This window comes from Lathyrus oleraceus, chromosome 7, assembly GCF_024323335.1.
Source record: "Lathyrus oleraceus cultivar Zhongwan6 chromosome 7, CAAS_Psat_ZW6_1.0, whole genome shotgun sequence".
NCBI classification, from domain to species: domain Eukaryota; kingdom Viridiplantae; phylum Streptophyta; class Magnoliopsida; order Fabales; family Fabaceae; genus Lathyrus; species Lathyrus oleraceus.
In genome coordinates, this window is record NC_066585.1 from 94,138,653 (window position 1) to 94,210,741 (window position 72,089).

The following is a 72,089-nucleotide window of genomic DNA, read 5'->3' on the forward strand; positions in this document are numbered from 1 at the left end:
AAAATGTTTTGATCACACGGGGGTGACAAGTTGGATTAATATGTTGGAAGTTTTATTTGAATGATGATTTCTCGGATAGTCGAGTAAGGCAACTCGTATTCAAATAGTTGAGGAGAGGAATCGAAGGATCTAGACCATCTCCCTTTTCATCCTTAATTATAAAAGGGTTTGATAATAGCTAAGGTGTTTTAAATGGATGACGAATAATCGAATGATCGAGTAAGGCAACTCGTATCCAAGTATTCGGGAAAGGATATAGAAGGCTCTAGACCACTTTCTTTTTCATCTAAGTTATTATGAAAATAGGTTTGTTTATGGTTGATATTTTTTAGGAGAGAAATCGAAGGCTCTAGACCATCTTCCTTTTAGTTTAGTTTATTATGAAAATGACTTGATTTTATTGGTTTAGAGTTTTTTTAAAAGAAATGACAGTTGTTTATCTAATCGAGTAAGGGAAATCATACTCAAACAATCGAGGAGAGGAGTTGAAGGCTCAAAACCATCCCCTTTTTTCATTTCTAAATTGTATTCGAGTATGATTAGATTGTATTAGTTTTGGTTTTTTAATAAAATACTTGACATTGAATCGAGGTTTGAATTTGCGTTTATGGATGAATTAAAGGTGTACATGGTGAGTCAACTGCTTAAATAATTAGTTAAAATCATATAAGTCTCATTGTAAGAAGGCCCAAGAGTAAGCCATGTTAGGTTGATAGAGATGTTAAAAGCAATCGACTTACAAAGGTGTTCGAAAAAATGGGTTCGACATATTGAGGTTTTGTGGAATCCCTGACTTTAGAGAGCTGGAGATATTTCTCAATCAAACCGTTAGAGAGGTTTTGTGGAATCCTTGACTTTATGGGATCTTCTTGTGAGTGGAATTGCACGGTTTTACTTTGTTGAAGATGCTTTTCCGTGATTTATACCTTCGTTTACATTTTCTGATTTGTGTGGTCCCAATTATATTTTGGATTAAATTGAAATTCTCTTATTTTTGGATTTGAATTCTCGCTTGAAAAGAAATGATATGGCTATCTAATATGTATTTTAACTCTGAATTCATTTTTGAATGTTATGGCAGGTCTTTAACATACGGATGATGTCGACTCTTGTCCTTCTTGAAACGCATCATAGTGAGGCTTGTTTGGTGATGCTTTGGATTAACTTCTCCCTCGTTTTAACAGGTCCCAGTGGAAAGGGTGGGATTCAAGTGAAGAGCGATTAATTAAAGATGGCTTAATGTGGGAGTTTTGAAAAGGGAGTTTAATGATGTGCAAATAGAATTCTGAAGATTAGGGATAGGTTGATGTCACAATGAATATAACGTTTCAAATGTACCTTAATATTATTCATACTTCAAATGCTAGCTTCTTTGTAATTTTATGTATCTTTCAAAGTGTCATTGAATGTAACTTTGAAGGGAAACTTTGAAAATTAATGTTTCTTCTTGAATTTTGGATCAATGAACCTTTAAGCTCCAAGATGACCCCCTAAGTGAAAACGAAGCTCTATAAACAGAAACATGAATGCACTTATCGCTTGCCTATGCTTGAAATTGGAAATTAAAACACATGTCATGAATAGAGAATGACTCTATTGAATTGACCAAGCCCAAATGTGTGCCCAAATTTAAACAAATACAATTCCCATAATCAAGTGCACTTGTATAATGGAATGAAAAAGAAATTCTAACAAATGGCTTAGCATTATAAAAACCTTTAAATTAATGAAACCAAAAGGAAAAAATTCATACTTGAAGAGAAAAACTCACATGTATCTATTATGGAAAAGGTGGGATGATGTAATGGGTGAAATAAATGGATGAGTCCACACATACTTTAATATTCGGACGCATGTCTTTACCAAGTCAATGTTCAGATGACAAAACCAAATGTTGAGCTTTCTTAGCTTCCTACTAAATTAGCCAAATGCATGTTTTATGAGGGTTCATGACAAAATGAAGTGGTCATGTGACAATGATGCAAATGGAATTTTATTGAAACATATGAATCTCATGATCAAGACCATAAGGTTAGACCAGTGACTCAATGCATGAAGAATAAAAGAAACATGACTGAATGAAATGATTATATGAATGCAGATGAATATAATGTAATCTGAGTAGGAAAGAATTGGGGTATGGTAATATGGACTTTCATTCACAGCCTTCCAAATACCATGATCCATCCCTTCTATGAAAAAAATCATTTTCTTTTTCCACAAACTATACCCTTCTCCATTAAAGAATGGGGGTTTGTTAAGTGAATAGATTGAAGTCATTTTTCCTCCTGAGACGATTAGTCCTTACAATTTACATGATAAAAACATTTGAAAAATATTTTTAAAGTGTGTATGTGAGTTGCCTTAATACTTTAAAATTTATTCCTTACTTTTACAAAACTCTGGTCTCTCAGACAGACAAACACGACCTGGCAATCTTTCATACTTTATCTAAGGCTTCAATATTTTCTTTACTGAATTGATCTTGATTATATAAGCACTTTAATCTTGAGTCTTTTTTAGGCATTAGATGTTTCTCTGATTAAGTTATCATCATTAAGGTTAAAAGTTATTTCCATCGACTTTAATCATTATTGTCATCATCAAAACATCATATAGGATCTTTTGCGGGATTGTCAAATTTATACCTGCAAGCACATAGATCCACGTATAACACATCAGATTCATAGGCATTATTGGTCGTCATACGTGAAGGAGAATTGCCATCCAAGGCGCAGCGGAATATAAAAATTTCTCCTTTAATGATCCTTACGAATGAGCATGATCAGTGATAGAATCGTTACCTCTTGTGGAGATTCAAACCTTTGGTGCAGATCTCTGACAATGATCAACCTTTGATACAGATCCACGGGGCGATCATGAACGTTGAACGATGACAACGTCTCTACTCAGTCCACACGAACGGATTCCTTCAATCGCAGTGCTAGCTGTTTGTGAGTGAAGGCTTTGAGTGAGAGAGAGAGATACGAAATTCCAACTCTTCAGTTGTGTTGTCTGGAGTGTGAATGCTTCTACCCAAGGGGTTCTATTTATAGAACCACTTGTGTGGGCTTCAAGTCAAAAAGCCCACTTAAGTGCATTTTGGCCCATATCTCAGAATATGCCAAAATCACTTAAGTATTTGGTACTTTACCATATTTCGTATTCTTCTTAAGTACACCGTACCTTACGATGTTCCTTAATTATTCTATCTCTCATCAATCCGTCCTTTGTGTGTGACCCTATAGGTTTTCGCGACGTTGGCAATTATATTAAATCACGCATTTAACATAATAAACAGTGAGCGGTATCTAGCAACACATCACTGCTACCCAAGTCACGAAAATGTCATGTGATCTGACAAATCCTCCTGTGATAATAATTATGTGTATAATTACCCCTTTGCCCTTATGTCTATATTGAACACAAGGTATAGACCGTGTCACCCTTGTCCAGTTCAATATTGGGCCCATAGACATTTATCCTGTTACGCAGGATTGGCAAATTCTATCTAGGACACTCATGTCCCTCAGCATGCTTCGTGGAGTACCCATCAACTGTCTTTATGGTCATCCAGTTACGGATAACGTTGGATCAGTAATAAAGCACTCAACTCTACATCTAGGATCCATAGTGGTTTCAGGTCGAAGAGTGGTATACACTATTATCACCATGAGAATAACTTATGACACTTTGCATAACTTTCTATATAGTATTCTCATAGCGGGTCAATCCGGTATAAATATTACTCCTAATATTCATACCTATGTTTAAGACTTGATAACTCTTTATCCATGATCCATGAGATGTGATCATCAGTCTACAAACATAATAGTCTTAATGTTTTAATGTTATCCCACTTCACATTAAAGCTCGACTACGGATACTTTAAGAATAGTGTCCTTATGTTTAATGTGTTCTCATGATTAAGTCACACTTAATACATTAAACGGACTATCTATTCTAGGGACTTTATTAATCAACCATAATAAAGAAAATGCCTTTTATTATTAATAAATAATTCGATACAAGTACCAAAAGTATTGGCCTCTAGGGCTTACACCAACAATACGACCATCCATGGAACAACATCCTCATCCGCCCTTCTAGAACACATACTTCCTAAAATAACACTAATACTTTACCTATATCCATCAATAGAACAACTAGCTTGACGACACACAGAGATTAAGAATAGGATAAACACCTACCAAAAATGATAGGCATATAGGAGCCACACATAAAGCCTACATTAGTATTCTATGTTTATAACACCCTTAGCATCCACAGACAATAAAAAGTCCCTAATGGTATTACTCCTGATTTACTCACACGACTATGACCATCCAGGGTCCCCTCATAAAAATATACTCAGAACCTGGTTTATCCCGCATCCATCCAACAAGAGCTAGATACGCATGTTACCCTACATATAAAATGAATCGGGAGGGTAACTTCCCTTTACAACTCGTAGGTCGTGGATGACATTGGTAGTCCTTGCCTGGTTAGTATGGCGTATAGATCACTGACTATGCTATCCTATCTCATGAGAAATCTAGATCGTGTCTCACGAGTATTCAATCTGAGTTATACACTAAACTTTATGAACATCCCACTCCCATTCTCGCCTGGAAGGATATCTCGTGTATCCTTCTAATAGGGTATGGTAGTGTTGTATACATCATGTGCCACTCTCATGTGAGTCTTCCTCTGAGGCCATATATCCAAGTGAATTGTCTAGATGTCATACTATAACTATCCACGCATACCTTACCGACAGACTAGCAAGATATTGAATAGATCTCCTCTAGATCATCACCCAATAAGTCTTTTTGTAAGTGAGAAATATTCGGATTTATTCATTTATATAGTTCTTAGGGCTTCCTCTTTATAATTGGTCTTATTAAGACACGACTTGTAACATGGCAAACAATGTTGGCAACATCAACCTAGAAATATTTAGGAAGATTTATCTCATTGAGCATCTTCCTCGCAAGCTCTTCTAAAGATATATTTTTCCTCTTTACTACACCATTTTGTTAGGGAGTTCGTGGAGTAGAAAAATTATACCAAATACCGTTCTCGTTACAACAACTTTGAATTCCTCATTTTGGAATTCTCCATTGTGGTCATGTCTAATGGGTGCAATTCATACTCCTTTTTTGTTTTGGATAACGTTGACTAGTTTTCAAAAGACAGAAAACACATCTCTTTTCTGAGATAAATTTAAGGTCCATGTGTAGCACGAATAGTCATCCACAACTACATGGGTGTAAAATTTCCACAAAGACTTACAATTTTAGATGGGCTAAAAAGGTCTATATGAAGCAGTTGTAAGGGCTGATATGTGGAAAAAAATATTTTTTTGCTTTATAAGAGGCCCTTACTTGCTTACCCTTTTGGCACATATCACATTATTTATTCTTTTTGAAATACAAGTTTGGCAGACTGTCTACAAGATCCTTGCAGACCAACTTGTTTTAATGGTGTAACACCTCAAAATTTGCCCTCCTCTCTTGGGACAGGCTTAACATATTTGCATATCATTTTAGGTCATTAGGCATTTCATATTGCATATCATGTGGTTACATTGTGCAAGTCCTCCTCACAAGTCTTGATCAGAAGATGAGGAAGTTAAAGTGCAAGCTAAGGTTTACTGACTGATCGTTGGCCATCTGAGGATTGGACTGTGAATTAGGGTTTTTTTGTGATGCTCAAAGGGTATTGGTCTTCATCTTGATTGCAATGATACATCATCATCATCATGGTTGGATGTCATCAGAAGATTGAAGAAGATTCCTTGAGATTAGGGTTTTGACCACTGGTCAACCCTAATCAGTTGCATTGGGCCAATCAGGGCATAATCAGGAGATGGGGTTCATTCTATGATTATATTGTGCTTATTGAGGCTAGGGTTTCATCCTTGAGCCATTTCAGTTGAAGATTGGGGCTCGATTTGATCTATGCATTGATAAATTCATCTGTCAGTTGAAAAGTCAACTGTGGTCAACTGTACATAATCTGGTGGATTTGGAGGTGGAAATAAGTTGGATACACTTCATTCATGTTGGAACAAGTGTTAAATGACATCTCAAGGCTTAAAAATGAAGAAAATCAAGTCAGGACAAAAACTGCCAAAAATAGACAGTGACTTGTAATTGAAGTTTCCAAAAATGGAAAGTTTTGGACCTCAAGGCCACGTGTCCAAGGAAGCTTCAAATGAAAATTTGTTCAACATGAAAGTTGTAGATCTTGTTCTCACCTTTCCAAAAAGTCCAAGAACTTGAAAATCCAATGCATGGTTGGAAAATTAGGGCTCAGTGAAATTCAAAAATGACCTGTAATCAGGAGGCCATAACTTCCACATGGTTTGGCCAAATTGCAAGTTCTTTATATGCACAAACTCCATTTGACATGTACTTTCATGGTGCATAATTGGATTTTCCCAAAAGTGGCCAAGGCAAAAAGTCACTTTTCAACTGGACAGCTGAATAGGACCAGGGGCAAAATTGTCCAACTCTCAAAATAATTGGAATTTTTGGATGGGACTTTTTGCTACACCTCATAAATGGCATTTTAAGCTTGTTTGAATCATCACTTCATGGCCAAGGCATATGGTTTGAGATTTGGTTTGGAAAATGGAAGTGCTAAAATTGGACAAGTGGTAACACATAGGGAAATTGAGAAATAAGCAACCAATGAGCATGAGGCAAGTTTCTACAGCTCACATGTGATAATTGGAAGGTGTATGTGCTGTCAAAACAGGTGGCATGAGCTGGCATAGTGAAATACCATTTTTACCCCTCATTTGAAATAACCAATTACACTAACAATGCTAATTTGGTTAATCACACACTTAAGCATGGATTAAGCTACCATATATAATCATAATCATCTGTTAATCATAACAGAATTCACACATTCCAAGTTCAGATCCAAAAAACCTCTCATATTCATCAAAACCCTCAAGAACTCAAGAACTTCAAATTCACAATTCTTCATCATTCTTGAACCAATTCACGAAATTCCTTTTGATCTGAACTCCAATCATCATCCTTAGCAACTGTTTTGGGAAATTGAAAGGAATCAAGCACTGGTTCGGGACTGTTCAATCTCACATCATCAATGGCAAATCCAAACCGTGCGCACTAGGAGTGGAGGTGATTGAAACTGAGCATAGCATTCATCTTCCTGAAGCTGTTGGCGCATCTGTTTGAGGTCAGCACACGCGAAGAGCTGGAAATTCTCCACTGCCATCTCAGGTTTTGATGTTTTCGAGTTTCAAGATTTCATGAATTGTTGGATGCGTTTGGTAGTTCATTTCAGGTAGAGTACGATGATAGTTTTAGTTTTACAAATGGATTACTGTAGTGCATGAAATCTGAATTGGAAGTTTCGTGACCAAACCCTAAGTGATTCGATTCTTGAGATATAGCAATTGTTAGAACAAATAGAATTGATATTTGAGATCCTTAGGTTCATACGGTTCGAATGGTATGTCGCATGCTCATTTTGGTGATGCTTTGAATTTTGAGTGTTCTTGGCGTGGCTGTTGGAGAAGAAGACGATTTCTGGAAATTTTATGAGTTTGATCCAGAAACTCGTTTGAAAATTTGAAATATGTGTTTCCCTCCCGCGCCATATTTAATTACCAATATGCCATTGGGAATTTCATTTTTATTTTAATTAATCATTAGCACCTTAAAAAATTCATAAAAAATAGTAAAAAAATCAGAAAATTGTGGAAATTTTTATGTTGACTTTGTTGACTTGTGTAGAATTTTTTTGACCTATTGGTCAAAGTTGTGCTTGGTAGAAATTCCATTTGACTTAGGGTTTTCTCACATGTGTCCATTTTTGATACCTTCTACCAATTTGATCATGAAATGCACATAATGTTAAATAAATGCCTGGAAATTTTTGTGATGATTCTTGACTCATTGATGCTCATTTACATGTAAACTTTATGAGTTTTTGATACCTGGACATGGAGTTATGAATTATTGAACTTAGGTGTGACAATTTGTGTCACACCTCTTGATGTCAAATTGCTGGAATTATTTGAGTGACCTATACATGTTGAAATTGATTGAAATTTTGCATGATGCTTAGTTAACATGTTAGGAAGCTTTGTGAATTTTTGTAGAATTTTACATTGCATTTTCAATTTGATTGTGATTTTTCATTTCTGTTGGTCAATTGTGCAAGCTTGTTTGACATAGGTTGGTAGATTGAATGAGAAATGCTCATATGGTATTGGATTGTCATGAAATTTGATATGTTTGTAATAGACACATAATGTGACATCCCTGTTTTGGTCTCATCCATTTATTTTTTGTTTTCATTGAGATATGAATTTTTGAAGTGGATGTATGTGTTGATGTTGTGATTTGGAGCCTATAATTGTGTCTGTTTTTGTTGATTTTCATTGACATGGTTCCATTTGCCCAATTAAGCTGAAATTTGGTGTGCCATACCTGGATTAGGCCCTGTTTAGGTGTAATTAATTTGAGAATTTTTGGATTTGTTTTGATGTGGATTTGAATGCAATAGTTCTGTTTGCATGTTTGATGCTTCATTTGAACTAGTTTGCCTTATTTTGTGCATAACATGAGCATAATGAATGATATAAACATGAGACCAAGGATGTTTGCTCTTGTTTGACTTTAATTTGAGATTGGTTTGTGAATGCCTTGCTGTTTAGGGATTTTTTTCTTGCTTTGGACCCTAGGCTTGGCCTAGTGGTCTTGTTGCTAATATTTGCTTGATTTTTCAGGATCAAAAGCATAATGCACATGGAGAATGAATCAAGTTAAATGCAATTGATGTTGTTTGATGTTTGTACACTAACATAACATTGTTTTGTAGGTGGTGAAGCTTAGGCTTGAGCTTTGAGCTTGCTTTATTGTGCATTGCTTTGTATAGTTTGATTGATTGAACACTTGCTGTTTGGTTTTGTCTATCTGAGTACTAACTGTGTTTGATTGTTTCCAGGTACTTTAGTTGCTCAGTTCCTTGTGAACTTTTGCTTTGCGTTGCTTAAGCAACTTGCATAGAGGTATAACTTTCTAACTTCATGTAGTCTGGAGACCCGGCTGTTACCGGGCCGGGCAAATAAATGTCTGAAGTCCTCCTTAAGAGGCGATGATTGTGTTTGTTTAATTTTGTGCCTAAGCAGGTGGAAGTCCTTAATCAAGGCAATTGGTGGAAGGTAGGGGTATGCAGCCTACCCCCCACTATTCAGTTGAGTCTTCTCCTTGCTCCCATTACATGGTTGTAGCATTGAGATCCTAGCCCAAGATCTTGTGCAATACACATTGTGTCAGAGTCATCGAGTATAGAAGGGTCCCCCCATTCTGGACCCATGCTCATTTGTCAGAAGCTCTCCCTGGTTAGGGATATGAGCTGTGAGGTCTGATCCTCACTTCACCTTTTCATCTGCTTCACCTTAGCCTCGTAATGGCAAGGTTAAGAGCAAAACCAGCCTGTACAGACGACTTGCTTAGGCAGTCAAACCTGATTGATTGAGCCCCTTGTGTGGTTATAGTGCGTGCAGTGTGGATATCTGTTTGAGATGCTTGTTCTCATTTGATGTATGCTTGAATTATGCTGTATGCTTGTGTGCTTACTTCTTTCCTGGATAGGAATAGTTTGCTTATGCAAGTAGGATAGAAAACCGAACTTAGGGTGACTTTGCATGACAACATTAGGCTCGAGTCTCAGCTCCCTAGTGTCGTGTCTTTCCCCGGTTTCTGGTTAGCAATTTAGTCCCTTTCAGGGGAACTACATCGCCCTGATCCTCGTTCCAGACGAGGTATGTAGGCAGGGGGTCGTGCGAGACCTCTCCGGGCAACCTTTTTCTTTTTTGTGTGTGTTTACTTGTTATCTGATTGTGTGTTTGGCTCGGATGCCGACGTAAGCCCAGTGATTGGCAGTCGGGCTCCACGTTTGCCGTTTTGTGCGTATTTTGGTTCGGATGCCGATGTAATTCCATCCAGTGGTTGTCGGGCTCCATGTTTGCCACCCTTGTGTGTTTAATTGCTTTGTGTTGTTTGGCGTGCGTAAGCCGAACTACAGTGGCTCTGATTCTTGTTCCAGACAAGATATGTAGGCATAAGACGCGATGTCTTATCGAGCTCGTTCCTCTTAACCCCACCTGCGTTCCCCGTGTGTGTGTGTGATGTTTAGCAACCTATTCTTTATTCTAGGACGTGGATCCCGTCGAGTACGATGGACGTGAGGGGTGCTAATACCTTCCCCTTGCGTAACCGACTCCCTTACCCTTTCTCTCTGGTCGCGAGACCATGTTCTTTCCAGGTTTCTCTAAGCGTTTCCTTTCCCTACCTTGGGATAAATAACGCGCAGTGGCGGCTCTGTGTGTGTTTTATTTTTGAGCTTCGCCGGTTAATTTTTCGCAGGATGCGACAAATGGTCCATGTGAATGTAAGTTATTCTCTTATGCCATAGCCAAGATTCATACTCGTCACTCATACATCACATGAAGGATTTTTTTTTAATTCACCATGAAGATATTTCCACTTTTTAAGCTTGTAAATAAAGTTTCATTTGATCTAGATTATATAATCTTGTATCCAGAAGAATTAAAGGTTGAACCGTCACCAGTGTCACATAATTGACTTATGTTAAGTAAATTATGTTTCAACCCTTTAACAATTAGAACTTCCCTAATTATTGGACTGAGGGACTTACCGACGGTACCAAGATCTAAATATTTTCAATTATTATTGTTACGTCTGCAGTAAAAGCAAGTTTTACAATTATCATATCCATAGAGACTGGTGGTTTCAAAGACCGTTCAATAGTTTTTAATATCTTAAGTTGATAAGAGTTTATATTTTTTGTTATGCGTGAAAGTAAATAACATAAAAATGAATGACCAAAGTAAAATGAAGATTTCAGTGTTAACAATAAGAAACTTGTTAATGGTAGATTTCGTTTGTAATAACCCAAATTCTATAATCAAATGATAATATCCTATTAAATGGAAAGTTGGCATTTAAGAGGTTATTAGAGCTTAATCAAGATTAATTAAGTGTAAGTAGTGGATTGGTTAAGCAATGATATCATTAGTAATTTCTCTTTAATGGCAAGGGCAGACATTTTTCATTGTCACTATATAAGGCATTTTGTGAGGAAATTTCCTTCATTTTACCTAATTTGTTCTCTTTCTAGTAAAGAAAGAAGAAAGTATAGAGAAGGAAGAGAAAGAAGATAAAAGGAGAAGAAAAAGAAATACGTGGAGGAAGAAGAAGAAGAAAGTTCAAGTTTTCATCTTCATCTCTTAATTCTTCAATTCCAGGTTCTAATTAAGGTGGGGTTCTAGATAGATTTAACTTTATGGGGGTTAGATTTATTAGGAATGCATGCTTGGGAAATTAAATTTTCATGGGTTCTTGTTTGTTGTTGAGTTGCATGAATTTCTTGATCTTTACTATGATTTTGCTTGCATGTCCTAATTTGAGATGATTTTATCCTTGTTGTCACGCTAGTACATGTAAGGATCTATTTAATTGTGTTTTGGTGAGATAAATTAGGTTGTACGTACGAGAAAAACGCTGAAAAAATTATGGGAATTTACCCATAGATTCTTGGTTTATCCCATGACTTTCAGCTTTAGCCACAAATTGGCCGTGGGTAAAAACCCAGTTCATGATGACACTCATCATGCATTCATCCTTGAGATAGGCTTGGAGAAAAGTGATGTAACTTGAGTTTCCTGACTCTTATCGAGTCACATCAAATGCGTTGGAAAGCTAGTTCAATGAATTGTCTTATGATAATGATGAGATTTCATGTTTGCATGACTGTTTATTATGTGTTATGATCATGGGAACCTACTGGTGTGGTTGTGTTGCTATCTTCATGCATGTTCATAATACGACTTACGACTGTATGTAATGTTTGATGGTTGAGTTCTTTTATATATTTGAATGATGAGAAAATGCGCATACTTTATAATATTCTTGTTGATAGTATTCACTTGGATAAACATGTGATGTTTGTAATTTATCATGAAACGAGTCCAAATGGCATGAATAATTGTGGGTATGTGATAGAATTGACGAGAATGAGTTTCTGTGTAATATTTTGCTGTTACGATTGGGAAATAATGAGTTGGAAGTGTAGAAACCACATCTGGTGGAAAACTCGAGTCGAGCCGATATATGTCGATTGATCCCATATCGGGAAAATGTCAGGTAAAACCCTAGTCGGCCTCGACGTATTATTTGAACCTATTGGTTTGATGTGGAATAATAGGTAAATTCCTTTTGATATAGGTTATGGGATCCCATGTTCGGAACCCTAAAGTGTTAAGTTGTGTAAGACTTAACCATAAGTAATTAATATGTAAGCGAGGAACCTTAAAATATAATAAATGAGGTGTAAAGTATTGGATTATAATTATCCATAAGGACTAGGACCCTTGATACGTTTGATGGTGGAAATTTTTATATGAAGTGCCTAAGATCTTTAATGCATCTGATGGTGAAGTTTACGGAAGTGGTTATGCTTCGTTCTTCGGCAACGTGCTGATGTGTGGATTCCTTATATAAGAAATCGTTAGGTGAAGTCATAGTACCTGGGATTTCCTAGTTGGTGGTTTGTCATGAGGATGGTGCATATCCAAAAGTAGAAAGACCGGTGGATCTGTAAGACCATACCCTTGATGATGTGAGACCCAAAAGTTGGAAAGCAGGGAAACCGTAAGACTATATCCTTGAGGGTACAGATTAGTTAATCGCTAGATACCGATGCAATTGGGCTAAAATCTGTGACTCATGTTGATCCACTAGGATAGTGTAACTAGGGAACTATGATTCTTCTGTGTGAGTGAAGCGTTATGTGTTTCAAGTATTAGGTCTATTGGTATGAAGCACTGTAATTTTCATTGCGTTGTGTTGTGTCAAGTAAGAATGTGTAGTACTTGTGGTCTCGTTATGTGCGATGTTTCACGTTGTAGAGCAGAGTGGATCCATAAGATAGGAAACTCTATTGAGATACAGTAATCTCACCCCAATTATGTTGTTGTTTTTCAGGTAAGCTTTAGGAGCTAGAGGTTTGGCGAGAAAGCTGAAGATTAAAGTTGGATGTCAAATGAATTTATTTCAATTGTATTTTACTTTGTCTATTTTAGTTATTAAATATGATGTATTGATTGTTAAGTATTATGTACCTTAACATAATACATTTTTAGATGTCATTAAGTTGATGTTTTTAGTACCAAAATTTTAATGCTCTACGTAGTACGATTATAGATAGTATTTCGTGGGGTGTTATACTTGGTATCAGAGCATGTCGACCCTCGACCCAGCCATGAGAAATCATTTGTCGATTCATTCTTACTCATATGTGTGTATTGCCAACATGATTCCTAATGTCATGGTATATAGTATTGGGCATGATCATCTCAATTCTATATGCGTGAGAGGCAAGATCATGGCTGAGCGACCACGAGGAATTCGAAGGTCTATTAATGCTTGTGATTTGAGAGTAGGCTCAAGCCAAGAGTTCAAAAGTAAGGAAAACCGATGAGTTTGGTTGAAGCCATATAAAGAGTTATGATTCAGGTGATGCAACAAGTGTAGAGTGATGCACAATTCAAGCCATCCGATAAGACAAGATACGTGGGTATTTTAGGGATTTCCACCGAATAAATTCACCTGAATTCTGAGGAAGTCTTAGCCTATTAGTAGCGCAGGATTGACTCAATGGAATAAAACGAGTCTAGCAGGTAATTCTATGAAGTTAGGAGGAGAAGGTAGCTTTTGTTTCCCATATGTTGTGAAGCTCAGCAATGAGGTGGTGGACCTATGTTTTAGGCGTATGACCATTAGGGCACCAGATGAAGGGTAAAAGATAGATTAATTTGCGCCCAGTCTTAGAGGAGAAATCAGGTTCAATGCATCCCAATGGAAATTAAGTGCTTATGCAGAGTTGTCCAACATTTGAGTCTAATGGGGTTGTCATCCAAGGGAAAGCAAATGTAGAGTGCGGGATCCGTGTCACCCCTGTAGAGCAGCAAATGTAACAGGTTGAATTTTGGAAAATGCATAGTGAGATCATGAAGATGTTATAAATTCCAAGAGAAGGGGAATCCAACAAAGGATTGTTCAAATCTGGAGATTCCTCGAGCACCAGGTGAAGCAGAAAGAGTTATACCTTAAGTTTCAGAAGGCAGGTGATAGTAGTGTCTTGGTCGCAAGTATGTGCACTATTTGTCATTGTTATGGAAGTTATGGAGTATCACACTCCTTTGTTCGAGCAAACACATTTTGTGTTTTGGGATTCCAAGTAATTGATGAGTAATCGACAATGAGTCAAGCTTGGGTATGGGACTAAGAATGGATCGTGAAAGAAACTATATCGAATGAGCTCTTAAATAGGTGGCAAGGGTTTCTAGTTGTGATTCATCCATATACATAACCTTTATATGATGAAACTTATAATGGATGTTAAGTTCAGAAGGGAATACGAGTCTCTAAGTGTGTGGGAGTGTCAAGGCTTACTGTGAATGCAAATTATTGGTTGTTAAGAGTAGGGGATGCTTATTTGGAAGTACTTTTGTGCTTTATTTTCCGAAATAGTTAATTGGTTTGTATGAGTCAGGAGCATGACATTCACATATGGTTATAACCAAGTGAATATTAAGTTCTTCTTACGTGTTGTCATAGATGTGCATGGCTGAGAAAGGAGTTGCAAGAGTAATCCAAGTAGGAGCGTTAGAATCGACCTTGAAATTCCTATCGGCACATTGCATATTCAATCACCTATAGAGATACCAAGGGAGTTTGACGCTTAGGGAACCAACATATAGGAATTATATCTGATTGATTAAGTCTTGGTGTGTCACTCTTATGACTAACGAGAGCCATAAGGAGTGAAGTTGGTGTCTTTGGATGCAAATGTTTTATCCGTAACAATGGAAAGATAACATCGGAAAATTTGACGCAAAAGTTGATGAAGGCATATTCAAAGGATATTCCACTTCAACCAAAGCTTTAAGAGTCTTTAGTAAAATAACCCTAACTAGAGTAGAATAGTTTCACATTACTTTTGATGAAATTAACCCTAAACCATTAGAAGTATAAGTTATTTATTATGTAGGTATTCTGGAAAAGACTAACATGGAAGAAAATGATCAAGAAGTAGAACATAATCAAAATCAAGTCTTAGATCAATAACCTATATAGTATCCAAATGAAGATACTCCTAGAGATCATAAAGATCTTACAAGATAATGGAAGACTGCCAAAGACCATCCTATTCAGAATCTTATTGGAGATATATCTAACATAGTCACTAGTCGACCCACCCTTAATAAGGTATGTAACTTTATGGCTTTTGTTTCACAAATTGAGCTAAAAGGAATAGACGAGGCTATTGTTTATGAACATTGGTCTCTTGACATGCAAGATAAGTCAAATCAATTTGATCAAAACAACATTTAGAAACTCATTTTCAAAGGTTCATCTAATCAAGTGATTGGTACCAGTTAGGTCTTTCACAGCAAGTTGAACAAAGATGGTAATGTTTTAAGAAATAAAGCCAAATTTGTTGCGAGGGGTTACAATCAACAAGAGGAATATATTTTAATGAAACCTATGCTTTTGTAGATAGATTAGAGGTCTTAAAGAGGTTATTAGCTTTTTCCTACATCATCGATTTCAAACTTTTTTAGATGGATGCAAAAAGTTATTTCCTAAATAAGTATATCCAGGAAGAGTTATATGTTGATTCACCTCTAGTTTTTATCAACTCGGCCTTTCTCAATCATGATTTCAAACTTAAGAAATATTTATACAGTCTAAAACAAGCTCCTAAAGCATGGTACAGTCGTCTAAGAAAGTTCTTGCTTCAAAATAATTTCAAAGAGGACAAGCTGATAAAATTCTCTTTATCAAGAAAATCGAGCATGACATTTTAATGGTTCATATTTATGTTGATAATGTCATCTTCGGAACTACTAATGAATCCTTGTGCAGGGACTTTTTTGAAATGATGCATAACAGATTTAAAATGTCAATAATGGGGGATATTTGATACTTCCTAGAGCATCAAGTTCATCAAGCTAAGGAAGTAACCTTCATTAATCAAGCCAAATATTTCAAATAATAACTAAAGAGGTTTGACATGGAGAAATCCAAAATAATAGCAACTCAAATGGAAACCTCATGTAACCTCAACAAGGACGAGAATGAAAGATCAGTTAAGGAAATCAAATATAGAGGTATTATAGGCTCTCTCCTTTATCTCACTACATCTTGTCCTGACATTATGTTTGTTGTGTGTCTTTGTGCTTGTTTTCGAGCACCCCAAAAAGAATCACATCTCAGTATGGTCAAACACATCCCTAGATATCTCACTGCCACACAACAAATGGGTTTATGGTACCCCAAGGGAGCTAATTGTGACTTATTTAGGTACATCGATTCTGATTTTGCTAGGTGAAATTTGGATAGTAAAAGTATCATTGGTAAGTGTTACTTACTTAAGAGCTTGTTTCTCTCTTGGCATACCAAGAACACAAGCAAGTGACTTGTTATCCACATCTTAGTCAGAATACGTTATTGCAGGTAGATTTTTCTCATAAATTATCTAGATGAAACAACAACTCAATGATTACGGTACTAATTTTGGAGTTGTCTCGATAAGATGCAACAACATTAGCGCCGTAAACCTCACCAAAACCCCCAATACTTCATTTTGGGGCTAAACACACTGAGGCTAGGTGTCACTTTGTTAGGGATAATGTTAAAAAAAGGGAATACATGCTTGAGTTTGTGACCTCGTCTAATCAACTCGCATACATTTTTACAAAACCACTTCCTAGAGAAATATTCTTCTTCATAAGAACTGAACTAGGAGTCTTAAATCAATCATGCATGAATTAATATGCCTAATTGAATCTTCTCCTTCTTATTTCCCCATTTCTATAAATGATGATATGTGATCTATGAGCTACATTTGTTTTCCACTTTTTTTATCATGCCAATGGAGGAAAAGTATACTCACAGGGAAAATAAGTATACTTTTTACTCATTTTAGGGTAGTTTAATCACTCCATATTTTATCTATTTGTTTTCTCTTTTACCGCCTCCTTGAGACATATGTTGTCATAATAAAAAAGTGAAGAATGTGGATTATATGCTTTCATGCATGAAATTGAAAATCCTGACAATCTTCTTGATGTTTTGATGACGACAACACTAATGAATGTTGAAGTCGACGATGATATCTTCCAACTCTTTGATGATGGTAATTAACTTGAACATATCTGAAGTATTGTCAATTAGAAGATTCAAGGTTTCAGTAAAGTTCTTATATAATCGATATATCTGGAAAAGGAACTTGAAATTTGTTGGACAAGTGACTTCAAGCACAAGAGGGTGGGTGAATTATGGTATTCAAAATTCGTGATTAATTTTAACATTTTCTATTTCAAGATTGTATTAGTAGATTTTATGTGAGTAATGGTGGCATAAATTTAAATAATAAAAGTAAATTACAGAAAAGTAAAAAATATAAGGTTGGAATGATTGCACCATAGATTTATACAAGTTTGGCCAAATGTTGTCCTAGTCTTGTCCCCAAGAGGTCTTTTTGAGAGTTTCACTATAAAATTTGAGCTTTTAAGTGTTATGCCCACTAACCTTTGATACAGACTTATCTTCAGTCAAATGACAACTTTTACCCATGCTACGCTATCGAACCATTTAGAGATTTATGACTGGTCTCAATAACCAAAACAAAGTTTTTTTCCGACGAAGCTTAATAAACCAATAACTGAGATTTTATAATGGTTAATCTCGAGAATCAAACTCTATCTCTTAAAGGTATTGCACCCTTAATAATATAAATGACCAGCACAACCACTTACAAAAGTATATTCCTCACAAGTAGAACTTTACTTAGTAGCACTAAGAGCAATTTGAAGTGAATACAAAATATTTTCAAAAGGAGAGAAAGATACAAATTCGAAAGAAATATGAAAACATTGAAAAGTGGTATGATTTGAAGTGAGAAAGACATTCCCTTATATAGTAGTTGGAAACGCTAAGAAAGGAAACGGTCCATGGGCTGAACTTATTATCTAGTTGATTAGTAAAAAGCTCTAATCGATTAGACATCTCAATGATAATCAATTTTAAAGCCCAATTAGGAATTTTAGGATATATAGTCGTTGCAAGTCATTAATGTGTTATCCTTGTTGTTTACACAATCGATTATCATCCTTCTAATCAATTGTACAAGTACTCTAATCGATTGGATAGATCAAAAAGTTTTGTCAATCAATTGGCATAACTTCCCAATAGATAAAATGGTTAAGAAAATGTTTAGAAATATTTTTAATCACTTGGTCTTGATTTAAAAAATTATTTTCAAGGTAGAAGAATATTTTAAGGTGTGTGTGTGTGTGAGAAAGAGAGAGAGAGTTACCTTATCACTCTTAAGCTACTATCTTACTTTTACACTACTTAATTCACTTAGACTAACATATTAACATGACCCGGCGAGACTGTGCCTTTCATCAAAGAAGCTCCAAGACTTCTACTTGATATTGTTTGTTTGGTACAAGCACTTAATCTTGAGTTCTATCGCTGATGCTTTTAGATACTTCTATATTTCAAATCTATTTGTCATGCATTATCGTCATCAAAACTTCATATGTTAGTTCTATATTACCTGCAAGCAAATAGATCCACAAAATCTTTAGAGTTGTGAATGAGAGTAAGTGTGAAACCTCGTATGGTCGTGTTTGTCTGAATAACCAGAGTCTTATAAAAGTAAGAAGGTAACACCTAAGATACTAAGGCAAGTTACACACACACACACACGTACGCACGCACGCACACATGCACGCATGCACACGCACGCTCGCGCACACACACGCACGCACATACACACACGAACGCATATGCACACACATGCACACATGCACACGCCTACACACACGTGCACGCATGCTCGCACGCACACACGTGCACACGCATACATACACACAAACGTGCATACACGCATGCACACATACCCACACATTGACTCACTTACTCTAAAAATATTTTTTATGTCTTTCTTTACTTAACTAGATTACCTAAAAATATTTTTAAGGCCTAGCCAATTGATTAGGGAATTGTGTGTTTGATTATGATTTTTTTATAATTGTCTAATCAATTAAATTATGTATAATTAAGTTTATAATCAATTATGATAGTCTCTTAATAATTGGTAACGGTTATATATCAAAACCTTCCTTTTTGGACCATAATAATCGATTATTTGAAGCGCCTAATCGCTTAGGCCATATAATTCAGCCCATGGATTATTTCCATTTTGAGCCAAAAAAATTCTATATAAAAGAGACTTCTCCTCACTTTATTTCACTCCATAATTCAAATTTTTCCTAATTCTTTGCAATTTTTGTCTCTCTTCTCTCTCTTTAAATATTTTCTTTCACCAAAGTTGTCTTAGTGTCTTAGTGTCTTGTGAGTGAAAATGTCTTGTAAGAAAAAAGTTATATTGGTTTCGTGTTACTGTTGTTATTTTCAAGAGTGTGATACTCTTGAAGAATTGAGTTTGATTCTTGAGATCAATCATTAACAAACTCAATTTGGTTATAGAACTCGGTCTGCAATTGTTTTTCTCAGTTATAGAGATTGGCCGGTGAAATCTTTACTAGGTTCATGAGTTTATCTCGTGGAAAAGATCTCTTTTGTTTGAGAGGATAAGTCAATATAAAATCTCTTGATTCGACTGTATCAAGGTTTATGGGCATAACTTATAAAAGCTCAATATTACAATAAAATCTCAAGAATATCTTTTAAGGATAAAACTAAGTCTACATTCGTCCTAACTTGTATAATTCTTTAGTGTCATTTCTTTAACCCTTGTCTCTTTAAAAAAACGTGTTTACTTTATTATTTTATTTTCATTTCGCTGTTTTTCTCTCTGATCTTGAGGATACTAACACAATTTGTTTTTTAAGTAATAAAATCTTTAAATTAATCATGAATTTTGAATACCACAATTCCCCTCCCCTCTTATATTTGGAGTCATTTGTCCAACACTATTGAATTTATGTGCCTGGTGTTGGAAATGTTTGATATATTATGGGCTAAGTTTATTTGTTTTGAACATTCATTTTAATCCTATCATCCTAGCTTAGTAGTCATCCTTAAGAATACGCTACCTTTTGCAAATTTCACGAGTCTTCTCTAACTATCAACATAACTCTTTTGTCTATTATGAATAATCTTCCTTTCTTCTTGAATTTTTTGTATCGTCTTTATGAGATCTTGAATAATATATGGTTGAAAAGGTGTTTTGCCTTCGAGTTTTGACTGACACAATGAGGTTCAAGACTTCCTTCCATACAATAATTCATAAGGAGCCATGTACAATATGATGTAATAACTATTTTTTAAGGATTGTTCCAACTACTTTCACCTTTTAAGTTATAAGCCCGAAGTATGTCTTCTAATGTCTAAATAGTCATCTTCGTCTGACTATAAGTTAGAGTGATTTGATATACTAAGATTAAATTTTGTTCTGAGATCTTGTTAAAAAGCTCTCCTAAACCTTGAAATAAATTTTTAGTCTCAATCTAATAGAACATTAATGGGTACCCATGTAGTCTTATTATTCCCACTATGAACAATTCAGTTAACTTAGCTAAAGTGTAAGGGAACTTTATTGATAAAGAGTATGATCAACTAAACTGAGTCGTGACCCTGCTAAGTATGGGACGTTTTACTTCGTATCCTTACAATTATACACATACCCCTATAATATAGTTTTTAGAACCAAAATACCCTCGTATAAATAGGGTATATTTTCCAAAAATTGAACTTTTTTTCATTTTCGCTTTAAGACTTTCGGGTCAGCATGGAACACTAAGAGTAAGTCTTCAGATTCACAAAACATATACCGGAACACTTTCCAGAAGACTTTCGGTTCGCTGCAATTTTTGGGCGTTGAACCGGAACTCTTTAAGAAAGACTTCCGGTTTGGAAGAGTATTTACCGGAACTCTTTGTAAAAGACTTCCGATTTTCATTCATTTAACCAGAAGTCTTATGGAAAGTGTTATGGAACTCAGCCTATGTTTTCACACACCGGAACTCTTTTTAGAAGTGTTCCGGTGCATTTTTTAAATAAAAAAATTTATAATATTTTTTTTGTAGTGGTTCGAATACGAGGTGTCGACGGTAGGATTCCAGACCGTAGTTTAGGATGGGGCGTATCTACATTTGCAGTAGAGTCAGTTGGCTATCCAGGAGGGTCGTACGATACGTCTCTTTTGGTAAATTACGAGCATCATGTTGCTCGCCATTTATGGTTTGGTGAGGTAAATAAATGACGTATATTTGAAATTGAATAATATTTGAATATTTTATATTGTGTTTTATAATATGTGTTTTAATTGTTTTCAGGAAAGAGGTATGAAGAAAGAGTTAAAAGTTGCTGGACACGGACTTAAGCTGACATTGAGGGTTCCACTAGCTCTTCCACAACAGGTGGAGAGTTGGATTTCTAGGTCTGGGTTATCTTCACTTTAGAGAACTAGTTTGAACAAGATAGACACAAATCTGATATCCGCATTTGTGGAAAGATGGCATCTGGAGACATCTTCATTTCACATGCCATTTGGTGAAATGAGCATTACTTTGGATGACATCTCATGTCTGCTTCACTTGCCTATCAGGGGTGTGTTCTGGAGTCCTCAGGATGTCACTGAAGAGGTTACTGTTGAACTTGTTGTTGAATACTTAGGAGTGTCACATAGTGAGGCACAATCACATGTTCGTAGCTGCAGGGGTTCTTATTACAAATTGGAGTGGTTATACGATTTATTCATACAACATAGAGTTGTTTCTAGCTGTGCATATGTGACTATAGCATATTTGTTGATGTTGGTGGGTTCCATAATTTTTGTCGACAAGACCTTTACACTTGTCGAGGCACGATATCTCTTACTGTTTATGGACTTAGATAGATGTTCGGGATATAGTTGGGGAGCAACTGCATTGGTTACTCTATACAGATACCTTGGAGATACGTCCATGTTCAGTTGCAAGCAGCTCGGTGGATATCCTACTCTCCTACAGGTATATAATTTAATGTTGTTTATTAAGTGTTGGATTCATTTTATAAAGTATGTTAATTTAATTTATTTTGTTTATTATGTTTTTATGTTTTTATGTTTTCATTTTTATATTGTACAAGGGGCGTTTGTAATGGGGTGACACAGTTGTTTCATACTTTCCTGACAAATGTTTACGTCAGTTCGGGTACAAGCAATATGTTCCATCCCCGCCTCTTGATTGTATAATGGCTAATGATATTTATGTTGATTGGATTGGTTACCATCAGAGCGTTCTTGATATGATTCGTCCAACTACCTTGGCCACCACTCCATCTGATATAGAAGATAGATATCTGGAGTGGTATTATTGTGTTTCGCATCCACGTTTGGTCCCTCCTCATCGTGACGAACCAAGAGAGGTTTCAGTTCCTGTTTACGGTGCAAGATCATCTGATCCTAATCGGGCTCGTGTATCTACATTGATTCATCGTTATCTGAGACAGGTTAATGTCGAAGAGGAAGATCTGTAGTTTGCTGATTTGTTTGAAGTTTTGCATATTTCTCGTTCACATTGATTTATGTATTAACTTTTAGAACTGAATGTAATAAAATAGACATAATATAATATTCATGTTTTGATTACATATTCATGTTTTGATTACATATTCATGTTTTGATAACATATTCATGCTAATATAGGCGTAAGTAATTGCCAATATTGTAGACGTCCTGCAAATCCTAACATCCAAGACGTTGCTACTTGACAATGAAACATCTTCCAATCTAATGTGACCGGTGGCAACGAAAACCCCTCTTTCATGTTAACCTGATAACAATAAGTAAAACATATATTTAATAAAGTGAAATACTTAAAACAGTAAGTCATATAAAATAAAATACGTACCTGAACCCAATGATTTTGGTTAACAAAACCAGTGCAATAAATGGAGACATTTGGTGAATGCGAACTTGTCATAGGAAATAAAGTCATGCACGGATTGCCGAAATAGACAAGTACAACATTATAGCGATTCGCTATCAAGTAACCCATATCTGGTAGAGTCAACCATTTTTCTAGTGGTTGTGAACCAAAGGATTCTATCATCAAAGATTCTCTCACTTCTGTCAACCGATTAAAAAATAACTTGTCATACAAAGTTGACATATCCTTGTCTATTATTTCCAACCCCAAGTCTTGGCAAACCATTGACCAACCATCCTCACCATATCCATGCAATGATGCAATGACTCTAAATCCACAATTACGATCGGATACAACATTAACTACATCTTCAATGTATGACCTAATATGATTAGGAAATTGAATAGTGAAATGTTTCTTTGATTGTGGTTGCTTCTTTGATAATTTTAACTTCTTCGAAGTCTGTGATGGTTGAGATTGTCTATCTGAAGATTGAGATGCCTTATCAACATACTCATGATACGAAGGGTCCCTATAAACATCATATCCTGCTAATTTTTTTCCTTTCTTCTTCACTCCTCCTTTGGTTTTTAATTTCTCGGATGGTGGACACAATTGAGTCATTGTGGGGTATGCAAGTTCACAAATCCTACTCTTTAATTCCCTTTTCCCAATAACATCTAATGACCTAAACCGTTTCCACAATTCATTTATTGCACAAGTCATATCCACCTTTGTTCCATCATCTGCACCTACCTCTAACTCAACTTCCATAGTTAGTTTCCTCCAATGAACATGAACAGTATCTATGGGTATCAGTATACCACCTAGTGCATATCTTCCTAACTCACAAGCACAAGGTAACCCATAATATGTTCTAAGAGTACAACCACATATTTGTCTGTTAGTTCCAACATAATCAACTCTCAATAACTCTTCAGCAATACGTCTCAAAGCAGCTCGAGACACTGAACCACGCAAATTACCATAAAATGGACTTATGTGCGCGTGCTAAACTTCGTAAAAACTTTTTTGAAAAGAAGCTCTAATGTTGCCCAGTTGTAACCCAAGTTGTTATTCATAGCTTCCCAACATTTGACCATGTCACCTATACTGTTTCCTAACACCTGCTTTAACTTCCAATGAGCAAATTCAACCTTAAAAATAACATATTGAAAATATTAAAATATCACATAAAAAATACATAGTAAAAATTATAACATGTACCGATTAGTCGTCATGTTATCTAAATGTAGCACTCGATTAATCCATGCTCCAACAAATCTCTGTCTATGTGGAGTCAACCATGTGCCTTTCACATAATTAATAAATCCACTATAATCAACACATGTCTGCTCAAGTTGATGCAACCGTTGACCATACTCAACCTCATCACTAGCCCAAACAATTTGTGTTTATCGTCTTTTGCATGTCATTCACCGCATATTGTTTGCATTTTGTACCAACGTTTTTGTTAATGTGAAATCTACATAGCAAATTAATCGACCTGGGAAACACAATTTCAATTGTTTTCATCAAAGCAAGATCTCTATCTGTCAAAATCACTTGTGGACACAAATCTTTCTTCACAAACAATTCTTTAAGTTTCTCCAATACCCAGCAAAAATTCTCTGTCAGCCCAGACTCCATATACGCAAATGCGACAGCAAAAGTCAACTCGGTTGATGTCATGCCAACAATTTCAAACAAAGATTGTCTTTATTTGTTTGTCTTGTAAGTGTTATCCATAACAAACATAATAGGAAAAATATTCAACAACTTAACTGAATCAGGATGGACCCAAAATATCTCTCTCACAACTTCCGAGTCATCCATTTTTCTACTCCAATACACATAGTCTGGATCCTCAATAAGCTTAAACAAATGTTGTATCTCACTTCTAGGACATCTTATCTTTTTTTCTATCATACTCTTATGCTTATATATTTGCGTAATCCGAGTGACATTCTCTGGATCTCGGTCTTGCAAGAAAAGTAATATGTGTCTAGGTGGTACATGTCTCTTTGTCAAATAAGTGACATGTTGCTTCTCATCTGTGGTCAACCTACCAACAAAGGAATAACCTTCTAATCTATCAGATAAACCATGATTATGGACCCCATATTTTACATTAATCTTCCAACGAGACCCATCTTTCGCCGGAATCGACCTGATTTTAAATGGGCATCCACATTTCTTAGACGCACTTTGGGTTCCACTATCAGTATCCTTGTGTTTCCCACCTTTATCACAATCAAATATTAATTTGTTATTTCTCCCCTCTTGTCTGTTTCAGTATCTAAACGAGTGATAATAACGATTACTTTATTATCGATTTCAACCTCTTTAATCCATCAGATCACCTCTTCTCGTGTACCAAATCTTTGAATCGTTAAAAACGAATCAGAAGTATCTACACATATTTGGAGAAGATTTTTCATTCCTGCACAATAAAAATAAATAAATAAAAAGTCACAAAAAATTAAAAATGCAAACGGGAAGTCTTCAACGAAGAGTTCCGAAATACATAAATATAATATCGGAAGTCTTCAAGGAAGAGTTCCGGTTTATGTCACTTTGTTAATCGGAACACATATGATAAGTGCTCATGAATGTTTTTTTTTCTTCAAAAAGAATCGGAACTCTTAAGATAACTTTTCCGGTATACTGTTTGCAGTGTTTCGGATATCTTTCACAAAGTCTTCCGGTTTGAAAAATATATATATACCAGATGTCTTTTTCAAGGAGTTCCAGTACGAGGGTGGAAAGTGTGATTTTCGGAAGTCTTAATTAAATGGTTAAAAATGAAATGGTAAATTGGTTAAAAACAATTAAGAATAAAATTGGTATTTTAAAAAACTGTAGGGATATTAATATAAAAATAGGGGTATGAAGTAAAATTTCCCTAAGTGTGGGGTAAACATACTACAAAGCCCATGGCTATCTTCTTCCACTTCCATATTAGTATTTCAAGTGGTTGCAGCGTACTAATCAATCTCTTATGTTCTAACTTAACTTGTTGGCATACAAATTTCAGCAATATCCATCTTCATTCCTTGCTAACAGTTATCTATTTTCAAATTATGGTACATTATAATGGATATGAGATGTACAGAAAAACTTACGTCTCCTCTAAAATTTGTTGTTTCTTATTGTTTCTTAAGGTGGTAATAATTGGGCACGCAAAGTCTACCTTCCAGTAAGAGTACTCTGTTGTATGACACGTTTAGGCTTTGACCAATTTGAATTTTCATGTCACAAGAAATCTCTATTTGACTTTTGCGGCCATTTTAAAATTCATCATTTTGAAACAAGTACAGAGTTGCAATTAGTTGAAACCTTAAATACTTCAGGTTCCATTTACTTCTGTTCATCTCCTTAGCATGTATGGGCATTCGTTTGAGTGAGAATTTGTTCACCCAACCATGTTTTCTAGCAGTACACCATGTTTTCTACAAGATACAAAAGTGTAGCCTCCATGTTAAAACAGTTCTCCGCCACAATACTAGGGAATGTGGCTACAAGTTCTTATTAAGACACCATTCCCTGCCACATGCTAAGTAATGTGGCTGCAAAACCAAACATATGCTTAATCTAGTTATCATTAAGGCACTACCACATCAAAAGCACATGGAATATATCATTTTCTAGCAGTACACCATGATTTCCACAAGTTACAAAAGTGTAGACTCCATGTCAAAACAGTTCTCTGCCACAACTAGGGAATGTGGCTGCAAAATAAAACATGTGCTTAATCTGGTTCTTATTAAGACACTATTCTCTGCCACAATACTAAGAAATGTGGTAGCAAAACCAAACATATGCTTAATCTAGTTCTTATTAAGGCACTACCTCATCAAAAGCACATGGAGTATATGATTTTTAGCAGACTAGTAAAGGTGAACCCTCCATCTGCTGAGTCATGCATAGATGATGGACTCATAATATAACTAAAATTCATAAAAATCAATAGAGTTCATGACAGCAAAAATGTAGGATGGAATAGCTCCAGAAAAATTCAGTTTCTCATCAAAATTAGAATCTTAAATTAAAAAAAGAGCAACTATCTGAACCAAGTTCCATTAAAAAAAATATAACAACAAAGCATAACATCACTATTTCATCCAGCCTAAAAGACTAGCTCATGTGGCTTCACGCCAGCCTTGAGAGAAAACCTAGCACCTAGATAAGTCTTCAAATCCGGGACACTCTCAATCGCTTTAATCAATGCAGCATCAACAGTTTTCTGTTCATCTTTCTTCTCCTGAGGTAAAACTTTTTTCTCCTGCATTCAAAAGTAAAAGACAGATATCAGCCCACAATAAGCATAACAAGACAAATAAGCATAAACAGAATATGAAGAATGAAAACTCCACCTCTTTGTCTGACTCAAAGAATTCGCCTTCTCCTTTGCTCTTCTTTTTCTTGGCGTCCTTTGAAAAATACTTATCGTCAAAGTTGCTCACATTGACAGCGGAGATATCCACTTTGGTGGATGTGCCAATCACATAAGACTGATTCACACGTCTCAAGGGAACCCCATTAATTTTGAAGGGACCTGAGAATTGAGATGAAGGTAAGAAAAACAATTGAGGTATTAAAAAGAGATCTACACTATTTGATACCTGATACTGGATATCAATGTCTATATCTCTCTCCTACTTGTTGGAATTTCAAAAATACACTAATACATTTTAAAATAACAAATGAACACATTTAAGACAGCAATTTTTGATGTCCATATATAATTTCTCTTAAAAAAAAAGGTCTTGAATCCTCCAATTTGGATATCACTTGCTATACAAGTATAGCCTAAGAACATACTCACAGATATAACAATAAGCATTACAGTACACATGTAATAGAGATAGAATTAATCAAAAAAGATGACATCTTCTAAATTTAAATACATGTAAAAAGTAAAACTAAATATTAAATTGATAGGGAAAACAAAAAAATACAGCTAAAAGAAACATTATAAAAACTATATGGAATTGCATATGAGCAACAAAGAGTAAATGAATTAACAACAAATTACCAGTTACAAGAAGCAATCCAGAAGGAAGCTGCTTCAGAAACACAACCCTCTTTCCCTTGAATCTTCCAGCAAGAAGAATCAGCACTGTTCCTGGGGTAATGCTGGCCCTGAAGACAAAATAAACATCCAAATCAAAACCATGTACATAGAACTAGATAAAAAAGAACAATAACGATGGTAAAAACAAGTCATTTCATCATTTTTCAATCTGCAGCTAGTAATCAGTAATTAGAATCAACAACAAATTAATCCAGATCTCAATTAACTCAAAAGATAGCATATAATTAAATCGAACTAAAAATGGAATACAAAGCACAAACTCTATTAAAACCTAAAAATAAAAATAAGAAAAGGAGAGATTCATGATGAAAGGTAACCTGAGCTTGGTAGGTTTAGGCTTATGCTTGTTAAGAAGGGGTTTCTTAACATCATCAGCAGGGTAAAATTTGGGTGGTTTCTCAGCAGGGGTTTCAGGCTTAGGTTTGGGATCATGGCGAGGTAAAACGCCGCCGTTTTTGGCCTTAATAGCCCAAATACCTCTCTTGTGGTACATCTGAGACTTTGAGAATTTTCCAATTCCCCTGATCAAATCAGGGTTTCTGCTAACCCTAGGTGCTCTCTCCTTCGGCGCCATTGCTGCTGCGAAATGCAAACCCTAGTTTCTGTCTCAGAGGTAATGAGAGTGAGGAAGAAACCGGTTGTGATATGTCGAACTAAATCTATGTAATGTATTGGGCCTTGAATTCATCAAACCGAATCACTGACTTAGGCCCACGGCCCATTTTTATCTATTTATAGATCCAAGCCCAGTTCATTGTTTCAATTATTTGTACTCAAGTAATAGGTTATATATAAAATACGTTATCTTATTTTAAGTTAATTGTATTATTATTTAATGTGTTTTTTTGTTTTTGTTATTTGTCATATGCTAGTTGGGATGAAATATTGGCTAGAAAAAGGATCATGTAATAGTTGTTGATTAGTTGAAAAAGTATTATTGAATCACTTGTTGAAAAAGAATTAAAATAGAAAAATTATTAGATGGTAAAGAGTTATCGGAAAGTTCACCTATAACTTAATCTGCTTTGCTTTTATATTCGGTAGAAGCATGTTTGAAGGAGTGCTTGTGGTTAATGAATTTGTTGATTACGCAATAAGGTATAAGAAGGAATTACTTACTTTAAGGTTGACTTTGAAAAGGTGTTTAACTTGATATCTTGGGAATATCTTTTCTTTGTTCTGAAAAACGTGAAATTCGAGAAAAAATGGATTATCTAGATGCGAGCTTGTGTATGTTCTAACTATATTTCAGTTATGATTAATGAAAATTCAACCATTGAATTTCAAGCTAAGAGAGGGTTGTGTCAAGGTGATCATCTCTCACTATTTATCTACCTGATTGTTGCGAAAGAGTTGTTGGTCTAATGTGTAATGCTTGCGCATTAGATTGTTTTCATTTTTTGAAATTTTCGGAGGAACTTCAGTTCAACTTATTACAATTCGCTTATGACATCATTTCATTGGGAAAAGTTGTTTGGGGCAATTAAATTGGTGCTTCTATATTTTGAAATCGCTTAAGGACTACGTGTTAACTTTTACAAGAGTAAAATCATTGGTTTTAATGTAGATGTTGACTTCTTATAAGCAAGTCCCACCTTCCTTGCTTGTAGAATCAATGTCTCCCCGTTCACCTTCCTTAGGATTCAAGTAGGTGTGAACCTCATAAGGTGCTCTTCATGGGAGTCTATTTTGCAAAGATGTGTAATAGACTTTTATCATGGAGAAGTAAAAGGTTATCTCTTTGTGGTCGGGTAACCCTTATTTACTCAGTTCTCAATTCAATCCCATTTTCTACTTTTTATTCTATGAAACTCTTATGGAATTTATTCAATATTTGATCAAGATCCATATGGTGTTTGTGTGGCAAGGTAAAAAGAACAAGAAAACAATTAACTGGGTAGCATGGTCCACCATTTACAAACCAAAAATTGAAGGAGGAATATAGGTGAAGCATTGTGAATTGTTCAACATTTCATCGTTGGTTAAATGGGCTTGGAGCATTCTATCAAATTCGGATTCTAAATGGAATAGGTGTTGGATGTTCAAATATTGCAATACAAAATGCTTCCTGCTCGCTACCTATTGGTTTGTTAACATCATTAAATCGTCTATATGGTGGAGGGATTTAAGACTATCAATGGGAGCTAGGGGAGTTGAACATAACTGGTTTAGTGACAACATATCATGCAAATTGGGCAATGAATCGTGTATACATTTTTTGAAGCATAAGTGGTTGGGATATTCGCCTCTTAACCTATTATAGTTAGCTTTGTTTGAGAACCCTGATTGATCAACTTATGGGTTTTAGGATTACCGTCAAACATACTTTTCTCAATGGATCCAGATATTCCAAAATTATTTTTATCGATTCTTTAATTTTATACATGCTTGATTTCCGTACCTAAATTATATATCATAATTTCTTGAGTATGTATGTTTTGATTAATTCGGTGTTAATCTAATTTCAACGTTATATTCCTACCCTTTAAGCCTTGAAATAAAAATAGAAGAATAATGTGTAAATATGATTCATAGGAATAAAAAAATTCCTTCAAATAATTTTATAAGACTTGAGTCAAACATGAGAACATTGCATCCCCCTAGTGATATTCTCAAGAATTCATCTTCTTCCAAACTTTGAAACAAACACACCCGAGAATCATTATCTCCTATCAACAAAATGTATTTACACAAATTATACTGATAAGAACAACGCCAAAAATTAAAATAACAACATAACTAATAGTAAACATTGTCAACAAAAAAAATTGTTGCACAACCAACAAATACTAAAGTTTCTTTCTATTCGCGTGATCACACTAGCAAATCACAACAACAAAAAATATTTTTTTCAAAAATATATGGGAAGATACATGTTGTTGAATTATAACAAAAATATATATTTTTTTCCAACATATATAGGAAGATACATGTTGATGATGTATTTGCTAAATAATTTTTTGTCTGTAAGAATAAATGGGCAATCCTTCTCCAAGTATGCGACATTCCCGAATAATGATGTCGTGAGTCTTCTTCAAATCAAAACGTATATTAAACATAAACACGATAACAAATATTCACCATTTTTTCATTGTTATTCTCTTATATGTGTGCTAAAATGCATTCCATTGCAAACTCAAACTCCTATAATCTCTTATCAACCAAACTCTTCCAGTCGTCAAGTCCTTTTAATATGCTATTGTCGCACTCTATAAGGAAAAAGGCTTACCCGACAAGCTCCTAACACGAGTAACCTCCTTTCATAAACGATCCCCTTCTTCATTCACTTTTTCATTCTTTCACTTCCATCAATTCCTTAATGTGGCTCGCAAAAAGGGTTTTGAGGTAACCTTCGAGCTCGATCTGTAAGAAGAGGCATGACAACGGGAGCGGGCCGGGGACGGTTTTTACCTCCTCCAAAACCCAAACCCGAATCCCCAAACAATCCTCGTTCCCCGCCCCAAACCCAAATGGAGATGGAGAATCAAAACCCAAACCTGTCCTAAACGGGTTCGGGTTGGGTTCGGGTATCCCCACTCTGCCACCATTCATTTAGTGAAATCAAATTTTTTAATAGAAATATTTATTTTTTCCAAAATAAAATTACATTACAAATAATAAAATAAAACAATCTAAAAAAATTTCATACATACATTTAAAATATCTTAAATAATAAATTCAAATTAAAATATCAAAACATTAACCACATATTTAATATTCTAAATTATCAAAAAATAATAATAATGTACATAATAAAATAAACGGGACGGGATTCGTCCCCATATTTTATAATCAAGGAAAACCCAAACCCAATTAAAGCGGGTTTTCCCCGTCAACTTCGGGACGGGTTCGGGTGGGTACCCGCGGATACAGGTTATGTCGCCATGCCTAGAAGACACCATAACATTCTAGATTAACTTTGGCGTTAAATCATGGCCTTCAATGATACGTGGTCCTTAGAAGAAAACAAAGGCTTCACGCACGTCTGCCCACCGAAAGAAATTGAGTGAAACAACAACAATATCACATGAATAAAAAGAAAAAATTATCGGGATTGACTTTACATTTAGTGGTCAAACACTCAACCTTATCATGGTGGAGAGAGCCACGATCAAGGTGGAACTTTAGAATGAAATTGGATTGACGATGACGTAGATTTCGCTCTCTGGATGGCAGTTAACACTATTGTTAGAGTGGAATTCAAGTTTCTAGCGACGGTAAACCATGCATGGAGTACAACTAGTGTGTGGTAGTAGATGATTGAAATTAGCGTTGTGGTTGGAGCAAAAAGTCTTCTCTATGGTGAAGCGATTAACCGGGAATAACGAAACCCTAGTTAAAGCGAAAAGTCTTCTTTGTGGTTGGAACTAGAATGTGTTGCATGTGAATTTTTTGGGTTCATATTAGCGACCGAAATAGATATTGAATTTCAATCTCTATATAAATAAAAAAATAATAAAATAATTAATGACATAAACAATATATATTCCCTCCCACATTATTTATAAACAAAAGTTTTATAAATTTGTTGACCTTAATTATAAACAAATGTCAATAGTTAATACCTTTATTTCAAAATTATCCATGCATTAAATACATAATATTTCTAGTGAATAACAATTTAATTAAAAATATATTAGTAATTATGTTGTCTCTTTTATGTGAAATAAAAAAAAATGCATTTAACTATAAATGCTTAATAAATATGAAAATATATAACTTTTTATAAATCAACTCAAAGTAGTATACATCATGTATCATATGTCTATCATATCAAATTAAAATGTTGTGAAAGAAAAACTTTAAAAGATTTTTTTTAAATTAAAAACAAAAAGTCTAATATTTAATAACGAGACTCCACTATTTTATTGACAACTCGTTCATTTACTCACCACATCACTAAATTTTTTTCAAAACTTCTTTTATTTATTTATGAAAAATGTGTAACATCTCATTTATAAATTCTTTTAATTAAAACACTTTTATTTTCATATTCCATCACCTATCCCCTTCTATTCCTTTAATTAAAAATGACGTATACTTATTAATTTATTTAGGTTGCTTCTCCATTTCATATATAATATTATATACTTATACAAATTATGCATCTACACCATACATCAAAATTCAAACTATTAAATTTTTATTATATTTTCTATCGCACACTCTAATTTATTTAAAAAATTAAATTAATTAATTTTCAAATAATTCGATAAACACTATGAGAGTTGATTCAATTTTTACAAAAATAAAATTAATTAATTTTTAAATAATTCGATAAAAAATTATGAAAACTAATTTAATTCCTATAAAAGTAAAAATAATTTTATGTCTCTTATCAATTTTTTATTTCTTATAAAAATAATTCAATAAAAAATTATGAGAACTAAATTTAAAAAAAAATTGTGTCTTATGATTTTTTTTTGTAATTATAAAGATACTATTTATTTTATTTTTCTTATACTAATCATAATTTTCTTCTAACAAAATAAACTACACTATAATATTTAAAATAAAATAGTCAAATAATACTTTTAAATAAACAAACAAATCTTAAATATTCTTTTTAAAATATATTATTTATTTATTTATATATTACAAAATTTACCTCAAATATTAAATCTCATTACAATGCTAAAAAAATATTAAACAATTCTTTCAAATTTAATTATAATTTTCAAATTGAGGAACAAATATTTCAAATTATTTCTAATATATTATTTGAATTATAATTGCATATACTTATTACAAATTAATCCATAAATTTTCAATTATAATTTATAATTCACTGTCCTTTAACATATTATTGAATTGAAATAATTAAAATTTAAAGAGTAATTCAATTGAATTAAATCAACTCTAAATATTGAAAATTAATGATGAAATAAAATAAATCTTCTATAATATTATTTATACAATTGTGACGGGAAAAAGTAAGCGAACAGTTAACAATTTAAAATAAAAACCCTAAAATAAAGAAAAACTCAGCAACTCCATCAAATAAACAAATAATGCAACCGCTGCTTTGCCCTTGTATCAGAGACAAGTTGGAACTCGACTGACCGGGAAACAGTTTCACCCGCCAAAAAAGAGTCAGAAACAAATTTTCTGATTTCTCTTCCACTTTCCGGCACCACCCGCGCGGTTACAATTCCGTCGCGATAACCGCCCCTGTCAAAGCCAACTGAGTCGCATCGGTTAATTCACAACACAGGCGTTGTTGCATACAAGGGAGTATCAAAACCTAATTAACTCATTCATGGAAAATCTTTTTGATGATATTGCTCCTACTCCTACTACACGTGGTAACTCCCAATTGAGAAACGAAACCTTTTTCTTTCTTTCTCATTTCAATCTATGCATTCCTTTTGGTTCATTCTTTATACCGTATTGTTTTGTAGCTAGACCAGGTGCCAGGTTTGCGCCTAGGGCTAAACCGAAACAGCCGCCTCGAAAGAATGTATCTGCATCAAAAGATGAGAACAATGTGCACGTTGCTTCATCAACCACTCACAATGAATCAGAAGGAGTTTCACAGATTGAATCTCATAATGCAGTTACTGTAGCTTTCTCGATTGAAGAACCTATCAAGTCTGGTCTCAATAATGGTGAGTTATGTTTTCATATTATTATTTGCATGTTTGAATCCAGTAGCGGATCTTGAGGGAAAATTTTGGGTGCCGCAAACTAAAATATATGTAAAATTGGTTCAAAATTTTGTCATAAATTGTTAGTTGACGTTGTGGTTAATTTTATGTCATAGCCAGTTCACCTTGTTATTGATGTAGAGAATGAATTGAATAATGTGGCTGCCCCGTCTACTATCTCCTCAACAATAGTTAAGGTGGATGAACTGCCTCAAAACGGGGAAGGTTCATTTCTCGGTACAGACAAAAATTTGGAAGTTGATAATTCACGGGAAGTTACCTTAAACGTGGGCTTCGAAAGTGCTTCGGGCGACAACAACACTGCAATACCTGAGAGTAACAGTCATTCAAATTTTGAGTTTGGACAGGTGGGAGAGGTACAATTTTGAATTTAATGGATCTTTTTCATGTAGCTATTCTGTTTCAGATGGGGGTAGTCAACTTATGGAGGATATTCTTTCCAGGTATTGTCTGCCGAAATTGAGTTGGATCCTTTCAGCAATGTCCTCCCTGATCCTGGCACTGGGAATGGTTAGTGATATTGGTATTATTGTAAACGTACTTCAGATACCTAAAAAGATGAATCATCTGTATTTGTTTTCAATGTAGCTCGTAAGTTTCAACCCAAGGTTAAGCCACGGCCTAGAGTCAGCAATACACCAGTTATTGCTTCTGCTTCATCTGGTGAGTTACCTCGCACAAATGATAAGTGTACCTTTACCCACTTCTGTAATTCTTAGGAAAACCAATTTATCTATCAAGTTTGATAGGCATTCCATTCTCTGAAAACAATAGAAGCTTTAAAGCAGTTATTCCTTCAAATCCAGATTTCCTGAATATGACCTCAGAGGCTGTAGTTCATGATGGAACTGGAGATTTGCTTTCTAGCTTTGATAAATCAGCTGCAGAGGTAAAGTTATATTTGCCATAATTTTTTCAGTTTCATTAATTTGCTTAGTAATGATATATTTCGTACCTACACCTATAGAATGCAGATATTCTTTTGGGGCTAGAATCACTTGATGGCATTCTCAACCAAGCTGCAACTGCTACAGGCAAGTTATTAATGCTCTGCAGTCACTTCTCAGTCTCCTATTTAGCTTGCATGAGTTTCAGTTGTTTTGTATTTCCATTTATTCTCTCTCACTCGTGTTTAATTGGCTCTCGGCCAATTGTAAGTACCCGGCACTGGGATTCTTCAATAATGATTGGAAAATTGTTTGCAGGAAAACCAGATCTTAAATCTTCCAATGTGAAGGGTACAGAGGAAAATTTTGTCCTTCCAGAATATGATAACAAAAGTAGGTCGGAACCACAGGTGAAGACTATGTGATTTATTAGATATGATAAGTTCCTAATACATACTATATAAATGATTTTTTGGTATAAAAATGAGCATGATTATTATTGGTTTCAGGAAGGTGCAAACTTGAATCCTGGCTGCCCAATTGACAATGTCTATGATTATCAATCCATGAAATCTGGCACTAACCCGACATCTGAAATTCCAAGGCATGAAGTGTTGACAAATTCTTCTGATAGTCCCACATTGGCCGACTTTTTGCAGCTAGATGGTACTAGAGAGAAAGAAGTAAATATCTGTTACTATGGTTTGTCATTTTTTTCTCACTTCTTTGATTTATGCATCTGATATTGTTGATGGTTTGTCATTTTATTTGCAATCTCTCTCAGGATGCTAATGAGACAAAAATATCTCTAAAGAAGCATAAAATATCGTCTATTGCTGTTGTGGATGATGACGGTGTTAAAACCTTAAGGCAACCGAGAAAACAAGCAGTTCGTAAACCCGCTAAAACCTCATTGAATGAGGCTATTGAGGATGACGATGTCCTCAACCCTCCTTATGATGCTGATGGAGATGAACTTGAAGAAAAGGATGATGAGTACGAAGTGGATTATTCATCCAAAAAGAAAAGAGCATCAACAAGTTCTAAGAAGAAATCCGTGGCTAAAAATGGAAAAACATCTGGTAAAAGGAAGAAGGCTAATGATGATATTGAAAAGGTTACTGAAGCACCTCTTAAAATTCGAAAAACATCTGGAAAACGCAAGAAGGCTAATGATGATATCGAAAAGGTTTCTGAAGCACCTCCTAAAAAGTTCCCGCATTCATCTCGACGAAGAAAAAGATGTGGTAAACTTATCAAACTATATATTTTTTAACTTTTGTCTATGATGACTATATTTTATATGCTTACTGTGAAAGTATTTTCATTTTCATAGTGGACAAGGCTCTGCTGGATGATGAATTTCTTGATCAGCGAACATTACCTATTAGGGATATTATTTTACTTGCAGAGTATAAGGAGCGATTGGCGGTGAGTATTCTCAACTATAATTATTGTGTTGCAATGCTAGCAATTGACAGTAGGCATTAGGGTTAAATTTCACCAACTGTTTCCATTTGTTTCTTGATGTAGAAAAAGGAGGCAGCAACTTCTAAAGTATCTTCCACCAATCAAAGGTACACTACGCAGCTTATAAGTGTATTTATTGGAGTATACATAGAGTAGCTAGTAACTTAAGAAGTTTTGGTATGTATATTATTTAATAGAGTTGGTTACTTTTTTGTTAGCTTTCAGTTAGACAATTACACAGCTCTCTACATGTATTTTCTGGTCAATGTTTATCTTTTGGAAAAAGTATATGATAAGATATAATTATGCAAATTAGCGTATACCACTAAAATTTAATGCATGATTCATACATTCTCATGCTATTGAAGTAAGAGATATCTGAAATTGTTGAGAAACTAACTCAACAAAGCAAAATTATTTTATTTTTGGGTTGTTGTCCGAGAGAGATGTGAATGATTCTATGAAGTCGTTCGGAAAGTCAATGTTTACCAAATGGATTGCCATGGGTTCAAGAAGTCCATTATTCTCATCCTTTAGAAAATTGGTTCAGGTGGGTCATGGCATGGAGGGTGGTAGATGTGACCAAGGCAATAGAAACCGGTCCGGACTGGCAGGTTATTTTATTGTAACCCAAAATGTGGTCATTTTATAACACAAAAGCTAGAAACAACAAATCCTAGCTTCCTTTGTATAATGAACGGCGAGAAAGCAAGTCTACACTAACACATGTCATCACATGCTGACTTAAACGAATTGCTCTCACTCACACCTTCGTACTAAACTGTCCGATGTGGGCTTAAGAGTTAAAATATGCCAAGCTATTATGAGTAGAAAATGTATTGGGGTATAATGAGCTTAGAATGAAACATTGACAAGGTGATGTTTGCATGTTACTGTTGCTGGTAATGATGAGCTGAGAAGCATGATTAGAAAATTATGAGGTGGTGTTCCTTTACAACGATTATGTGTAATTTAGGATTAAATAAACTTTGTTGGTCATATCAATTCACTAATATTGTAGAGTTGAATTTTTAAGTGTACGGTTATGAATATCAATTCACTAATATTGTAGAGTTGAATTTTTAAGTGTACGGTTATGAATATTATGATTTTTTTTTTAATTTCGTTATATATTTTATTAAAAAACTAGAAAAATATACTTTTCTCTTCATCACTTTCTTTGCCGGTCTCGAACTGAGCACCACAGGATTAAGGTACAACCTTACAACCAAGTGGTCTCTCAGGAAACTGGCCAGAAAAATATACTTGATTATTATCAATTGTATACTCATTCTAGTCAGCCCTTTGAACCTTGAACAGGTGCTTCCACTAGTTCAATGTCGGGTCTAGATTTGATTACCTTAGATGTGATAGTATGAGAGTGTAATTACACAAACAAGTTATATATGTTTAGTTCTAAGTTAGGAACTATATTGTATAGCTGTAATAACTTCCATAACTGATGCTGTTAATTAGTTACAGCAGCCACTCTAGTCTAAACTCTAAATCTCTATCAGAAACCCAAGTCCTTTTCCTGGCAGTTTATGATGAGAGTTAGCTAGTAAAATGTTAGTGATATACATGGAAGGTCTTTCTATTTTTTGTATTCATCAAGGCACTTCACCCATTCAGACCACAACTCCCTCTCCTCAGTAGTATTGAAAAAATTCACTTCATACCATCCATTGGCTGTTGTTACTGTCACTGTTGAGTCATACAATGTCCTATATATATTTCACTTCTCAAAATGTTTATATGCAGCGACAGGGATGTTCTTCATGAGGCTGATGCTAATAATGAAGAGGAGTTTTTTGGTTCAGATGATGAATTTAGAGACCCTGATGATTATGATCAGGCAAGTGAGAAGTTTACATCAACTGCTCCCTTGTTGAATTACCAGTCTTTCATGAACAAGGCACCTAGGGCAAAATGGTCAAAGCAAGATACAGAACTGTTTTATAAGGTATTTGCATAATTCTTATAATATCTGGCTTTGTTATTTTCTCAACATCTGTTATACAAATAGTAAATTAGTAATTGTCTTTTTTGGGTTGGCAGAATGGAAGGGCTTTTCTTTTTCAATAAATTAACTATTCATTTTTTAAATACAGGCTGTTAGTTTCTGCACAGATTTTGAAATGATACAAAAACTTTTTTTCCCTGATAAAACACGCCATCAAGTTAAGCTGAAGTACAAGAACGAAGAACGGCAACATCCTTTACGGTTATCTAATGCTGTGAATAATCATGCAACAGGTTCGACTCTTCAGTTACTTTTCTGTGTCGCTCATATTCAGCGTGTTTAATCTACTTCATGGCAAGATAAAAGTTCAGAATGGTTTATTGTTCTTTATATACTCCTTGACGAGCAAATAAAACTCTAGTGAATCAATTCTATACCCTTCTCTTTTGTAGATCTTTGCCATTTTAAGCTGGTGGCTGAGAGTCTGCAACAAACTTCTAATAAGGTAGAACAAGATACAGCTAGTGATGATGCCCCAGATTTTATGCCAGGGGAGGAGGTTGAGGACCCGACACCTGGAACTAATGTATGTACTTTCCTTCCTGGCAAATACTAATGACAATTATAACTGCCAAGTCTTTCCCTCCTTATTTATAGATTGAGGATGTCCTTGATTAAATCCATACATATGTAGCTTTCTGAAGTCTAATATTTTTCCCCATAATTGACCTTGCCAATTTTCCAAACTCTTGTTATCTGAATGCAGGAAGAGGTTGCAACAACTCAGAAGGACGACATCGGAGTTAAAGATCAGGAAGATCCCATGGAAGATCAAAATCTGGGGCAATCTGATGATAGTGAGGATGAGTTGCAAAAATGGGCTCAGTATCAAAGTGCTATTTAGTGATACGAATGATATAGCCAACAATTTTGATCTCATTTTTTATATTAAAGTTTATGCAATATTTTAGCACATTGCCATTTGCTTTGGCAAATCACTTTGTCAACTTCTAATTTTTTAGTCAAGGATATTTATTGACTCTGGTCTGTCAATTAAAAATTAATGGCTGAAATTAAAACGTTTATTCAGAAAAATAATATCCAAAATAATTACTTTCACAATTCTTGTGTCATGAACTGAGGTCCCTGCAACACCAGAACACCTCCGGTTCAGATTCCACGGCGGGGCTTATACGATGCCTATTAGAACCAAGGAACTATTAACTTAATTCAATATCTTACTTTGATTCATTATCTAATAAATAGTATTAGGCAAACTATAGTTTTTGGTCCTTTAATTTTACATTGAGATCAACTGTGCTTCCTCAATTTTGTTCAAATAGTATCACATAAGTCATTTTCAATTTCTGCCCATTTGACTCAAACGACGTTTGTTTATATATGTATGGCAGCTGACGTGAATTTGATATCTCATCTTCTTCGTTCCATCAAGAGATTTTTGTCATGTTCTTCCCTCTCTTGCTAGGTTTTGACTCAAATCAATTTGGGGTTCCTCATTTGTTAGAGGTCTACACTGAAATTGGTCTTGGAGATTGAAGAAATCATCAACAATGAATTTTGGACGCTATTCGAACCAATATAATTAGAAGAGCTCTGGAAGTTTTGATTCAAATGTATACACATGCTCGAATCTCCGATGGAAACCTATATGTCATCATGGAGACATGGTTGTTCTTCGCAAGGCCTCAACTGTTACGAACTTTGGGAAATAATTTTGGGGATATCGACATTTTAAGGTAAAAAATTTTTTGAAAAATTTCTTCTTTGCTGTGTGTTTTGATATAGACCATTTGCCAATTACACATGATTCTACACAAGCTGCTTGTGAATTTTTTGATTGGTTTTATGAGGATGTGGTAGATGAGAAATATCAATTTATGAAGAAGCAAAAGATTAGGTTGGAGAAGCTAGCAAACAAACTTGATGCAACAAAAATGGAGGTAGATGGACTGAAGCTATAGTTGAGGGAACTACAAATTCAAATGAAGAAGATGGTGAAATGGGAAAAATTTAGAAGAGCATATTTTGTATTGTTTTATGTGTGTTGGTATTTAGGATGTTGTAATAAGTGTATGAGATTGAAGATAGTTTGAATCTGTTTGTATCAGTTTGAATTGCATAATGTTTGTATCAATTAATGTTTCAAGGTTGTATCAATTAATGTTTCAAGGTTGTATCAATTAATGTAAGAACATCACCTGTTAATGTTATCAATTGACATCGATTAATGTGTGTCTGGTTTACATCAGTTTATCAATTGTGTATCGGTTAATTGTGATGTAATTAATGTGTGTTGGTTTACTAATTGTGTATCCGTTAATGTGTGTCTGTCAATTGTGTCAGTTGAAACATAAGTTGGTATATATCAAAATAGATAAAAACACATAAAATAAGAAACAATTGATATATACCAAAACACATTAGTAATATATGGTGTATACCACCAATTTTCTCCATTATAAGGTAGGTACAAAACACATTACATGGGTTCAAAGCACACTGTATAGGTATAAAACACAATTGACGTATCCAAAACACACGACATAAGGATAAATGTTCAAACTTAAACTAACTTATAACTTAAACTGAGTTCAATAGACAATATGACAGACAGGCTAGATTTTCTTCTTTGATGTTGTCGCAACCTGAAAAATACAGTGTGCGAAAAAAAAAACAACCGGCGAAAGAGAATGACAGAAGAGTCGCCACCGTGCGTTATTCATCCCAAGGGAGGGAAAGGAAACGCTCGAAGTAAACCTGAAAAAGGAAAGGACAAGACGGGGTCTCGCAACCAAATCTTGGGTTCGGGAGTCGGTTATGCGAAGGGAAGGTATTAGCACCCCTACGCATCCGTAGTACTCTACGGGATCCACTTATGCGGGTTCTGTTTAAAGGGTACGGTTTTGCCTAATGTGCTATTTACTAAAAAGGTTGAGAGAAATGACTCGCGCGGATGTCGCATCCACTGCATACGTATCTCATCTGAATATGAGAATCAGAGTCTTCGTAGCTCGGCTGACCTATGGGTTGGGGGTAATTGTGCTCGCTAAGACATCGCGTCTTATGCCTACGTATCTCATCTGGAATGAGAATCAGAGCAAGCCGTAGTTCGACTAACTACGGGGTTATGGATTATGTTACGGGGTGAACAACGTTACTACGCAATCTACCGGATGTTCGACCTTTGGAGACTTACTCGCCTGTAGTAGAAGGAGTAAACGTGTTGCTTTGGGTTTTAGGTTTTGTTTGCGTTGTAGGAACGCGCATGCAAAAAGGAAGTCCTAGGCGGAGGAACAGTGCTACCTAAATTGGCATGCAAACGGGAGACTATGCGAAGCCTCGCATCCTATGGGGAAACAATCACATCACACAAAACATATATCTTGAAATAGAAAAAGGTCACCAAGGGGCTCAAACATTGCCTCCTATCGAGGTCTTCCAGCTAAGAAACAGTAGAAATAAAAGGGAAGAAGTAAAATACCACACGGATCAAGATCCGAAGTTACAGCAATTAAAGGATAAGCGACCCTGAGATTCCCCCAAGCTGATGCCATCAAAGAAAACCAATCAGTACGGGAAATCGGAATAAACCTCCGGAGGGTATCCCTGCGAGAATATGTGAGCCCTCACAAAAACTCAACAAAAGGGGTTAGGCAAGCAGGATGAAATCAAAAGATAACAAGGCCATGGCAACACAAAGAACAGGTTAGAACAAAACGGAATAAAAGCAGATACTGTCACATTCGCGACTGCTTCGCCTAGCGAAAGCCTAGCGAAGCTTCGCTGCGTGCTCGCCTAGCGAAGCAGCTAGCGAGCACCTGCGGGATTTGGATTTCCCATTGGTACCTGCACGATGTTAAAGATTCCAGATCCTATGGCATTCACCTCATAAACGAAATTGTTAAACAGTCAAGGCATAAATCACATATTCATACACAAATATAACCCTGTGGGCCAAACCTGAGGTTACTTCATATATTCAGTATTCAACCCGAGGCATAGAGTAATAGGAACAGAGGCATACCTGATGAGAGACCTGTTAAAATTGGAAGACAAGGCCGGATTGGCGAAGCAACGTTTAGGGTTTGCGTGAGGCGGAATGAACTTCTCAGGGCTGCCCGAAGGTTGCTGCAGAGTAGTTCCTAGGTTTGAAACTCCACGTGAACTCCAAGTCTATTTCTCAGGGAATTTCCAAGTGTCTGAAACCCTACTGAAACTCTTATATTTATAGCTGATTTTCGTGGACTTGTGGGCTTGGAATGAGGGAGACCCAAGTCCAAAATAATTTGTTATATTTTAATTATTTATTTTAATTTTAATATTTTTTTTTTTTTTTTTTGAAAAAAAAAGAAGGGTAAATTTTGGGGTATTACAGCTGCCCCTATTCAATCAACTGGAGACCCGGAAGGAAGATGACAGCTGCTTTCGTGCTTTCGAGGTGTCAAGGGATTGAATACAATAAAAGCCCAAAAATTTGCACTGAAGTGAAATGAAGTAACAATGTCTGTCAGAATCGGCAAAGAGGTGGTCTTGAAAGAAGAATCCGTCTGGTACGGTGAGAGTCAGTCTGAATAAAGAATGTTAACTTGCATACCAAAATAAATGGTAACACAGAAATAACCATGGCCGGAATGCCGCTCATCAGTCTGAATACTGGAAAGGACTTCGATCTGAACATCGGAACACTGGCCGGGACGCCACTTCGATCTGAATATCGGAAAACTGGCCTGAATGCCACTTCGGTCTGGATACCGGAAAACTGGCCTGAATGCCACTTCGGTCTGGATACCGGAAAACTGGCCTGAACGCCACTTCGGTCTGGATACCGGAAAAACTGGCCTGAATGCCACTTCGGTCTGGATACCGGAAATTGGCCTGAACGCCACTTTGGTCTGGATACCGGAAATTGGCCTGAACGCCACTTCGGTCTGGATACCGGAAAACTGGCCTGAATGCCACTTCGGTCTGGATACCGGAAAACTGGCCTGAATGCCACTTCGGTCTGAATACCGGAAAATTGGCCTGAATGCCACTTCGGTCTGGATACCGGAAAACTGGCCTGAACGCCACTTCGGTTTGGATACCGGAAAACTGGCCTGAACGCCACTTCGGTCTGGATACCGGAAAACTGGCCTGAACGCCACTTCGGTCTGGATACCGGAAAACTGGCCTGAATGCCACTTCGGTCTGGATACCGGAAAACTTCATGCCTGTCAGCATCGGCAGAAATAGGGAATGATAATAGAGGCGGCGCCTGGGCCAATGACACAAAGTTAAGTCATGAACAATCTTCAGTCTGAGTACTGGAAACAACTTCTAGCTTATCACTTGGGATACCGAGAATGTTTTATGCTTACATGCGTATGTTTGAATTTTTCAATGGCGTAATGCTCCATGAAAATGGAAATGCTACGCGATTTGGAAGGATGCAATGCAATATGATTCTACATGCAGGGATGCGAAATGCTGGGTAGAATGCCAAGCCGAGGCAAGGGGATCTGCTGGGGAAATGATTACCATCCTCTGGGCTCTGGCCAGGCTGCTGGAGATACACACCACAATGAACTCTGTGGGGAGATGACTAGCCATGCGGTGTTCTGGCCATACCGAGACTCTGATCGGGGAAGGAATGGCATTGGAAGCCTGCTGTTGAGGAAAGCTACAATGGTTCTGGCAACCACGATTTGCGAGAGATGACTCAGCAGGGGGAGCAAACACTGATACGGTACCGAGGTTCTGCTTCAAGGAAAGAAACCATGGATCTGGCATTGGGACTATCGATCTGGCATCGAACTCTAAGGAGCAGCCACTTCTGCTGGAAAGATACAGTCTGGCACTGTCAACTCCGCTGGGGATATATAGTCTGGCACTGTCAACTCTACTGGGGAGTGTATGTCCTGAAACAAACGCTTGGGGAAGTACAGTGGTGAAAACCTGCTGGGGATTGAAGAATCCAACGCTCTAATTAGCTCTACAGGGATAAGACACCGAAGTCTGTTGGTGACTTCTGGGGAAGATATTCACGATCATCTGCAAGGGGATTTTAAAGAAATGCCCCGAGGGTATCTGTTCTGAATAGACGATCCAAGGCACTCAAAATTTACAGCAATTTTAAATGTTTACTGAGCATGTACCTGTAAAGCCCTTATGTGTCATGATGCAATGTTTATCAAAAATTCGGACGTCATTTTCGCAAACAAAACAGTAAAATGAAAATGAAAACAGAGATATACTGAATAACATGATTTTATTGATTGAATGGCCTCTGAATAGGCATTTATATTAAGAAGCAATCCCTGGAAAGAGGTAATCGCACAATAGATAAAACAAAATTAATCTAATGGCAATGTGAAGTGGATTTCTATTGGGTTCCAATTCTGCTATGACTTGCCCGTCTTCAAGATCCTCCAGATGATCAGCTTTCTGAAAGAGTGATTGGACTGTTTCCTATCCTTCAAAAATTTCCAGTCATTGGCACGAGATGAGATTCAGAGCTACTCAGAACGCAGTCCTTCGCTTAATCCCTAACTTTTGCCTGGATCGCCCTTTTCGGGTTTTCGATCCACCGGGATACCCATTTTTGCCTAAGTTGCCTTTTCAGGTTTTCAACTTACCGGGTGTACAATCTTTTTTTTTATTTTTTGATCCCTAATTTTTGCCCGAACCTTTTCATTTTCTTGGTTCGTCGGGATGCCCATTTTTGCCTGGACTATTCTTTTTACTGTCCAACGGGTCTATTTTATGCGAAGTATTTTTTAACTGCGTCTGAGTTCACAGGGGAAGCGAAGTCTTCACCCTCCATAGTTGCAAGCATTAAGGCCCCACCATCAAAAACCTTGGTGACAATATACGGTCCATCATAGTTAGGAGTCCACTTGCCCCTGTGATCTGTCTGAGGAGGAAGGATCCTTTTCAACACTAAATCTCCGACTTGGAAACAACGAGGACGCACCTTCTGATCAAAAGCTCTCTTCATCCGACTCTGATACAACTGCCCATGACAAATGGCTGCCATTCGCTTCTCTTCGATAAGACTCAACTCATTGAACCTTGTCCGAATCCATTCAGCTTCATCTAACTTGACATCCAACAGGACTCTTAGAGAAGGAATCTCCACTTCAACAGGTAGGACCGCTTCCATACCATACACAAGGGAGTAAGGGGTTGCCCCTGTCGATGTACGTACTGAAGTGCGGTACCCATGCAAGGCGAAGGGTAGCATCTCATGCCAATCTCTGTACGTAACGACCATCTTTTGCACAATCTTCTTTATGTTCTTATTTGCCGCCTCAACAGCGCCGTTCATCTTAGGACGATAGGGGGAAGAATTGTGATGCTGAATGTTGAAGTTCTGACGCAACTCCTTCATCATTTTGTTGTTGAGATTAGAACCATTATCAGTAATGATTCTTTCGGGAATCCCATAGCGACAAATAATTTCTTTCTTGATGAAACGGGCAACCACATGTCTGGTGACATTCACAAATGACGCTGCTTCGACCCATTTGGTGAAATAGTCGATGGCAACAAGGATGAAGCGATGCCCATTGGAAGCAGTCGGCTCAATCTTTCCAATCATGTCAATACCCCACATAGCAAATGGCCACGGCGAAGCCATCACATTCAGAGGATTCGGCGGTACATGCACCTTATCAGCATAAATCTGGCATTTATGACACTTCCGAGCATACTTGAAACAATCTGATTCCATGGTCATCCAATAATAACCCGCTCTCAACAATTTCTTAGCCATTGCATGTCCACCAGCATGAGTACCGAAGGAACCTTCATGAACTTCCTGCATTAACATGTCCGCCTCGTGTCTGTCCACACATCTGAGCAAAACCATGTCGAAGTTCCTCTTATACAACACATCGTCTTTGTTCAAGAAGAAACTGCCTGCCAATCTTCTCAAAGTCTTTCTGTCATTGTTGGATGCCCCTGCAGGGTACTCTTGATTCTTCAGAAAGCACTTGATATCGTGATACCAGGGCTTGTCATCGACTACCAGTTCAGCAGCAAACACATACGCGGCCCTGTCAAGGCGCATCACATCGATCCTGGGAGCATGGTTCCAACGAATTACCTTGATCATGGAGGATAGAGTAGCAAGTGCGTCTGCCATCTGGTTCTCATCACGAGGTATATGATACAATTTTACCGTTGTGAAGAAAGTCAACAGTCTTCTCGTGTAATCTCTGTAGGGGACCAGAGTGGGCTGGAGAGTATTCCAATCACCATTCACTTGATTAATCACCAGAGCTGAATCTCCGAAGATGTCCAGAGTCTTGATTCTCAGATCAATGGCTTGCTCAATGCCCAAGATACAGGCCTCGTACTCAGCTTCATTATTTGTGCACTCAAAAGTCAAACGAGCGGTGAAAGGTATGTGGGCACCTTTCGGAGTTGTAATGACAGCACCAATTCCACTTCCTCTAGCATTGACAGCCCCATCAAACAACAAAGTCCACTTTTCGTTCGGATCAGGTCCCTCCCCAACAACTGGCTCTTTACAGTCTTTCATCTTGAGGAACATGATGTCTTCATCAGGGAATTCAAACTTCATCGGCTCATAATCATCAATCGGCTGCTCGGCAAGGTAGTCTGACAGAATACTACCTTTGATGGCCTTTTGCGACGTGTACTGAATATCATACTCTGTTAAAATCATTTGCCAACGAGCGACCCTTCCGGTGAGAGCTGGCTTCTCGAATATGTATTTCACTGGATCCATCTTAGAAATCAACAAGGTAGTATGGTTCAACATATACTGCCTCAGTCGGCGAGCAGCCCAGGCCAAAGCACAGCAAGTTTTCTCAAGCTGCGAATATTTGATTTCACAGTCGGTAAACTTTTTGCTAAGGTAGTATATGGCATGCTCTTTTCGACCAGACTCGTCATGCTGTCCCAATACACACCCCATCGAGTTCTCAGTCACTGATAGGTACATTATCAGAGGTCTCCCAGGAATTGGAGGTATAAGGATTGGAGGTTTCTGTAAATACTCTTTTATCTTCTCAAAAGCCCTTTGACAATCTTCATTCCACCCGATAGCCTGATCTTTCCTCAGCAATTTGAAAATTGGCTCACACGTGGTTGTTAGGTGAGAGATGAACCTTGCAATGTAGTTCAACCTCCCTAAGAAACTACGGACTTGCTTCTCTGTTCTTGGCTCAGGCATTTCCTGTATTGCTTTCACTTTGTCAGGATCCACCTCAATCCCTTTTCCGCTAACAATAAAACCCAGCAATTTTCCCGATCTCACCCCGAAAGTACACTTGTTCGGATTAAGCCTCAGCTTGAATTTCCTCAAACGCTCAAACAGTTTCTGCAAATTCACCAAATGTTCTTCTTCTGTCTGAGATTTGGCAATCATATCATCAACATAAACCTCGATTTCATGATGAATCATATCATGGAACAGAGTTACCATAGCTCGTTGATATGTTGCTCCGGCATTTTTCAGACCAAACGGCATCACCTTGTAGCAGAAGGTGCCCCATGGGGTTATGAAAGTTGTCTTTTCCATGTCTTCTGGTGCCATCTTGATTTGGTTATAGCCAGAAAAGCCATCCATGAAGGAGAATACCGAGAACTGAGCTGTATTATCCACCAAAACGTCGATGTGAGGTAATGGGAAATCATCTTTAGGGCTAGCTCTGTTCAGATCCCGGTAGTCGACACACATCCGTACCTTTCCATCCTTCTTAGGTACTGGGACGATGTTTGCAACCCATGGCGGATAATTGGCGACTGCTAGAAACCCTGCATCCAACTGCTTTTGCACTTCTTCCTTTATCTTGACAGCCATCTCTGGTCTTGTTCTTCTGAGCTTCTGCTTGACCGGAGGACAACCTTCTTTGAGAGGCAAGCGGTGTACCACGATGTCTGTGTCCAGCCCAGGCATGTCCTGATAAGACCAGGCGAAGATGTCAACGTATTCTTGCAGCAATTCAATCAGCCCTTTCTTCACATTATCTTCTAAAACAGCCCCTATCTTGATTTCTCTCTTGGCGTCCTCGGTGCCGAGATTAATCACTTCAACAGACTCTTGATGCGGTTGAATGACCCTTTCCTCTTGTTTTAATAACCTGGTGAGTTCTTCAGGGAGTTCACAATCTTCATCATCCTCTTCTTCAGCTTGAAAGATTGGATTTTCAAAGTCGAAGCGAGCCGTAGCAGAAACGTTATCAATAGGATCCGGTGATGTGCATCTGCATGAGTGATGGTATGTGCTTATGAGTGTGAAAAAAATGTGGAAACTAAACAAAACATTGCCATTTTTTTTATTTTTTTTTTGAAAAACTGCAAAAAATAGAAAGACAGGGAACGAAATATTTGAATGCGAAAAGACGTCCTTTATTTATGTTAAAAAAATGCAAGTGTCACATAGACGGGCCCTACAATGAGTCGTTACGCCCTGGGTGGAACGTAAGACTTGGATATGCATGAATAAACAAAGAAAATTACTCTTCAAGAAGAGTGACTTGAATAATCTCTTCAGAAGACCAATTGTTGATGACTTCACCCGGGATCCTCGGACGCACCCAGTTGTCGATGTCGCAGTCACTATCCCCATCTTCTTCGTTGACAGCAGAGACTTGACCATACTGAATGATGCCAGCACTGGAGAAAGTGATCGGCCCCTGAAGAGTCTGAAGTGCTGAAGTTGTAGAAGTCAGAGTTGGCTGGTACCCAATCCCGAACTTATCCTCTTTCACTGGTAATTCCAACAGACGCCCCAACCGGGAGCAACACCTGAATCCACCACGGCCAGTGCCTGCTTAAAGGATGAGATAGAGGCACCCGCTTTAACTTCTTCCACTGGAGCTGCATCCTTGACTTGAACTGACTCAAAAGCTTGACACAGAGTCTCATGAATTTCACCTTCTACTTCTACATACTTGAATGTAGACAGGTTACTGACCAGGATGTCCTCTTCACCACAGACGGTGATAATTCGTCCGTTGACCGGAAACTTAATCTTCTGATGTAGAGTTGAAGAGACTTCCCCAGCATTATGGATCCAAGGACGACCCAGCAGGCAACTGTAGGAAGGACTGATATCCATCACGTAGAAGACAGTGTTGAAGGTTTGTGATCCAATCAGAATTGGCAATTCTACCTCTCCAAACACCGATCTCTTAGAACCATCGAAGGCTCTCACAATAAGATCTGAAGGTTTCAAGACCAAACCCTCTACTTCTAACTTCGACAGGGCCCTCTTGGGTAGCACATTGAGAGAGGAACCTGTATCCACCAGAACATGAGATAACATGGTGTCTCTGCATTCCAATGAGATGTGCAGAGCCTTGTTATGATTGCGTCCAGCTGGTGTTAAGTCAGAATCAGTAAAACCCAACCCGTTGCTTGTATGGACATTGGCAACGATCCCTTCTAGTTGGTTCACTGAGATCTCCTGAGGTACATATGCAGCATTAAGAACCTTCAGAAGTGCCTCCCTGTGTGCCTCCGAACACAATAGGAGTGAGAGAATGGATATCTTGGACGGAGTCTGAATCAACTGATCGACTACCTTGTAATCACTTTTCCTTATGATTCTCAGAAGCTCGTCCACGTCCTTGCGAAAGTGGGCTCAGAACCAGCTTGGGGTGTAGAGGTACCCTCATTCACGACTTGCTTGCCTTTGGTTTTCGCCACAGCATCAGCATTATCAGCTTGGGTAACCGGTGGTGAGAGCAATCTACCACTCCTGGTGAATCGCCAGATTCCACCAACATTATCCACTGCGGGACCTTCAAGTTCAGGCTTCTGACCCTCTTCTACTTTCAGTGGCCGTTCCACCTTATGATCGTGCGTATACACGCTCCCCCCATAATGCCACGGAATGGCCCTTTCACTGGTGAAGGGTAAAGGACCAGGGGTTGTGATGGTCATAGTAGGTCGTCGCACTGGTGGCGCGGGTTGCGCTTCTGGCACACTGATCTGATTAGTTGGATAGAAAATAGTTATAGTTGCAATGTCACAGTCGTACTCAGAAACCTCATTTGTTGGAGCATAAACATCCGAAACATCGGAATCAAGTTCAAATACAAAAGAGTCAACCATATTGGAAAGAGTAAATACATCATCATGGACTGCAGAATCAGCAGGAACAACATCTAGGAACTCTTCAGTAGCACCTTCAAACCCTTCTTCCTCGACCCCTTCCATAGACTCTCGGACAGACAAATCTTCAACCTGGAGGATACCCTTGTCGAGCAAGGCCTGGATACCCTGCTGTAGCTTCAAACAACCTCCACTCTGAGTAGCACAATCCAAACAACCCTTCCCACAACCGGGGAAAACATCGGCCTTCAGCAAGCATCCTTTGATATCCAACAATGGAGTCTTCAACTTCAACACATCCTTAATGGACTTGGCTTCTCCTTCTACAAATTAACATTCGCACCACCATGTTGCGGCATGGGATTGTTAACGACATTCGGAGCCGGTGCAAGGTCGATGGCCTTTGAATCTATGAGGTCTTGAACTACGTGCTTAAAAGCTTTGCAGTTCTCAATGTTGTGGCCAGGTGCCCCAGAGTGGAAACTACACCTAGCGTTGGCGTCGTAACCCACCGGAAGTCTACCAACAGGAGGAGCCAGAGTGCGTAATTGCACAAGCTGTAGTTGTTGAAGACTAGAAAGCAACTGGGCGTACGACATTGGAATGGTGTCGAAACACCGATCCATCATCCTTTGTCTCTGTTGATAAGCGGGTCTGTTACCCGGTTGTTGCTGTTGGTACTGAGCTGGTTGACGCTGCGGTGGTTGTTGTTGTTGTGGCACTGCAGCTGGAATGGTCACCGCCGCAACATACGGTTGTTGATGATAATTCTGAAAATTATTCCTTCTAACACCTCTGTTCTGATAGGAAGCCAAAGAATTCACTCCCCCCTCTCTCTGCTTATGCCCTCCAACGAACGACTTTTTTACCCCTGATGAGGATCCTCCTCCACTTTGGATCTTGCAGGTCTTCAGGTAATTCTCCACCCTCTCTCCGGTAGCGACCACATCAGCAAAGTTGGAAGCATTGCACCCCACCAGACGCTCCAGATAAGGTCCAGGCAACGTATTCATGAACATGTTGGCCATTTCTTTCTCCAACATAGGGGGCTGAACACGGGAAGCTGTCTCCCTCCAGCGTTGAGCGTATTCCCTGAAGCACTCATTGCTTTTAAGAGACAGATTCTGAAGTTGAGTTCTGTCCGGAGCCATGTCTGCATTATACTGATACTGCTTCACGAAGGCCTCCGCCAAATCCCTCCAGCAACGGATGTGGGCTCTGTCCAGCCTCATATACCATTCCAAGGATGCCCCAGCTAGGTTGTCCTGGAAGAAGTACATAAGTAGCTTCTCGTCATCAGAGTATGCAACCATTTTACGGAAATAGGCTTGCACGTGAGTCTTGGGGCAAGAGTTGCCCTTGTACTTGTCGAAGACCGGGACTTTGAATTTCGGTGGCACTCTCACACCTGGGACCAGCCCTAAGTCAGCAACGTCTACTCCCAAAGGATTCTGTCCTTCCACTGCCTTCAACCTCTCTTCCAATCTCCTGAACATGGGGTCTACGCCATGACCCATGCCAAAGTCTTCCTGAAGTGGGGGAAACTGATCGTCCTGATCATCATGAACGGGTTGTTGACCGGGGTTGGCGTGCGGGATCGGGATAGGCCCTGGTCCACTGGGTCCGTTAACCTCTCCAGCTGGAGGATCAGTCACTGTCTCTGGTTAAGCAGGGGGATTCCCCTGTATTATCTGCCTGAGCTCTTGTTGTCCCTGAGCCACCCCTTGAACCACATCCATGAATTGGGTCATGCGGGCCCTCATCTCAGCGAGCTCTGCTTGTACACCTTCCATTGTTCTCTGTTGATTCCTCCGGGTACCGTATCGGTGAATGCCTGAGTCAGCTATCCTGCTAGTGGAACACCAAACAATATGAGAACACCGCAGCGGTACCTGTTATGCAAGATATGACAATGAATATGTAAATGCAATGACATGTTTATCAATTCCAAAAGGTATTCTACCCCCTTGATTCCAGTCTCACATCAGGTGGGTAGTGCAAGAAGGCCGAGTCATGGATAAACTTCTGAGATCAAGATGTAATAAAGGGAAACCATCATACAAATGAGTTCAAGGAAAGGGTCTTAGCCAAAAATACATCAAAGGAGGATCTCCACAACAAGCCTGTGGATCATCACTACATAACACCAAAGCAGTAAGTAAAGAGAGGAACAAGCAAATCAGAAATCAGCCTCCTGTATGCAACCCATAAGGACCGTTCCTCACTTTATCCAGTAGCGCCACCGTGTCAGGATGCTCTGGAGATTCTGTCAAACGCCGGATAAGCAGATTCCTCTTGCGAATGATCCTATCCAGTTCGTTGATGTGTTCTCCGTAGTAATTCCCATCATCTTCTCCAAATACCTCTTCAAGTCTGGATTTCTTCAAACTTGCCAGCGTCTTGAGTTCTTCGATATATCCTTGAGCCTCATTGAGTTGATCTGTGATATAACCATTAGTTGATCGGGTACACAGCAGCTCATGGTTCTTCCCCTTCAGCAAAGTCTTCAATTTCTCTATCTGACCAGTCAGTTCAGCCACCGTCTCTTCCTCCTTTGTCTTCCGAGAAGTTGAAAATGCATCCCATCGCTCTTGCCACCCAGCTAATTTACCACGAGCATCCATTAACTGCTGCTTGACTCGCCTCAACTCAGAACTAGATGATCTCAAGGCTTCGTCTGTCTTCCTGAAGAAATTCACCTCCACAGCAAATTTCCTTTCGGCTTCCTCTTGCAATTTGACGGCTTCCTCCTTCTGATATTCTGACTCATGGAATCGATGCATACAGTCTTGCAATTTCTCCCTTAACTCCGAGTTCTCGATTTGAAGTCCTTCCGTGGTGTTCTTCAACTTGTCATACTCCTCTCGGCTCACCGTTGCTGACTGCTCGAGAGTAGGTGAATACAAGGGTTCTTCAATAGGAAACGGTAGACCAAACTCTTCGATTCTTCCTTGAAGCCATTCTCCATACTGAGGGTAAGCTCTACAATCTCCTTTCCCAAGAACAATTCTTCCTTTCTTGATCACCTTGAGCCAGGCCTCAGCTGTCTTACGGGATACCGTCAAATCAGGCGAAGAATGGAAAAACAGAGACTCTTCCACATCCTTTTCCACCGGCGGAGTTCTTAAGGCATATCCAAACTGTCTAACTGCAAGAGAAGGATTATAGTTGATTCCTCCTTTTCCTCCTACCAACGGAACATTCGGGAAGTTCCCACAACTGTGAATAATATCTGCCCGAAGCAAACTCCGGTCAGACCACCAAGAAATATCTTCAGCTCTCAACCCCATCAATCTCTTTGACCAACTCAACGAGTCCTTGACATCAATGAATGCTCCTGACTTGGGTAGGTGAGAACTGAACCACTTATAAAACAAAGGCGCACAACAATTCAACAATCCTCCTTTTCTATTCTTATTCCTGTGGTGCACTGAATGAAAGAAATCTCCCAGCAAGGTCGGCACTGGATTTCCCAACACGAAGAGGCGTATGGCATCTACGTCTATAAATTTGGCAACATTAGGGAACAAGACAATCCCATACACACAAAGAGCCAACACAGCATTGAAACCCCTCTGGTCACCATCTTCAAGCTTCTTCTTTGCTTCTCCCAATAAGAAACTCAGATGAAAACCGTTAACTTCTCCCTTCTGACACATATTAGCCTTCAAAACTGATTCCCTCAAATATGTGGTTGAAGCAACCATGCTGAGATCGGGCAGACACTCCGAGCTGTAGAATAGCAACTGTGACTTGATGGGAATTCTGAGAAAACTGACAATCTCTTCCAAAGTAGGGACCAAAACATAATCCGGGAATGTGAAGCACCTTAATGGAGGGTCATAGAACTGCAGTAGTGTGAAGAGAGCATCATGTTGATCTTTGGAAAGAACCGCGACGAAACTTAGAATTAAACCGTAATCCTCTCGGAATCCTTCTAGAGAACCAGGATCCATTAACTTCATCAGTTGTTGGATGGGCTCCAAACAGACCACCGGAAACTTGTAGGCGACGAGTCTCTTTCTGCCAATATCCATCTTAAGAGAACCAGAAAAAAAACCCCGACCGGAATCAAGAAGAAGATGTAAACCCCCTAGAAATGGATAAACATGTGTTAAATGATATGAATGCAGAATGATGTGATGATGTGAATGTAATGCAGCGGCGTGTCAATCAGGATTGCTGTATCTGCTTGAGCATTTGTCAGGTTACACTGTCTGAAGGGAAAACCACTGAGGAATATAATACGAGATCAAAGCACTGCTCCAGAAAACCAGGTTGGTCGGAGGTTAAGGTTTCCTGAATTTAGCCCGCCCCTCACTAGTAGGTTCTAAGAACAGAAGTTCGTCAACTTCAGCCCTTCAGTCGCGAATAATACGTTTACCATTGAAGGTTTGGCATTATTACGGAATAAAAGACCTCCACTGACTCCCCTCAACAGGACATCCTAAAGCAAGTTCCCAGTCTCGGGGTCCTCGGATTGATCAGCGAGAATGCGCCCACCAGAGCTAACATAATCACGTCTCGGAGGAGAGGCCTCGACTGAGTTCTCGGGAAATGGTCACCAGAGTCGAAAATTTCTAGGGGAATATTATGTCGTTACGGAACATCCGTAGGACATAGTATATCCAAGAGAAACCTCGTCTGGGTGTGGTTCTTCACGAACGACTTAACGCAGCAACATGCCACGCAAGCCTCATGAACATCCACTCTAAAACCTGTGTGTACACTCAAGCCTGGGTAATGGGCTTATCTCTCGTAGAACACCCCATCCCAACAAACAAACAAACAGCAGCAGATACAGCAAACATATGTACATGAATGCAATTAGGCAAATAAGTAACTGCACAAAAGAATGAACACTCAATAAACAAGAAAACACACAAGCTAGGAGGGACTCGCTTAGGGAAGATGGACCAGCAAGAGGTCAACTTCTAAAGTCCCCAGCAGAGTCGCCAGCTGTCGCAACCTGAAAAATACAGTGTGCGAAAAAAAAAAACCGGCGAAAGAGAATGACAGAAGAGTCGCCACCGTGCGTTATTCATCCCAAGGGAGGGAAAGGAAACGCTCGAAGTAAACCTGAAAAAGGAAAGGACAAGACGGGGTCTCGCAACCAAATCTTGGGTTCGGGAGTCGGTTATGCGAAGGGAAGGTATTAGCACCCCTACGCATCCGTAGTACTCTACGGGATCCACTTATGCGGGTTCTGTTTAAAGGGTACGGTTTTGCCTAATGTGCTATTTACTAAAAAGGTTGAGAGAAATGACTCGCGCGGATGTCGCATCCACTGCATACGTATCTCATCTGAATATGAGAATCAGAGTCTTCGTAACTCGGCTGACCTATGGGTTGGGGGTAATTGTGCTCGCTAAGACATCGCGTCTTATGCCTACGTATCTCATCTGGAATGAGAATCAGAGCAAGCCGTAGTTCGACTAACTACGGGGTTATGGATTATGTTACGGGGTGAACAACGTTACTACGCAATCTACCGGATGCTCGACCTTTGGAGACTTACTCGCCTGTAGTAGAAGGAGTAAACGTGTTGCTTTGGGTTTTAGGTTTTGTTTGCGTTGTAGGAACGCGCATGCAAAAAGGAAGTCCTAGGCGGAGGAACAGTGCTACCTAAATTGGCATGCAAACGGGAGACTATGCGAAGCCTCGCATCCTATGGGGAAACAATCACATCACACAAAACATATATCTTGAAATAGAAAAAGGCCACCAAGGGGCTCAAACATTGCCTCCTATCGAGGTCTTCCAGCTAAGAAACAGTAGAAATAAAAGGGAAGAAGTAAAATACCACACGGATCAAGATCCGAAGTTACAGCAATTAAAGGATAAGCGACCCTGAGATTCCCCCAAGCTGATGCCATCAAAGAAAACCAATCAGTACGGGAAATCGGAATAAACCTCCGGAGGGTATCCCTGCGAGAATATGTGAGCCCTCACAAAAACTCAACAAAAGGGGTTAGGCAAGCAGGATGAAATCAAAAGATAACAAGGCCATGGCAACACAAAGAACAGGTTAGAACAAAACGGAATAAAAGCAGATACTGTCACATTCGCGACTGCTTCGCCTAGCGAAAGCCTAGCGAAGCTTCGCTGCGTGCTCGCCTAGCGAAGCGGCTAGCGAGCACCTGCGGGATTTGGATTTCCCATTGGTACCTGCACGATGTTAAAGATTCCAGATCCTATGGCATTCACCTCATAAACGAAATTGTTAAACAGTCAAGGCATAAATCACATATTCATACACAAATATAACCCTGTGGCCAAACCTGAGGTTACTTCATATATTCAGTATTCAACCCGAGGCATAGAGTAATAGGAACAGAGGCATACCTGATGAGAGACCTGTTAAAATTGGAAGACAAGGCCGGATTGGCGAAGCAACGTTTAGGGTTTGCGTGAGGCGGAATGAACTTCTCAGGGCTGCCCGAAGGTTGCTGCAGAGTAGTTCCTAGGTTTGAAACTCCACGTGAACTCCAAGTCTATTTCTCAGGGAATTTCCAAGTGTCTGAAACCCTACTGAAACTCTTATATTTATAGCTGATTTTCGTGGACTTGTGGGCTTGGAATGAGGGAGACCCAAGTCCAAAATAATTTGTTATATTTTAATTATTTATTTTAATTTTAATATATTTTTTTTTTTGTGAAAAAAAAAGAAGGGTAAATTTTGGGGTATTACAGATGTGACTCTCTTTGTTTGTGTGGTCCTTCTTGTTGTTTGTCCAACTGCAGTCTTGGCTGCACTCAATCTAGTTGTAGGTCCTAGTGGTAAAAATGGTGTTGATGGCCTTCTGACTGGTAGCTTATTTGCCCTTCCATGAGTTGATTGTTGAGATGTCTCACCTTCTGTTTGAGATGCCCTCTTAACTGGTAGCTTTTTTGCCATTCCATGAGTTGATTGCTGGGATGTTTGAGTAGCTGGTTGTTGAGCAGTTGGTTGTTAAGTAGCTAAATGAGTAGTTGATTGAGTAACTTATTGAGCAACTGGTTGAGTGGATTCTTGTTGGGATGCTTGTTGACTAGCTAGTGTCACCTTACAAGTAAGTTTGTTGTGACTTGGTTTCTTGCATCTATTACATTAGACAATGAAACCAATTCTTCTCATGTCCATAAATGAAATACAACATACCTTTTTGTTGATCAGAAATGAAAGTGTATGTAAGACACTCATTTCTACCTCCAAGGTCATCAATAAGTAGCTCCAAAAGACATGTCTAACTATCCTTATTTTCGCTCTCCACTACTACAAAAACTATTGGTAGCATTTGATCATTGGGATCTCTACCTATGACTGCCAGGATTTGCCATTCACAAAGACCTTTCAAAAAATAACCATTAAGGCCTATGAAATATCTGCATAAGTTGAAGGTCTCCTTAAATACTACAAAGCGTATGTATAGCCTTCTAAAATGGGTCTTTGGTCATCAATACCTTCTTGAACATGTTGAACATTTAATTTTACTGTTGACCTTGAGTTTGATCTTAATATCCCATGACAATAGTCATAAATCCTAGTATAATCCTATTGGAAATAACCATTGACCATGTCTCTAGCTGCAAATCTAGCTCTTATGACCTTAGTCTTGATGACCCTTACATTCCACTCTTTTTATGCCTTTTCCTTTATATCCTTAATCTTCATCCTAAGATTATTTTTCAAAGAATTTTGAATCCTTTTGCTCAACCATTTAATACTCATCATCTTTATATTATACTCTCTACTACAATTATGAATGTCAACTACCTTCCTTAGTTGCAAAGAATCCTCATTAGGCGACTTATCACAATATGCTTCCCACTCACGTCCATCTTTACACCTAACCCTCACCCTTATATTGTCATTTTTAATGAACTTCAAATTTCTGCCAGATTGGACTGCATATGAGATTATTGCTTCCTTAAAATCACCTTTGATACTAAAATACATTTCCATATCTCATTTGTAATTTGACATGTTTTTTGTAACTTGAACATTGAGTACTTCTTTCTCCTAACTCCACTTTTATCATCACTCTCACATCCACTTTCTAGATCTTCACTCTCATTATCATTCCCTTTAAATTCTTCCTTGCTTTCTTCCCATTCTTCTTTATCTTTTTTGGTGTTCCCCTCTTGATCATATTCATTTACATAGTCAATTAAATTAGTCATTTCATCTTCCTCATCCAATTCATCATCATACTCATCATATTCATCATCAAAATCTACCTCTATTGCAATATCATAATTGAAGCCTTCATCCTCACTGTCATTAGAACTAACATCATCATGCACCTCACCACCGCTATGCACATTATCATGATTTGCCTCAGTTTCCATTGCCTTAGTTTCCCTTACCTCAGTTTCTATTGCCTCAGTTTCCCTTACCTCCGTTTCCATCATCTCAATTTCCCTTACCTCATTTCCTTCAACTCCCCATTAACTACTTCTTCATACATTGCAACAAGCACTTCTTCACCCTCATCTACAATCTACTTATATCTCATCAAGAGGACCATCATAATATTTAGGCTGAGACAATGTGTGTTGAGTATAGATATCAACGCTAAGATGCACCCTAATAAAGATCAACAATCTCTAAGACACCTTTGTCATTAACCAACATATTCATCCCAAATGCCGGATCCCTATAATATATTTTCTCTATGGCAGTATAACCTAAAAACTCAAAATAACACCACCTATCAACCTCTATTTTCAAATCAACATTTCTCCTCCTTCGTACATACTAAATTTCTCATTAATGAATTCACCACTGTGATGGATTTTTAGATGTAAATATTCATTCATTTCAAACTATGCTCTAAAATAGGAATTGCAGAAACAAACGGATTTAGAAGGATACCATAAACCCTAAAACTACAACATTCAAAAATTGCAGAAGAAACACTTCAAACATACCTCTAGTCAACAATGGTGTCTTCGATTCCACCTTGGAGGAATGTTTTCGCCTACAATCGCAGTTGATGCACTAGTCAATGGTTGTGCTAGGGTTTTTGCACGCGTTTTCTAAATGTGATTTATGAAAAAAAAAACCTTCACTTTCTTTCTTAAGGATGAACGATACATTTCACATGGACGATTTCACATCAGTTACACGTGTGCACCGGTTGTACACTTCAATTGACTTTGACTAATGAGGCATATATAAAGGATAAACGTGACACTATTTGAACAATTAAAGGATCAACTTGACCTCTTTTAAAATTAAGGGACAAAAATGGACCTTAAGGTAAAGCTAAAGGACAAAAAAAGGTATTTTGCCTAAATATTACTCACTTGTTCCCAATATAAGTGTCATATTTGACACTTATACATAAATTAAGAAAATATAATAATAAATTATATTTGTGGATTGATGTATTCAAATTAGCATTAACGTAAGATGAAAAGTAATAATTAAAAGTATTAAATATGAGTACAATTGAAATATGAAAATTAAAATTACATTGATAACTTAAAGTGAACAAATTATTTTATAAACATGACACTTATTTTGGGATGCAAGTAATAATTTTTAGTCTTTCAAAAACTATATTGTTAATTAATTTGGTCTTTTCTGTTAAATTTTGAGTAAAAATGTTAAGTTGTGTTTGTGTGACAATAGTTGGCAAAATTGGAAATTATGAGTTAGCATACCTGATATAAACATGTATTCCTCTTCATTCTAAAACATTTTCTGATATAAATATGAATTCCTTTTCATTCTAAAACGTTTCGTAAGATTTTGTATTTTGTTTTTCTAGGGTTTCCAATTCATCTTCTTCTTTTTTTAATTCATTCATCTTATCCTTTACTTATTCATCTTCTTAACAAATTTCTGAATTTGTATCGAACATTAACATAATCATATTCTTTTCGTCTTTAATTATGAAAATGTCAAAATTTTCAATAGTGGTTGAATGTCAAACAATCAGTGCTTTAGGGCAATTAGATGTGTACTTAGAAGACATAAGAGAAAGGAATGTCTTTGCGAAGAGGAATATGTTCTTTGTACTGTAATGGACATGAACAATTTGAACTTTGAAAAAGAAATTTGGGATTGTAGAATTTACAGAAATCACATGGATAAGGGCTATAATTTTTTCAAGTGATTAGAGGAAATTGTTGATGATAACGATCTGAAGATCGAAAGACAAAAGAAGAAAAAAATTAATTTGAAGAACGAGATGGTCTACATAATAGGATAATTGAAAATGTCAACGGTGCTTGGAGTTTTTAGTTTATGAGTGAATCTGGTGATATTAAAAATGTATTTTAAATTGATTTATTGTTAGGAAGTTTGATGTAACAGTGTGTTAGATTATTTTAAGAGTTATGTATTTGAAGTTAATCATATTATCTATGAGTTGTGTTGGTTTATTGTTACGGGTAGATTATGTATTTGAAGAAAATGAAATTCTACTATAGTTATAAGTTAAAGTTGTCTTGTATTAAGTTGGATCAATTTAAGGTCAATGAAAATTCAAGTTTTATATAATTTGTATTTATATAACCTGTTAAAATTTGTTAAAACTTGTTAGAATTTGGAACCACTTGGTTGGTGAGGAGGGGGAGAGAGAGAGAGAGAGAGAGAGAGAGAGAGAGAGAGAGAGAGAGATTTTGCATTTTATTCATTCATAACATCTCCAAGGTATATATAAAATTATAAGTGGTTTGAAACACCACCATGATAACCGATTACAACACTTGAATTATTAGATTTTTACTTAACATGCCATCTTAATTCAAGTGCTTCAAGTTTTCCATGCCCATGTTCATCTTCAACCTTTTGAACACTTCGATTGTGACCCCCTTGATCATCAAATCAGCCACTTGGTCTTCACTTCTACAATATCCGAATCTCAACCTTCCTTCACTAACAAGTTCCCTCAAGTAGTGAAACATCATCTCAATGTGCTTGCTCCTCCCATGTTCAATTGGGTTCTTAGTAAGATTTATAGCAGAAACGTTATCAGCCATGAGCGTTACAATATCACCCTCATCGTTGCCCATATCATTAAAAGTTTATGCCTTCCATTTGCAAGAATCCCTTTGCAACTAATCGAGCTTTATGCTTGATTATTTCACCCTTGGGATTTACCTTCACTTTGAACACCCATCTTTAACCAATTGGCTTATTCTCATCTGGTAGATCAACCGACTCCCAAGTCTTGTTCTTCTCAATAGATTCCAGCTCCTCCTTTATATCACAAATCCATTTTAGATCACTTAAGGCCTATTCCGTTTTAACGGGTTCAGATTCGGCCATAAATGCAAAATTGACGAAATCACCACCATGATTGACTTTGTTGTCTCGGAACAACTCATAATCTTGGCGTCTTGAAGGCAAATCTCTTTTCCTGGTTGATCTTCTTACATTCTCTTCAGTTAGAGCTTCGATGGGGGATGATTATGCACTTTCCAGCTCTATAGAAAATGACTTTTCATTGCCGTAACTGGTACAACTTTATGGTAACCGGTTACAGGCTGTTGGAACTCCTTAATTTCGTTAAAAATCACGTCTCGGCTGGTTACAATCATTTTATTCACTGCATTAGATAACTTGTAACCACCAGTATTGTGATAGCCTATAAGTATCATCGACTCTACCTTATCATCCGACTTCATTCCAAGCTACCTCAAAACAAGTCGATATGCTACGAAACTGAAAACCCTCAAGTGATTTAGGTTTGGTTAAAATCCAAACTATGCTTTATCCAGTGTTATTTTCTCAAACTTATATGTTGGACACCCATTCTCCCCATAACTCTTTCGGCAAGTTCTTCCTCTTCAACATGATTCTCACCATGTTCATGATTGATCGATTATTTCTTTTAGTAACACCTTAAGGTGATGCTTGATTCTACAACCTACATCTTTGCTGAATTTACCCTTATGTTACTTCTCTTGCACACATTCTTCACAAATTTCAGCCGGTATGTTGATCAATGACAGTGTTGTTACCATTTCGTTCTTTTGAAAAACATTGAGATCTCTAAAGTTGAGATCCCCAAGCCTATAATGCCATATTCACTCTTCTCAACTAGCCGCTATAGAAAGACACATATGCTCCATAACCTACGACTCAACCTTGAAAGTTATATTGACATCCATATGAGCTTTTAGGACAAAACCCCCCGTTTGCATCCATAATGTGTAGCACCACATTGTTCTCCATGTGAATATTGTAACCCTTATCAAGCAATTGACCAATACTTAGAAGGCTATACTTGATTCTTGGAATGTATAACACATATTTGATCAAGGAATGTCCACCATCCCTTCTCATGATCAAAACATCACCGATTTCATCGCCCGCGAGAGTGGTATCATCTGCGAACTTCACTCTATTCTTAATGGCACAATTAATTGTAACAAACTAATCATTCCTTCCCATCATATGAGTAGAACATACGGAATCCAAATACCATTGATTGATGCACTTAATTACCTGTTTTGTAGTCACCATTACATTTTCTTCTGCCTATAACCAGTTGCAACTTTTACGTAACCGATTACATCATGGTTCAATAATGTTTCCGAAATTGTTGTTATTGATGTCTCACAACCTGTTGTTGCTGCATTCCTCTCCAGTGATCATGACCAAGAGTGTGTTATCCTCATCAAACTCTTGTCTTGTAACCTTGGCTCTATCCCCTTGAGGTTCCTTCTTTTATTTGCACTACACTCTCTTACAAATTGATCAAACTGTTGACAAACAAAACACTGCATCTTGCTTTTGTCTATCCTTTTTCTTTCACCTCTAAAGTTACCTTGAAAAACATTTTTGTTGCAGCTTCTCTCACCCTTTTGACAATTAAAATTCTTGGAACTTCAGGATTCTCTTCCATAAAAATTATGAAAATTCCCTCTACTCTTCACGGGCCATTCTGTTTTCGATCTCTTGTTTTTCTTGTTGAAATGAGCTTGCAAAGCAATCTTGGCCTCTGCCTTATCAAAATTTATCTCCTCTATTCCTTGCTCATGTTCCTCAATAGAGATTTGTAGCTCTTATTTGCTCATCGTCACAAGAGCCTTCGATTCCTCAATCCCTACGACCACATTGTCAAATCTGGGCACTAAAGAGCAAAATTTTTGCAACAACATACTGCTTTGTGATTGTTACTCCACATACTTTTACTTGGTTCACCAACTGAGTAATCTAGTTGCGAAATCATTGATGGTCTCCTTCTCTGCCATTTAAATCAATTCAAGTTGACGTTTATGAGTTTGTAACCTCACCATTTTCTCCTTGTCAGCCCCTACATATGCATTCTTTAAGATTTCCCATGCTTACTTCGATGATTCACAACCACCGACTTTCTCAAAGTTATCACCATCCATACATTGATGGATAAAAAACAATGTCTTAAATTCTTTCTTCTTTTCTTCCTTTCTTCCTTTCTTCCTTATGCGTTGCTCGATGTACATCCAATTCACCTTCGGCAAGAGGATTCACACAGTTCTTGATCACTTCAAGAACATCTTGGTAGTCAAACAACACCTTCATTTCTTTATACCAATTGTTGTAATTCTTAGCATCAACGATGGGTAGGTTTGTAAGGATTCTTTCATTTAAGACATAATTCATGTTACACATTAGGTATTTGATGGATCGAACCAAACTCTTAATGCTAAATGTTAGAACTTGGAACTACCCAGTTGGTGAAAATGAAGTGATTAAGTGCGGATAAGGGGAGAGAGAGAGAGGGGGAGAGAGAGAGAGAGAGAGAGAGAGAGAGAGTAATTGATTGAGAGAATTTTCATTTTATTCATTCATAATACCTTCAAGGTATATATACAATCACAAGTGGACTGTGACATAAGTAAAAATCTAACATAATTGGAAATCTGAAAACTAACTACATGTAACCAATTACACAAAACCTATAACCGATTACAATTGTTTCAGAAAAACTAATACATAAAAATGGTAACTGATTACTGTAAATGTGTAACCGGTTACACCCTCGACTAAACTTTCTATTTTCAGCTTCTTTGACATTTTAACACAGTTGTAATCGGTTACACCCCTTTGGTAACCGGTTACACCTTTGAGTAAACTTTCTATTTCAACTTCTTTAACATTTTAAAACAACTCTAACCAATTACACCCCATTGGCAACCGGTTACAACACTTGAATTATTGGATTTTCACTTAACAAAAATGTGATTTATATTTTTTTAAACCTATTAAAAATTGGTTTTATAAAATTCTTGTTTATAAAACCTATTAAAATCTGATTTATAAAACATGTTAAATTTATGTTCAAAGGCCTATATAACTTCTTGAGTATTTCTTAATGCACCCTTAATACTTGTTAGCCACCACGCGGAATTATTTAAATGCTCTTAATTTTCGGAGATGCATATTTGAACACACCAAATTCTGAATGAACGTTGAAATATTTTGGAGATACATCTCCGTAACAATTTAAAACATTCAATACATCCCACTCAGAAGTCATTATACACTTGAATTGGACCAGAGATGCATCTCTAAAAATATTACGGAGATACATATCCGTAACGTCTTAAAACTTACTCTTTCATGTTATATTTTGTTTATATGAATTCAAATGAAGACTTAAACCATACCATACAATCGAAAAACAAAAATCTACCTACATAATTCTAGATGGTCAAAAAATGTCACACATAAATAAAATACCAATAAATGTCAAAATATCATACAATCGAGACCAATAAAGTAGAAAGACCTTCAAAATAAAATACAGACCATAATACTACCACTCTATACTAAGACACTACTGTGTATGTCTGACTACCTCTCCTCTACCTCCTCTGCCAGCTCTGCCTCATCGACCATCAATCCCATCCGTCCCCCGACGCTGTCTCCGGTATATCAATGCCCCCCGTGCCTCCGTCATGATGGCATCTAGGACCTGCCTCACATCAGACCCATAAGGGAGGATACCTCTGTCAATGCCTGTCTGCACAATCTCCATTATACGATGAAACCTAGGCAAGACATCCTTAGCATGATCTAGTTGTTTATGTTCATACTATAATGTCTCATGATGAGTAGGTCTCGATGGGTCTCTTGGAGCAGCCTGCACCATGTACAAACGTGACACTCTGAAGAACCATTTGATGTATCCTTCGACGTAGCTCCGATCGCTCTCAGCTATGGTAGACTGTGCCTTCTCTAGTACCATATGACTCTTATAATCATCAAACATGTCATTTATCTGTATACATGTCAAGACAGGAAGAGTATAGACAACAAGGTGTCTGGGAATGGTTTGAGTATAGTCGAACTGCCGCATGATGCGCTTAGGCAAATAAGGAGCAATGTGACGCGATCTGCATGACAACCATCCAGAATATAACACTAAATATGCCTTTTGTTGCTTATTTGTCACCCTTAGCTTTTCAACCTCCATTTTTGCTGCATCAATTTCCTTGTTTAACTTTTCAAACTTACATTTTTGCTTCATAAAAAATTGTTCATTCTCATCTCCCACTTCCTCATATAACCAATCAAAAAATTCACATCCAACTCGAGTAGATCCCAATGTAAATCAAGAAATCAAAGAACAATGTTATACCATAGTTTGTCAAGAATGAAGTTTTTTTTTTTGAGAAATCTTATCTTAAATTATGGATAATCCCAATATTTTTTCTTCCAAAATTGCTAAATGTTGTTGCCATGCGAATAACAACTATGTCTCCACAATAACAACTAGATTTTCATCGTAGATTGGAACTTGTGCATACCATAAAATAAAAACTTCCATAACTCTTCAGTTTCACAACAGATGAACAATAACCATAACTCATTGTTGATAGAACTCACGATTTTAAAAAAAATGGGGGATGAAACAATAATGAAAGTTTTATCCTAATTCTATTTAGGATTCATTCTTTTCTACAAAGATTTCCAGAAATAAAGACAAAATTAAGAAGATGAAGAATGAATGCCAATTCAGTTGTCACGAATACAAAAATAGACACCATTTGAGACAATTTGACAGAAAGAACTTATATGTCGCTGTTGTATAAAGAGATAAGAGATTAAACTAATTCTTATAAAAGTGAAATACCAAAATAGACTCCAAAATAAAGATAGAAGACCAAACAAAAAATATATAAAAAAATTTTAAAATTTTTTTTAACTAAAAAACCGATAATAAGACTAAGTATTCTCTTTTTCAATGTATTAACATATTTTATTTTAGTATAATAGTAAAAAGTAAAAACAAAGCTACTATGAAATTGAAAAAGTATTTAAATTAACCAAAATAACACATTTTAATAAATTTTTGTAGGTAGGCGAATTAACAATAATTATTTATAGTTTTTTTGAAATATATTTTTTAAAATTACTGTATTATAAATATCTAACAACTTTTTTTTACCTATTACAATAATAATTATTTATTGTATTGCATCTAACAATTTCATTAAATTAAACCTATGTAGAACAATAATTTTTTATTCATTTATAACAACCGTATTTTATATTTTATTTTGTACAATATTTTCATTTGAAGACAAACTCAGCAACTCCCTGAAATAAAAAAAAACATTGAATGAGAAACAAGTTGGAATTGAACTGAACTAGACTGACCGGGAAACACCAGGCACAACGAGTAAAGAACTCGTCCATCTTTTCCATTTCCCCAAATTTCCGATTTTCCTTCCACTTTCCGGCACCACCCGCGCGGTTACAATTCCGTCGCGATAACCGCCCCTGTCAAAGCCAACTGAGTCGCATCGGTTAATTCACAACACATGCGTTGTTGCATACAAGGGAGTATCAAAACCTAATTAACTCATTCATGGAGAATCTTTTTGATGATATTGCTCCTACTCCTACTACACGTGGTAACTGCTACTTGAGAAACGAAACCTTTTTCTTTCTTTTTCATTTCAATCTATGCATTCCTTTTGGTTCATTCTTTATACTGTATTCTTTTGTAGCTAGACCAGGTGCCAGGTTTGCGCCTAAGGCTAAACCGAAACAACCGCCTCGAAAGAATGTGTCTGCATCAAAAGATGAGAACAATGTGCATGCTGCTTCATCAACCACTCGCAATGAATCTGAAGGAATTTCACCGATTGAATCTCATAATGCAGTTACTGTAGCTTTCTCAATTGAAGAACCTATCAAGTCTGGTCTCAGTAATGGTGAATCATGTTTGAAGCCCCTTTTCTTCATCATATATAACTTTTAGAAGTCTTATAAGCTGTGGCATTGTTTGGAAGTGCTTATAATATAAGTTATTATGTATAGGCTATTTCCATAAAGAGACATAAAACAAAGTCAAATTGAATTCATCTAAATCTATAAGCTATTATCATATGCTATATACCATAGAGCTTTGGGAAATAAGCTGAAAAGAACTTGTAGACATGTCATAAGTTGTTTAGTAAGTTCTCCCAAACAATCTCACAAGCGTTTATGTTAATAGATAAGTTCAATTAAGCCAATTGAAACAGACTTTGATTCATTTCATATCTATCATGAGATTTAGTAACAATATAACCAGTTCACTTTGATAATGTTGTAGAAAATGAATTGAATAATGTGGCTGCCCTATCTACTATCTCCTCAACCATAGTTAGGATGGAAGAACTGCCTAAAAATGGGGAAGGTTCATTTCTTGATACGGACAAAAGTTTGCAAGTTATTGATAATTCACTGGAAGTTAGCTTAAACGCGGGCTTCAAAAGTGCTTCAGGCGACAGTAACACCGCAATACCTGAGAGTAACATTCATTCAAATTTTGAGTTTGGAAATGTGGGAGAGGTACAATTTTGAATTTTATGGATCTTTTTCTTGTAGCTTTACTGTTTCAGATGGGTGTAGTCAACTTATGGAGGATATTCTTTCCAGGTATTGTCTGCCGAAATTGAGTTGGATCCTTTCAGCAATGTCCTCCCTGATCCTGGCACTGGGAATGGTTAGTTATATTGATGTTATTGTGAATTTACTTCAGATACCTGAAACGATTAATCATCTGTATTTGTTTTCACCGTAGCTCGTAAGTTTCAACCCAAGGTTAAGCCACGACCTAGAGTCAACAACACACCACCTATTGCTTCTGCTTCATCTGATGGAAAGAGTGGGCCGGAATCACAGGTGAAGATTATGTGATTTATTGGATATGATAATTTTCTAAATATATGATGCTAAATAAATGATAATTTTTTTGGTATAAAAATGGCCATGGTTGTTATTGGTTTCAGGAAGATGCAGACTTGAATCCTGACTGCCAAATGAATAATGTCTATGATTATCAATCCATGAAATCCGGCACTGATGCACCATTTGGAATTCCAAGGCATGAAGAATTGACAAACTCTGTAGGTAGTCCCACATTGGCTTACTTTTTGCAGCAAGGCGGTACTGGAGAGAAAGAAGTAAGTATATGTCATTATGATTTGTCATTTTTTCCACTTCTCTGATTTGTGAATCTGATTTGTATATGATATGTCATTTTATTTGCAATCTTTCTCAGGATGCTAATGAGACAATAAAATCTTCAAAGAAGCATAAAAAATCTTCTACTACTGGCGTGGAGAATAAAGGTGCTAAAACCTCAAGGCAGACAAGAAAACAAGCAGCTCGTAAACCTGCTAAAAGCTCATTGAATAAGGCTATTGAGGATGATGATGTCCTCAACCCTCCTTATGATTTTGCTGGAGATGAACTTGTAGAAAACAATGATGAGGACGAACTGGTTTGTTCACCCCAAAAGAAAAAAGCATCAACAAATTCGAAGAAGAAATCTGTGGCTAAAAATGGAAAACCATCAAGAAAACGCAAGAAGGCTACTGATGATATTGAAAACGTAACTGAAGAACCTCCTAAAAAGTTCCCGCATTCATCTCGGCGAAGAAAAAGATGTGGTAAACCTATCAGACTATATTTTTAACTGTTCTCATGATGATTATATTTTATATGCTTACTGTGAACATATTTTCATTTTCATAGTGGACAAGGCTCTGCTGGATGATGAATTTCTTGATCAGCGAACATTACCTATTAGGGATATTATTTTACTTGCTGAGTATAAGGAGCGATTGGCGGTGAGTATTCTCAACTATAATTATTGTGTTACAATGCTAGCAATTGGCATTAGGCATTATGGGTTAAATTTCACCAACTGTTCCATTTGTTTCTCGATGTAGAAAAAGGAGGCAGCGACTTCTAAAACATCTTCCACCAATCAAAGGTACACTATGCAGGTTATGTGTGTAATAGCTAGTAACTTAAGAAGTTATGTATATATCTGTTATTTGATAGAGTAAGTTAGAGCTGGTTACTTTTCTGTTAGCTTTCAGTTACCATTACACAACTCTACATATATAGTCTGGTTAATGTTTATCTTTTGTAAAAATTATATGATAATATATAACTATGCTGCAAATTAGCATATACCACTAATAATGTGTGATTCATACATTGAAGTAAGAGATCTCTGAAAATGTTGAGAAATTAACTCAACAAAGCAAAATTATTGTTTTTGGGTTGTTGTTGGAGACATATGATTTCCCTGCACAAAATATGGCTTTCACAGTAATCTGCATGGAATATGGCTTTCACTTCTCAAAATGTTTATATGCAGTGATGGGGATTTTCTTCACGAGGCTGATGTTAATAATGAAGAAGAGTTTTTTGGTTCAGATGATGAATATAGAGACCCTGATGATGATCATCAGGTAAGTGAAAAGTTTACATCAACTGCCCCCTTATTGAATTACCAGTCTTTCATGGAGAAGGCACCTAGGGGAAAATGGTCAAAGCAAGATACTGAAATGTTTTATGAGGTATTTGCATAATTCTTACAATGTTTCTTAAACACTGTTATACAATTGCCTTTTTGGTTTTGGGGAAAGCGGCGGGATGGGGAGGAAGGACTGTCCCTTTCTACAAATTAACTATTCATTTTTCAAACATAGGCTGTTAGGCAGTTTGGCACAGATTTTTCTATGATACAACAACTTTTCCCTGATAAAACGCGTCATCAAGTTAAGTTGAAGTACAAGAAGGAAGAGCGGCAGCATCCTTTACTGTTATCTGATGCTGTGAATAATCGTTCAAAAGGTTAAACTCTTCAGTTATTTTCTATGTTGTTTACTCTACTTCATGGCTAATCGTTAATTTGTTAGTTTAATGGTTTATTGTTCTTTATATATTCCTTGACGAGGGAATGCAACTCTACCGATTAAAATCTATACTCTTCTGTCCTGTAGATCTTTCTTTTTTTAAATTGGTGGTTGAGAGGCAGAAACAAAATTCTAATAAGGAAGAACAAGATACCGCTGGAGATGCCTCAGATTTAATGCTGGGGGAGGAGGCTGAGGACCTGACACTCGGAACTAATGTATGCACACAGTTTTTTTTTTTGTCAAGTTGCCTAGCGGCTGGAATTCACCTTTTAAAGGTGAACAAGTGGGATGTTGCGGGTTTGAGCCCGCGCCCTTATAACTGATGTCCCTGCACAGCTACCATCTGAGCTGGCTTAACGGGACACGCAGTTTTGTTTTATCTTTTTAATGTCACTATTCTTTTGATGCACTTGTTTTACGGTCATTTTCTTATATAATAATGTCATATTTATCAAATATTTATTGCCTGATGTTTTCATGTGGAAATATAGAGTTTAACTGTTTTTTCTACCAAAATTAACATTTTGACTTGGTTCAGTCCTTCGTTTCTTGAAGCTCTTATCCTAGATCATTAGCTATCTTAGGCTTCAAAGTAACAGCTAGCTGAGTTATTTTTATTGCTGCAAGGATGGAAAATAACTTGCCTTGATCTGTTGTTCTCTTGTTTCTTTTTGATAAAAAAAATTTTATTTGTTATTTTGTTCGTAACTATTCCATAATTGACCTTGCTAATTTTCAAGACTCCTGTAAT

The 72,089-nt window shown here is 37.1% G+C and overlaps 4 protein-coding genes across 8 annotated transcripts in view; 2 read left to right on the top strand and 2 right to left on the bottom strand.

The window, feature by feature from the left end:
* Positions 1-27,048: 27,048 nt before the first annotated feature.
* Positions 27,049-28,769, bottom strand: LOC127101517 (60S ribosomal protein L6-1). Its single transcript, XM_051038952.1, has 4 exons — positions 28,442-28,769; positions 28,065-28,171; positions 27,403-27,584; positions 27,049-27,311 (listed from the first exon to the last, which is right to left on the bottom strand). The coding sequence occupies exons 1-4, from the start codon at positions 28,696-28,698 to the stop codon at positions 27,156-27,158; spliced, it is 702 nt and encodes a 233-aa protein (XP_050894909.1). The 5' UTR covers positions 28,699-28,769; the 3' UTR covers positions 27,049-27,155.
* Positions 28,770-34,092: 5,323 nt separating this feature from the next.
* LOC127101518 (transcription factor TFIIIB component B'') lies at positions 34,093-40,172 on the top strand. 4 transcript variants are annotated; one of them, XM_051038953.1, is made up of 16 exons: positions 34,093-34,429; positions 34,526-34,732; positions 34,892-35,148; positions 35,236-35,302; positions 35,381-35,455; positions 35,599-35,681; positions 35,760-35,826; positions 35,998-36,089; positions 36,189-36,362; positions 36,464-36,926; positions 37,016-37,110; positions 37,213-37,256; positions 38,911-39,112; positions 39,261-39,405; positions 39,565-39,698; positions 39,879-40,172. In XM_051038953.1, exons 1-16 carry the CDS (start codon positions 34,384-34,386, stop codon positions 40,014-40,016), a joined length of 2,289 nt encoding a protein of 762 aa, XP_050894910.1. In that variant the 5' UTR covers positions 34,093-34,383; the 3' UTR covers positions 40,017-40,172. The 4 variants fall into 4 exon arrangements, with proteins under 4 accessions (XP_050894910.1, XP_050894911.1, XP_050894912.1 ...); XM_051038954.1 differs by having other exon boundaries at positions 34,892-35,139; XM_051038955.1 differs by having other exon boundaries at positions 34,094-34,429; positions 34,913-35,148.
* Positions 40,173-66,222: 26,050 nt separating this feature from the next.
* LOC127102208 (uncharacterized) lies at positions 66,223-66,603 on the bottom strand. The gene has a single exon (XM_051039610.1). The coding sequence runs from the start codon at positions 66,601-66,603 to the stop codon at positions 66,223-66,225; it is 381 nt and encodes a 126-aa protein (XP_050895567.1).
* Positions 66,604-67,719: 1,116 nt separating this feature from the next.
* Positions 67,720-72,089, top strand: part of LOC127101519 (uncharacterized) — a 4,785-nt gene continuing 415 nt past the window's right edge. Inside the window, exons 1-12 of one of the 2 annotated variants that reach the window (XM_051038958.1) lie at positions 67,720-68,047; positions 68,144-68,350; positions 68,734-68,972; positions 69,060-69,126; positions 69,205-69,305; positions 69,413-69,586; positions 69,685-70,075; positions 70,161-70,255; positions 70,358-70,401; positions 70,795-70,996; positions 71,129-71,273; positions 71,423-71,553. In XM_051038958.1, coding sequence (XP_050894915.1) covers positions 68,002-68,047; positions 68,144-68,350; positions 68,734-68,972; positions 69,060-69,126; positions 69,205-69,305; positions 69,413-69,586; positions 69,685-70,075; positions 70,161-70,255; positions 70,358-70,401; positions 70,795-70,996; positions 71,129-71,273; positions 71,423-71,553 — 1,842 coding nt within the window. In that variant the 5' untranslated portion in view covers positions 67,720-68,001. The remainder of the gene's footprint in view (positions 68,048-68,143; positions 68,351-68,733; positions 68,973-69,059; positions 69,127-69,204; positions 69,306-69,412; positions 69,587-69,684; positions 70,076-70,160; positions 70,256-70,357; positions 70,402-70,794; positions 70,997-71,128; positions 71,274-71,422; positions 71,554-72,089) is intronic. The other variant, XM_051038959.1, reaches the window with a different exon arrangement.

Bases quoted from the DNA above. Each gene is read 5' to 3' on its own strand.
- LOC127101517 (XM_051038952.1), bottom strand. From the start codon at position 28,698: ATGGCGCCGAAGGAGAGAGCACCTAGGGTTAGCAGAAACCCTGATTTG. The intron at 28,172-28,441 runs GTTACCTTTCAT...TTTTGTCTTCAG, and splicing joins CCTAAACCTACCAAGCTCAG to GGCCAGCATTACCCCAGGAA. The intron at 27,585-28,064 runs GTAATTTGTTGT...CTCAATTCTCAG, and splicing joins TGGATTGCTTCTTGTAACTG to GTCCCTTCAAAATTAATGGG.
- LOC127101518 (XM_051038953.1), top strand. From the start codon at position 34,384: ATGGAAAATCTTTTTGATGATATTGCTCCTACTCCTACTACACGTG. The intron at 34,430-34,525 runs GTAACTCCCAAT...ATTGTTTTGTAG, and splicing joins TCCTACTCCTACTACACGTG to CTAGACCAGGTGCCAGGTTT. The intron at 39,113-39,260 runs GTATTTGCATAA...TTTTAAATACAG, and splicing joins ATACAGAACTGTTTTATAAG to GCTGTTAGTTTCTGCACAGA.
- LOC127102208 (XM_051039610.1), bottom strand. From the start codon at position 66,603: ATGGAGGTTGAAAAGCTAAGGGTGACAAATAAGCAACAAAAGGCATAT.